The sequence below is a fragment of the Lampetra fluviatilis genome, chromosome 2, assembly GCF_964198595.1.
Source record: "Lampetra fluviatilis chromosome 2, kcLamFluv1.1, whole genome shotgun sequence".
NCBI classification, from domain to species: domain Eukaryota; kingdom Metazoa; phylum Chordata; class Hyperoartia; order Petromyzontiformes; family Petromyzontidae; genus Lampetra; species Lampetra fluviatilis.
Window position 1 is genome coordinate 32972298 of NC_136276.1, and position 70922 is coordinate 33043219.

At 54.3% G+C, this 70922-nt stretch overlaps 1 protein-coding gene across 5 annotated transcripts; it reads left to right on the forward strand.

Annotated features, from left to right (window-relative positions):
* The first annotated feature begins 587 nt into the window (after positions 1–587).
* Positions 588–53236, forward strand: LOC144945906 (transcription factor HIVEP2-like). Of its 5 annotated transcripts, none has more exons than XM_078874568.1 (7): positions 588–644; positions 28063–33787; positions 35732–35937; positions 38546–38721; positions 42706–42801; positions 46027–47081; positions 47496–53236. In XM_078874568.1, the coding sequence occupies exons 2-7, from the start codon at positions 28322–28324 to the stop codon at positions 48165–48167; spliced, it is 7671 nt and encodes a 2556-aa protein (XP_078730694.1). In that variant the 5' UTR covers positions 588–644; positions 28063–28321; the 3' UTR covers positions 48168–53236. The 5 variants fall into 5 exon arrangements, with proteins under 5 accessions (XP_078730694.1, XP_078730677.1, XP_078730686.1 ...); XM_078874551.1 differs by lacking the exon at positions 588–644 and adding an exon at positions 746–1283; XM_078874560.1 differs by lacking the exon at positions 588–644 and adding an exon at positions 1519–1723.
* The last annotated feature ends 17686 nt before the right edge of the window (positions 53237–70922 follow it).

Consider the following 70922-nt stretch of genomic DNA (forward strand, 5'->3'; position numbering starts at 1 on the left):
ACACACCCACACGCTCACATACTCACACACGCTCACACACACTCACACACACGCTCACACACACTCACACACACCCACACGCTCACACACAATCACATGCTCACACACACGCTCACACACACTCACACACACTCACACACCCACACGCCCACACACACACACGCTCACACCCACACACACCCACACACGCACACACCCAGGGGCAGAAATGCGGCGTGAATTGAGCAATCAATGACAGAAACGAGGGGCACGCAGACAGACGATGACAGAGACGCTGTGAGAGTGAAGGCAAGAGGCTAAATAGAGAATTGCTGGAGGAGGAGGAGAGACGCATCCAGAGAGAGAGAGGCGAGAGGGTGCCAAGAGATGGGGTGTGCAAGAAAGCCCTCCACCCCCACCCTCGATCTCGCTTCTATTTTTGGCCGTTCTGCCATGCCGACTGCTCCCCCCGCCCTCTGTAGTAGCTGGCGGTGTTGGGGGAGGGAGGGAGGGAGGGAGGCAGGAGGTGAGCGTGGGAGGGAGGGGGGAGTCGGGGCGGGGAGAGCGAGGGCAGGGCCGGGAGGTGGGGGCGCCATGGGGCGGGGAGCGCTGTGTCCGTGAGCCCGCGACCACCGCCGAACACTGCCGCTGCGCGTGTGGTGTCGGTAAGTAGGGGCCAAGGGTGGGTGGGATGGGAGGGAGGGATGGAGGGGGAGACGAGGGAGGGCCGCACACCGCCGCATTTTCCACCGCCCCCCCCTCCCACCACCCGAGGCTCGTCCCCGTTTCACTCTCCGCCGCGATTTCCCAGCCGCCGTCTTCCTGTTTCTGCTCTCATATCTGGGGGGTGGCGTTTTTGTGTCGTGCGCGCGCCGCCGACGCCGCCGCCGCGTAGAGAGACGAGCCGTGAGCCCAGAGGCCGCGCAGCGTCGTGCCAGCTTCGTGACCCTCCCTCGCTCCTCGCTGCCTCGGATCGACTCCTTGCGTCCACCCCCCTCCCCCCCCCCACGACGCGCACGCGAGACGGCGCCGCGTCCGGCCCGGCTCGGCTACTCCCCCTCCCCTCCTCCCCTTGCCGTGGAGCCGGTGACGAGAACGTGGCACGTACCTTGGGGCCGTGCAGTGTCGACTACGCGCATCCGATTGAACTCGCACCCCTCCCCCCAACCACCACCACCACCACCACGCCCGCCAACCCCTTCCACCACCACCACCTGAACTCTACCGCAGTTCCAGCAGCTCCCCGCTCCTCTCTCCTCCTCCTCCTCCCGTCTCCCATCCCGGCGCCGAGGAGCACTTGGCAAGTAAGTGGCGGTAATTGGGGCGGATTCGCGGGACGGTGCTCGTGAGTGCGACTTGGGGCACTTTGGCGAGCCCTGGAGAGGGCACCACCGGTCGATAGCCATCGGTCGAGCGCGCCAACCCCCCACACCCCCCCCCCTTACCACCCCCCACACACCAACCCCCCACTCCCCCCGCCGCTCGGCTCTGCGCCCTAGAGGTCTCTTTCAAGGACCATCAGCGAGGAGAAGGAGAAGACGGGAGAGGTGTCAATTCAGAGAAGTTGTTTCACAAGAGCCGGACCACCGCTCACTTTGGGCTCGTTGGTAATCGGCGCGCTTCAATGGAGAGGGTGTGAGAGAGGGACCTGGTGGAGGGGAAGTGTCACACGCTGGTCATCACCCTCCTCTCGGCTTTGACGCGAGCGCACGGGCAGCCCACTGCTACACCCGATGTCGCGATGGTAAGGCGCTTTGCTTTGTTTGCTGCTGCTGCTGTATTCGCGCATATGGCACATTTTTTTTTGTTCGGGGGATACATGGCGATGGCGAGGTCTGTTTGCCACGGCGAGAGGGCTTTGGAGAGAGAGCTCGCGTTGTTTTGCCGTTAGCTGATTGAGCGCTGAGTTTAGTGGGTTCACGACACGGTCCATCGTTTCGTTTTGCGTGGCCACAATCGCCCCACTGTGGCCGGTGTTTTTTACTTTTACATCTTTGAAAGAGATGTGCGCGTCGGCCTGTTGTAGATGTTCCGATGCGTTTGATGGTTACACCGGTGTCTTCGATTTACGTGCAATGAATAAGGACCATTGCCAGAAACGTCGCATGTTACATATTCATGTGTTGGGGGTTATTTTTGTTTGGTATAGATAGGTAGGCGGGTTTAGTTGCCATCTGGATTGTAACGTGCGCGCATTCGGAGGTATCTGTGACCACGTTCATCCCGAACCACAGCAATTGTCAGAGTCAGTCACGAATCCACTACCGCACTGCTGCTCGGGTGAGTTTCACAAAACTAGACGGTGGCTCGGAGATGTTAACTACCTCGCCTGGTATACAGCAGGTCGTGGGTTCGATCCCGACCCTCACGATGCCTATATATTGGGAGTTTGCGTGTCTCTCTCCCCGTGGTCGCGTGGATTTTTTTCTTTCTCGGGGTCCTCCGATTTTCCCCCCTTCCACGTTGAGAATCAACATCACGCGTTCAGAGTATTTGGCTGCTATACATTTCCACGCGTGGATAATGATAAGCCACTCCGTTGAGCTGTCATTTGTGGCCAGGTCGCTTTGTGACAAAAAAATATCCACGTAGCTCAGTGGGGCCCTTCACCTGGTTGACAAAAAAAATCAATGTTTAGTTTTAGTTTAGACGCGGCTGCAGTGCACCTGAACGACCGAGCGAGACTTGATTTTTCATCTCCGGCGCCGCAAGCCCCTGCTGTCACTGCTGGGTGTGGCTTGCACCGCAACGGTGCTCCTTTAAAGGTGCGTGGGAGGTGGGGGCGTGGGAGACAGGCAGGGGGGGGGGTAGTTGGTGGTGGTGGCGGAGGGGTGGATGGGGAGGCAGGGCCTTCAGGGTTTGGAGCCGCCGTGATTCATGCCAGCCAGGCCAAGGACACGGGGAGGGGGAAGGGAGGCGGAATGTTTCACGCAGGGCTCCCCCCCCCGCCCCAGCACTCCTCCGTCTCCCAGCCCCAGCAACTTCCTCCCTCCAACCGCGCTCGCCTCCCGCTGTCTTCGTCTTCCGAGATCACGCAACCGAATCTGAAGTTTGATGACGACGTCAGATGTTGTAGTAAGGGGTGGGGGCGGGTGAGGGGTGGGGGTCATTTTTTTTTGGAGAAGGGGGGGGTGGCAAAAGAAAAAAAGGAGGAAATGTTAGCCGAGGCTATAGCAAGAAAAATAATATCTGCTTCATTTTTTTTTACAACTTTGAACAAAAAAAAAGTGAGAAAAGTTTTCCGCTTGCAACGTGGACGCTGCTGACAGCTCGCTGCGGCGTGGCGTCGGCGGCGCTGGTGGTGGTGGTGGTGGGTGGCGAATGTTTGCGGTTCTGTCTGCCCACCCCCGCCTGTACCTTGCCCCCTCGCCGTGTTTACAAGCGCCGGGGTTTTACGAGGGCAGCACCCAGGGCCCGGTTACCACCATAATGGGGGGTTGACCGAAATGTCCGGCCGGCCGCTGGCATCGCTTGAGGTGGTGGGGGGTGCCAATTTTTTTTACCACCGTGCCGTGTCGCCCCGGCTAGATTAACACAGAGGCGGTGTTTCTACAATTGACAGGCTTTTCAGGCAAAACATTTGAATGGCTACATCACTTGGGCTGGCTGGTGGTGGTGGCCACCATCCCACCCAACCTCTCGTGTACCGTGCCGACCTTTACAGGTGCTCCTCGCTAGCAGCACTTGGCCCCAACAGTCTGTGAAGGCTATACGGGCGATCTTTGTCTTGGCACGCCTATAACCCAGCACTGTGGAGGCAGCGATAGTTGGTGGATCACACGGACGTTGACGGGACAAGGTGGAACAGCGAATGTGGACTATACTCCATCTGTTCCATCTGTACGCGATAATGTTGCCCCTTAGTACGCGGTGCGTCACGAGTTGAAATCAGTATTCATATTTTTGTTTACAACCAAATTTCTAACGGTCGTTCTGCAGCATCCATATGAAAGAAGACATGCAAGTGTGATAAAACCTAGAAAGTAATTTGATAAGTAGTGCAATAGCATCCCCATGGCGTGTATTACGACCCGTTGTGCCTAATTAAAATAGTTGTATTCATTTTTACTTTGAATCACCTTTGATTAACGCTCATGGTCAACATTCATGTCGAATATCTGAAACTCTCCTGGGCTTCCCCTTGATCGATTCAGCCTCAAATCAGTACCTTGTACGATGTATAAACATCGCCACAAGGGAGACAAAAGCGGCGTGGTGTTTCTCCGGTCACGCCACCCCGTCATGTGGCATTCCGGCCTCCGTAGGTGCTCGATAACAACACTTGCCCCCAACAACCCGCAAGGCTATACTGGGGATCTTTGTCTTTGGACGTTCATAGAGTCAGAGGCCGGATCACTCGACAGACGGATGCTCCCCGTAAGATGATATTCTGTTTGGTTTTACAGTGAGACGTGCTCACGTTGTTTCGCTTGAAGTGTGGTATTGAGTGTCTGTGTTGGTTTTTTTTACGGCTTTCTTTCTTGTGTGGAGGTCAGTGTTTATTGAAGGCAAGATTTTGTAGAACCAAGGCACTGTGGCGGTCTCGCGCGGTTGTACCGACGATGGGGACTTTTGGAGATTGTGATGACGGCGATCCAGTGACATTGCGATGGTGGTGGCGCGGTGAGATTGTAATGTTGGCCGATCCTGTGGGATCGTGGTAGTGGTCGCTCAAGTCGGATTGTGATGATGGTGATGGCGGCGGCGGTGATCCAGCGGGATTGTGCTGTGATGACCAGGTGAGATTTACGCCGTTTGATTTCGACCGTAATCGACTCGTGACTTACAAACAATGAAGCGTCGGCCCTGTGCAAATGTGGGCATGGGCAAATACTGTGCACGTGCCGAGTTTTTAATTATGATAGAGGCCATCAGATGAAGTTTTTGTTGGGTTGTACCACGTGTTGCTTGGCACGATGTCCGACGTTTTGCTCCGCATGCTGGGAGCTTCTTCTGGAACACGAAATGGAGCAGCTCACTTTCTCCCTCGATTATGTAAGGTTGCCAGCTGCTGCGCGTGTCTGATGTAGGCAGGGCCGGCGTTGTTTATGAGCTTCATCACTTGTGCATATATACTCAGGGCAGCCTAGAGAGGGAGGGGTGCGAGGGAGGGGAGGGAGGGAGCAAACGGGGAAATTTGCCCTCACACAAAAGAGAGGACTCACAATGGGCCTGCTACTCTGTCGCTAAACAATTAAGGGGCCAGCCCCACGTGGCGTTCTGTCGCGTGCCTCCAGAAACACTGCAGGGCGGCCCTGGGTCGGACTCATCATGCAGACGTGGTTAAAACCAGAGAAGGCTCCGGATCAGTTCCTGAAGAAGCTCTCGGTGCGTGAAGCGAAACGTCGGGCATCATGCCGAACAATGCGCGGCTATTATTATTGTTGTTGTTCTGTTTGTTTCTCCAGGAAAGCCTCTCTCTGAGTTTCAAGACTGTTTTTCAGCAGGTTCCTAGCATACTTTCGCAGCAAGGGGGTGGCAATATGGCTGCTGCGTGTAATCGCAATTGAGTAATTTGCAGGTAATTATTGAGCCTTGTCATGTTTGGCCAATACCAGTAACATCGGTTTTTTTATCTACGGGAGGAAAGCAGAGAACCCCGAGGAAACCCAAGCAGACCAGGGTGAGGGGACACGTACAATCTTCGACGACAAAGAGCCCCCGTATAGCCAACCCTTCAAAGTGTGCTCCGCTAACAGCACTTATCCCAACGGTCTGTTAAGGCTATAAGGGGGAGCTTTGTATTTGCGTGCTGCCCGCTGGCAGGTAACCCAATTGTTTATTATTATTATTAAACAGGCAGCCGAGTTGTGGTGGCAGGCGCAGCAGCTTCGGAGGTGATGTTGCCGCTTGAGGCCTTAATTTCTCACCGAACATTTTCCAGCTCGCTGATAGAATGGAGTAACACAGACGCGTAGCGTTGGGGGGGGGGGCGGTGGGGTAGCGTTGGGGGGAGAGGTGTGAGCCATCTCCCCCCCACCCCCCCACTCTTGAATTTTTTTTAGGCAAGCCAAAGAAAGAACCGTTGGCACAATATCGAACACGGGAAGATGTGGGGGGGGGGGGGTTTCTGTATATTATTAAATATTATTCAAAGTTCATCGCAGTCGCAGCGGTTTACCGGCTGCGATTCGCTCGGCTCGGTTTGCAAGCGGCGGCGTCGTCGGTTGATCTGCGACTGTCTGCGATGGCTGGAAGGAGCGTTTAAAAAAACTCTATTGTGGACGTTCAACATTTGTTTAAAACAAATACATGTAGCATCGACTCAGTGCCAGCTCCCCCTTAGTTGGTGTTTATACCCACCCCTCGACCCCTTTTTACACGAGGTCACGCTCGATAGGGTTGGAGTAGGCACATGACTCGTAAGCCATAGCCGTAGTGGCAGGTGTACTATTAGTAACGAATATTCTTTTTTTGTTTAGCAGGTAAGGCCCACCGAGCTACATACCTATGTTTTCAGAAGCGAGCTGTCTCTCGCAAATGATAGCTCATCAAAGTGGATTATCACCGTGTGGGAATTTATAGCAGCCAAATACTCTAAACGCACGTTTTCCGATACTTAAACGCACGTTGATTCTAAATGTAGAGGGTAAAAAAAAACGGAGGACACAGAGAAAAATCCACGCGACCACGGGGAGAACACGCAAACTCCAAATATACAGCAGGCGTCATGGTCGGGATCTAACCCACGACCTCATTGCATACCAGGCGAGTGAGTTAACATATCATAGCCACCGTGGCTATGATATGTTAACTCACTGTGGTGTGCCGAGTGGGGCATTTAAATCCGGTTTGATAGCGCCGATAACCAGGCCCGAGTCCTGGCCGACTTGCGAGCACAGGTGCGACTGTGCGGGCGTGCTGGGCACTGGTCGTGGGGTACATGTGGATGTGTGTGTGGAAATGGGTCGTGGACTTAAAGTGCACCTAGCCCGGCACGAGGGAGAATAGCGGTTATTGTGGGAGTTGTGTGGGCATGGGTCAGGAAGTGAGTGTGGTCATGGGTAGTGTGATCTTGGGCGAGTGAGTGCTTGCGGTCATGGTTTAGTGAGTGATTGTGGTCATAGGTAAGGGAGTGAGTGAGTGAGGTGGGTCATGTGTTAGGGAGTGAGTGTGGGTTTGGTCATGGATGTGTGAGTGAGTGTAGTTCTTGAAGTAGTTAGCGAGTGTGGTCATGGATCAATCGCGACTGAGTGTGGTCATCAGTCTGGGCTAAGACGTGAGTGCGTTTGTGTATTAGTGTGGAGATGTGTCAGTGTGTGTGTCCGTGTGTGAGTCTCGTCGCGAGTCAGGGTTGACACATGGCCATGTGCTCTGGTGGCCCGGGGCATCATGTGGCTGCCCCTGGCTGCTGATGATAAACGCGTGCGTGCGCCGAAATCCAGAAAAGGTCATTGCACAGCGCCGCAATGCCTGGCTTCGGAACAAAATATTCCGCTCGCTGCTTTGCCGCAGGTGTCGCCTCTGCAGTGAGCGAGGCAGCCGCCACACCACGCCAAGTCAAACGCGCATCGTTCCATCGCGAGACGTTCGATTCAGCGGGGGCAGACAGACATACTCCTCCGCACTGGGAGCGGTGCAGGTGGAGATGGCCCACGCTCGTAACCGTGTGAACGCGCGCCTTCTCCCTCCCCTCCCTCCCTCCCCTCCCTTCCTTCCTCCCTCCCTCCCCTCCCTCCCACCCACCCGCTTCTCGGCTGCGTGAGCACGGGTGGGCAGCTGGGGCTGTCCTCAGCGGAAGGTCATCGAGGACTTGGGCTCGACGCTGTGAAACTGGGTCTCGGGTCAAAAGGGCTCTAGGGTGAGAGCAAAAAAATGAAGGCAGTCAAACGAGGTGATGGCAAAGGTGCAGTCCTGCAGTTGCTTACCCCACGACACTGCTGGCGAAATGGCCACGTCCAGAGGGAGCTTCTCTCGGATCGTATTCGGCCTACTCTTACACGCTGGCGGAACGTCTTGGAAGAGTTAGGAGTTGAGTGTCCACACTTCACCCCACCACACGCGGCCTGCCGATCGACTCACTGTGGCTGCCCCCATTCGTCCACTGCTGGGTTGGACAGGAGGCGCTGGACCGGGTGGGGAGGGATTTAAGAAACTTGCGCCAATCTATCCACTACAGAACCAGGAGATGGAATCGAACCTGCGAACGTCCGGGTCGCGAGTTCAGCATTGTTAACCTTTACGCTGCGGCAGCATCAGTAAAACTGGAGTTTGATTGAAATCGGTTGAACTGGAGATGGTTGGCCACGCCATGAGCGACCACGCGGCCTGTGTGGACCGGTGGGGAATTTGGTGCTACGAAAGACAAAGATCCCCCCCCCCTATAGCCTGAACAGAGTGTTGGGGCAAGTGCTGTTAGCGAGCACCTATGAAGGCAGGCACAGCACACGAGGGGGTGGGTGGCCAGCACCAGGCCCCCACCGCCTTTGTCTCCCTCGAGGCGATGTTTACACACCGCACCAGGTACTCATTTGAGGCTGAGTCGTAGCACAGTGTACAAAGACAAAGATTCCCCGTATAGCTTTAACGGACCGTTGGGGCAAGTGCTGTTCGCGAGCACCGATGAAGGCTGGCACGGTGCACGAGCGCCGTGTACGCACACAGAGAGATGCACGCAAACACACGTGGTGGCAGTCCTGGAAGCACACAGAGGAATGATTATTATCGCTGCTGCTGCTGCTGTAAGTTGCTTCATCCCTGGCGGGGTTATGTAACGTGCCCGTCCATCGCTCTCTCCCACTCCTCTCCGTGTGGCTCCGCGCCTTGCACACCCACGCAGCAGCGGGGTGCGCGCTGCTTGCTGCTACTGCTGCTGCCGCACGGCTCCCAGAGCGTGTCATGTGGTGGAAGCGTGGCCGAGGAGGAGGAGGGAGAGCCTTGCGTCTGCCGAGGAATGTCAGCGGAGAGGCTTCGTGTCGTGTCCACTGCCAAGTCGGCTGCAGTTTAAATGCGGATTTTCTGGAACTGCCGCGTGAACGAGCCATCTCTCGCTCCTGTGAATCGCGCACGAAGGATAGCCATGGGCGAGGGGAGGTGGTGGCAGGGGGGGGGTGTGACACTGATGTGGTGTTTACTGAAGCGAGGCAGCATCGTGGGGTATTGCCCGCGGCTCTGTCCTGCTGCCACCACCGAGTGTCCCCCTGTCCCTCTGTCTCTGTCCTTTGCCTTATCCGTGTCTCTCTTGAGCGTCTCCGAGTCCTGCTGTCTCAAAGCGTCTCCGTGTCCCCCGCTGTCCAGTGGCGTGGCTATCGAGGAGCGGTGCATGCATTGGGGCCCATGGGGCAGGAGGATTCCAAGCTGCCGGCAATTAAACATTTTTTTTTTTTAAACGGGGAAATTGAAAAGGTGGCCCCATTTAATTCCTGACACTGGGGCCGATGTCAACCACGGCTTCTCTCCCCGGATGTCTCTGTGCCCTGGCTCCCTCCGCGTCTGTGTGCGCCACCGTCTCTCGGGGTGTCCCCCATCCCCGTCTCCTGCGAGTGGGGCCCCGCGTCCTGCTGTGACCCCGTTTGGTCCCCGTGTCCTTGAGGAGGGGGCACCGTGGTGACAAGCGGCCGCGCGTTGGCGTGCGTTCGTGGGTGCGAGCGTCATAATTACACCACGAGCCCCCCATCCGCCGCACCCCCCCCCCCCCGTATGTACGTGTATGTGTGAGTGCCGCTCTCACGAAATTGCTTGCTCCCCTTTATTTAGCCTTCCCGGGCCGGTGATGCTCATTTCTAGAAATCGTCACCACGGCAACCACTGCATCATAGCCCCTGCTGCTCGGAGAGAGACGACCGGAAGCGGCCTTTATTTAGAAACTCCGCGCCGCCCCGCGCCCCACCACCACCGCTCGCCGCAGTAGATTAGCGTTAATTTGACGCCGTGATCCGATTGTGGTTCTCCGCCACCCAATCCTTCCACCCACTCCCGGCCCTCCTCCACCCCCCCCCTCTCTCCCCCCAGCTTCCCCCCCCCTCCTCACCGCCTGCCCCTGGCGGTCCCTCCCTCCCTCCCCCTCTGTTGACGGCATCGCTCGCCCGGCTACTCCGCTCTTGCCCTCCCACCCCCACTCGCTCGGACCCACCCACCCACCCGCACGCCCTCCTCCGCGGACCCCGCTAGCCCCGCTCGAGCACCCGACCCACCTCGCTATCCTCCTCGCACCCTGAGCCGGTGTGCGGTGCGGCGAGTCAAGGAACAGCGGAAGAGAGAGTGAGAGAGAGACATGCGGCGAGGGACCGGAGGCGTTGAGAAGGAGGGGAGATAGGGGGAAGAGATCTAAGGGGGGAGGAGTGGGGGGGGTTGACTACATACGGTGCCAAAGACGTTCAACATTCATACACACGAGAGAGAGAGAGAGTGGAAGAGATAGACACGCGGAGAGAGGGAGATGAATACAGAGCCAAGGGTAGAGACGCAAAGGCAGAGAGCGAGGGACGATTAGAAAGGAACTTTGGGGAAGAAGAGAGAGAGAGAGAGTGAGGGTGGAAGTGAGAGTCACGAGAACCTAAAGGGGTGAGAGTAAAAGGGAGCGCGGCGGGAGGGAGGGAGGGAGTGCGAGCGAGCGAGCGTGAACGGCGCCGCTCAGTGACGCTCAGAGGAGGCACCAGCAGCAGCGACGGGCATCTCCTGTGGTGGACGCGACTCGGACCTAACACCACCCAGGGCCAGCCGGGCATCTGAGCCGGTGTCAGCGGCGGGCATCGGAGCAGCAGCACAGCGCCCTGGGCGCCCGGGAGCGGAGTGCGCGGCGGACCGAGCCGTGAGTCGGAGCGAGCCCCGGGGTCGTGTCGTGCGTTCTGTTGTCGTGTGGAGGTGGGAGGGTAGTGGTGTCGGTGGTGGTGTGCTCGGGATGGGTGGAGTGGGGTGATGGTGTTGAGGTTCACACACAGAGAGACAACGCTCGGCTTACTGCAGAGGAGTGTTGGGGTGGGTAAGAGAGCGGCGTGCGTCATCCTGCACGCCGAATTCGTAGCAACCCCCCCCCACCCGCTCTTACCATGTGGCGTATTAGTGGTGGGTGGGGGGTTGGAACAAAAAACAAACGCATGGCCCGTGGCGTCGTCGATAGACTGAAAGCACCGTTCCAGTTGTAGCTGGTGGATGTGGAGAGAGAGGGAGAAAGGTCGTGGTTCGGAGTCCTCTCAAAGGTCTCGCATCGTCAACTCAATGTGGTCAGTTGGCCGGGAGGGCTCGGGGGGGGAGGGGGGGGAGCAGCTCGCGATCACAAGGTGGCGAGTTCAAATCCTTGGTGGGGTGGTTGACCCAGCGCATCCTCCCTCCGGAGGTCGATACTATAATAATAAAAAAACAAGGATTCGTGCCACTTTGTGAGAAAGTCAACGGTGGTTGGGCCTAGACTCTCACCTGCCATAGGAATGTGGAATTGCCACCACTGGCTCTGCAGGTCTGTATAACAGGAGATTAGCATCAACGCCTCAATGCTCAGTTGAGCATCAAGTGGTCTGGCAAGTCAGCCAGAGTCTCCACGATATTGCATCACGGGTAGCCGAGTCTTTTGCATTACCTCATATCGGCCACACCGCTAGTAGTCGGGTAATATGAATTGCTTCTGCCCGCTTCGTTGCTGTCGGCTTCATTCATTTATTTATTCGTTCTTACATTTTGTTATTTTGGTGACCCCAAGTCACTGGAGCAAATGAGGATCGCGTTGGTGTCTTCAGCTCTCACCTGGTCAAACAAAACACACCTGAACTCATCTTGACTCAAAGCTTTCGTGACTGCAGGAATTCATATTTTTTGGGTTTTTCGGTAAAGTCAAGCTTTACCGAACGACCCGAAGAATACGAAAACCTGAACTCGCTCACTCATCATCATCGCACGCAATCGTTGACCCACTCGTTCGACCACTCACTCTTGATAAACGAGACTCATCCTGGTCTCTTGAGTTCTCAACCAGTTAAGCAAATGAACCGTGAAAGCTGAATAATAATAATAACAACAACGTTACGTAACGCACTCCCAATGAGTTCATTGGCTTATTTACGAAAAGACAGCATTGCTGGTGTTGCTGATATATTTACAGCAGCCGATGAGACCCAATCGGTGTACGCATCAGTCTCGTTGTCTATCATCATCATCATCAGCCATGATCAATCCACTGCTGGATGAAGGACTCCCCATGCCCGTGACCACCTCTCGCGATCCTCCCAGCCAAAGCTCCCGTTAGGTGCTGGGTGGGGTGGGGGGGGGACGCTGCAGAGGAAGAGTTTCTTCCGCTGAACGTGCCGAGAGCCGTACGAGTCGCGGAGTGTTTGCGAGCCAGTCGGCTTGTACCCACACACCCACCCAGCACGCGTGGGGAAGGCTGCCGATGTGTTCACGCCCTGGTCTGTCAGTGGTGTCTACGAGAATGGCAATGTTTACATCGGTAAAAAGAAGTTCCGTGTTTGCTTGTATTTCCGTTTCGAGAAACAAGCGTGGCCACGTGCTGCGTTTGAGTCTGCGTCCGTGTGATGCCGTGCACGTGTGTGCGTGTGTCAGTGCGTTCGTGGTTGTGGGGAGCGGCAGTTAGCGCTACGCTGAGCTACGAACCTGGCCACCTGGGTTCGATTCCCGCTCACGGCCAACATCGGTGACGATTACCTGAACCAGTAAGGGGCATCTCTTAGGTCGACTCAGCCTCAAATGACTACCTGGTGTGGTGTGTAAAACATCACCACGGGGAGACAAAGGCGGCCGGCCATGGTACTGGCCAACCCAGCCCTTCGCGTGCCTGTTAATGAACCTTACGTAAAACGTGCTCGAGAACAGCACTTGCCCCAACAATCTGTTAAAGGCTATACGGGGGATATTTGTTGGTGCTGTGCTTTTCTGTGTGTATATATGTTTGCGTGCGTCTATGTAAGTGCGTGCGCGCGCGCGCGTGCGTGTGTATGTTTCCATTCGTTGTAGTGGTGAATTACGCCGTGGGGAGATATTGCCCACTCGCTCGCTCAGTCACTTATCTGCCACGAGCACGCGTGCCCGTTGTACGAACACTGCTGGGGCAACGCTTCGGTTGGGGAGTCTGGGGCGTGTGGGGGGGGGGGCAGAGGAGGAAGAGGGGGATGGGCTGTGGGGTCTGCACACGTTCCCAAAGCCATTGGGTCATAAATTACCAAACAATTAGCAATTAACACGTTCAGCCGCGACCGTACCCCCGGGGCAACGCTCCCTGCTTTGTTGGGCTCACGGTTTGTCCTCTTGTCACCATTACAGTAAAGTCCCCGCATGCACACGATGAGTTTATGTACAGTATTTATTTAAAAAAAATTGCGTTAAACAGGGACCCATATATATTTTACATGGAGTGTCCTTGCTAACAACATCCCTGTACATTTGTTTTAAAAAGTCTGACTGCTGATGAGCAGTCAGGAGTGTGAAACCGGTCAAGACTTTTCCGGCTTAAAGCAAATATTGGTTGGTCTGGAAAAACAATAGACCGATAGACCAAAACACGTGTTTTATTTATTCGTGGAGACAGAGCGGATGGAGTTCTGATCGTGTTGGCCTTCACCTCCATGTACGTGACTCGCATTTACACAGCCGCAGCAAGAGCAGCGCCGTATTAAGCTAGTGCGAGGCCTGTAGCATATGTTATGAAGGAGCTCTAAATTAAAAAAACGCAAATATGAAAACACATATTTTATTTTAACTTGCATAGTAAAGTCGTCGTTTATTTTCATTTGCAATACAGCCAGATAATACGACAAATCGCTAACCTTAAACACCCAGTCGTCCATGAAAGTTGAAGGCAGTATAGTACTATAGTAATAGAGCAAGTGCAGATTCAGTGAACCGGAATTGATAGCTTCAAAGCATTTAGCGCGGGGCCCTTGAAAGTGCGGGGTCCATAGCATATTATACTTTTGCTACGAGGATAACCCGGCACTGCGTAAGATGTATCCTGAATGAATTTTGGGCCGGGTGCTGAAATATTTTTCTCGGCCACTGAAACAAGCAGACCTTGCTGAAATTCATCCTTGCCTATCCACTGGTGATTAATGGGACCCACTCCATGCTGCGTGGGTCACGGGGGTTATTTGACCCCACTTCACCACGACGGTCAGCGACGGCTTGGCGAACTCGGGAGGAGAAAAGCAGTACGGTACAACTATTTTACGTATTCTGAACTGTCCACTGCTGCTCCACAAGGTAGCCCCGCAACAACCGACTACACCTGTTAGCGCGGGAATTATTTGGTAAAGCTGCGGCTGATGCCTTCGCGGTGGTGCACAATCACGTGGCCCTAAAAAGGGGAAAAAATATAGTGACGTTTCGGGCAATAGCCCTTTCGCAGCCCATGGAGGGTCCAGAGAGTTAGTAAGTTTCTACCTTTGACTCTACCTGTGAGTCTGTACCTCCCTGGCCTCTCTACGTGCTGTGAAAGAGGGCCCAATGCTTGGACATTAGCCGATTAGAAAAGTTTTATTTTTAGGGCAGTGTTCTTGTGGAGGAGTGATGGTTGGGATGAGGGACGCTTTTTGGGCAACATCTTGGCGTCTCAGCGTTGCGAACTTCAGGCCGGCACGTGGCTAATCGTTCCTGCAAGGAGTTCACTGACGTCCCGTCGTTTGCTTTAGCCGCACGGCCGTGCCGTGGCCTGGCGCGCTGGACGCGTGAAAGGACAGGCAGAGGAACGGCAGCGATGGACGAGCGTCCATGGTCCTCTCTGTTGCAACCCTGGGCTCATTCTCGGCTGATCTGGTGGACTTGTGCTCGGCGTATGTTTGACATCTATCACGGCTTTCCCAGGATCGCCCCTCCACTCGTTGAGGAGGTAGCCGTTGTCCTGGGATATCTGTTAGTTTGCGAAATCATAGCAGTGATGGGTACACCCTTCTCGAGACGATGCGTTTACCTGCGGTGCCAGATATTCGTATTATTCTTCTCCTGTCCGTCCGTGATGTGGTCCCGATTTTTTGGGTATACAGCTCAGAAGCGGCGACGCCAGCGGATTGCGTTCCTTCGCCAGGTTCTTATTTATTGACTTATTTATTTTCACACCCCCCCCCTCCCTCCCCCACCGTTTTATTCTTCCTGTTTCGCGTTTTGCCGCAACATCAGCACATTCTCCTCCTCCGTTTCGGTGGCCGGAGTTCAAGCCGGAGCTGGCGCTCGAGAGAGAAACGTTTCTTTGAGCCCTCTGGGCGTTCGTGGCGAAACCCAAAACAAATCTGCTCCCCCCCCCCCACTCTGCTCCTGGCTCCGCGTGGCCCTCCCTGTGTTGTGCAAGCGGCGTTTCAGCCCAGCCGAGCTAGCACAGAGCGAGTGACGTATGAGGCCAGTGAAAAATATTCTTTGGTGGGAGGGTGGGAGTTGAAATTGAATTTTGTGGGGGTTGGGGGTTAAAAAAAATATTTTTTTCCGAATGAAATGTAAAAAAAGCACTCGGAAAAAAATCGTGCGATTTATCCTTGCGTACAATGGCAGCAATTTGTTTAGAAGCGAGATGGCCAATGTCAAGGTCTGCTCGACGTCACGAGAGGGCTTCAGGAGAAAGTTGGTGCACTTTTGCGGTCCCTCCTCCGTTGAAGGAGTGCAGGCTGCAGTGGTTTACTCTTTGGCGCAAAGTGAGGGTTGTGTCTGACCACAAACATGCAACATGCATGTCCAAACACAAGAGAGAGCAAGGTTATCGGCAGCAGAGAATGTTGTGGACGCATAATGACAGCGGCAGCGGCGCGATTGTTACATGGCTGTACGACGAACAAAAAAAACGGCTTGAAAGTTAAAATGAATAGAAAAATAGACAAACATTGCAAATTGAACAGACACGCTCAGGGTCGTGAGCGGAACATGGAGGTCAAGGAGACTGCACCTTTTGTGTATACGAGGTGATGTCTTGGTGGCAAGCTGTCAACAACCTTTCTTTGTATACAGGAGAGATATTTTGAGTTTGCGTTGTTTTCTCCGTGGTCGCATGTATTTTTCTCCGCCCCCCCCCCCCCACACACACATTTATAATCAACACACATTTAGAGTATTTGGCCGCTATACATTTCCACGTGACGATAATCCACTTCGTCGAGCTATCATTTGTGATAGCCAGATCGCTTCTGAAAAAAAACAAACATCTACACAGCTCAGCGGGCCTTACCTGGTCCAAAAAAAAATCTATACAAATTCGTTCCTGGGCTCGAGTTCCGCAGTGGAGAAGTCGAATTGGAATCATTTTAAGATGGGCAAAGGATCTGGACTGGGCGTGTTGTCGTCAGAGAGGAGGGCTCGAGAAGGAGGATTCCAAGAGGCTGAAAGAGGAAGGTGACGCTTGACGGCTTGAGAAAGGAGGGGGGGGGTGAGTGTGGCGGGGGGGAACTTGAACCAACGACCCTGTCATTAGGCGGAGGCCTCGCGGAGAGATCTCCGCTGTTCGCAAGGGAGAGCCGCGGGTGGCTTAAGGTCGGATTATCCCGACAGGACGCGACTCCGTGCGGAGTTGGGGATTATTGATCGGCTCCAGGGACGCAGCCACTGTGGGGGTCTTGACACACCCCCGCCCCGACACACACACGTCTAGGCACGGTTAAGAGCAAGCCACAATAATGGGGCAAAAAAAATGACTCTTTCGAGTCCGCATTTTTCTCTCCACACGGTTAACAAGGCGGTGTTAATGCTGATCATGCTAAAGACGGAACTTATAAACACACGTCAGCGCACGAACAGCAGGTTCGGTACTGATTCAGCAAGCAGCAGCCAGTAGCTGCACAGATTTAAGATAATTGCAGTGCAGTGGACGAAGTCTTCTTATCCGTGACGACGCGGGGAGCCAATTTAATCTGCCCAGAAACCACAGGGAAACGCATCGCTCGCTCGGCGGCGGACACCCGCAGCTCCTGCCGTGTGCTCCTGCACGGGCTGCGGTGACCAGGTGGGGGCCAGGTGCGGCCAGGTGTAGCGCCACGTGGAGAGGGGGGGCGGGTGGGGGTGGGAGGATATCTGCCCCCCCCCCCCATTCCCCCCACTCCCTGTAGAGCACGTGTCCCAGTTTACGCAGGAGCGTTCGTGCGCGCACGCATCGCCCGCCCGCCCACACCTGCTCCGTCTCCGCCGCGACGATAGATTTGTTTTTGTTTTTCCGAGTCTCTGTCAACACCGCCCCCCCTCCAGGGGGGAGGAGGGGGGGTCTTGCGATAATGGATCCGACTGGCGCATCTCTTTCTCTCTTTCTGTCCGTCTAACCGGGTCCGTCGGTCGCGGTCAAAATTCACTCCGGCCCCGACGGGACGCAAACGTTGAGGTGAAAGGTTTTAATTGAAATTCGCGAGATGTGTGGCGAATGTCTCCGTTCGGCCCATCCCTCGTGTGATTTATGGCTCGTGGCAGTCCGTTATTGGGTGTACGATGTCAGTGATGAATGTATGTCTTCCCACAGCCTTTCGAGTTTTGCTCGTCCTCCAAGTGCAGCTGCTAAACTTTGGTCTTGCTTCATTGTCCGATCTTCCATCGTCTGTGACGGTCACCCCGAAGCGTTCTAAAGAGGTGGTTAAATTTCGATTTAAAGCTTTCGTGACTGCAGGGATTCATCTTCTTGGTTCTTTCTGTAAAGTCACGTAGAATGGAAATAATAAAATAATACAAATAAAACATAATAAAATAATTCTCACGACGTTTCGTGTAGTACTAATCACATACCTGCACTTCCCATAAATATGCTAAATTCATCTTGATATGCAAATTCCTTTGTCAAGGCGCTCTTCCCCCTCCAACCCAGCTTAAATATACGCTGCCAAGCCTGGTGGTGTTCATTCAGACGCTGTCTTTCTGACAGACCTGTTCTTCACCTGAGGACGGCTGCTTGCGTTGTGGCCGAAACGTCGTGAGAATTATTTTATAATGTTTTATTTTTATTATTTTATTATTTCCATTCTACGTGACTTTACCGAAAGAACCAAGAAGACGTTCTAAAGAGTTTGCCCCCATTCCACCGTCACCTGACCTTACATCGACGTCAGACTCCAGTTTTTCCTGCTATCACCGCCTTCATCTCTTCCGTGTTGGTTTCCAAAAACCATGAGGTTATGACGCCATTCGTTGCAAATCTTGATATTCGATCTGCGAGTTCTTTCTCCGCTTCCTGGAATCACGTCTGTGTCATCTGCGAACCCAAGAGTGTGTATATTTCCTCCTCCAGCAACAGACACTGTGCCTTCGAGGTGTATCAGTGCGTCTACCATCATTTCTTCTCCCGAGATGCACGTCTAGCCATCCGCACCCACCGTCCTCAAGCCGCAGATGAAGTTCTGACCCGCCCCGACTGGACATATGTGATAAAAAATTAACCCGTAAAAACAAAGTTTTTCTCTATAAATCCTTTATATGCTTGGCGGCTAGAGTCCTCTCGTCCTCTGGCTTGAGATGGCTGCCACCGATGGGTCAGATGATTGCCTGCCACCATTAAGCAATTGGTAATTAAATATAATTTATTTTTTCCTAAAAAGTGTAAAATTTTGGAAAAAACATTTCATGAAAATACATTGTCACGCACAACGAGTCTGTGTGCAAAATGTCAGCTCGATTGGATCACGGGAAGTGGGTTAAAAAACGACCGAAAGATTTGCACGGTCGTAAGCGCGCAAGCAAGCAAGTGAACTTAATATAAAGGATTTAAAAATAGAGCTTTATAGCTCATCGGATTCCTCCAGTATAAATACATATTCAGATTTTGATTCTGAGATGCTAACAGCTCATGAGGCCAGATCCATATGTGAAGGGCGGCTTCCAGGAATCATCCAAGTGATTTTTTCCTCACTCCATCTAGGGGGGGGCGGGGGAGGAGGGTTGGGGCAAGCTGCACACACAGAGTGGAAATGGGGGGGGAGGGGGGGCAGGTGGGACTACCTCGCCTGGTATACAGGAGGCCTTGGGTTCAATCCCAACCCTGACACCTGCTGCTGTATATTTGGAGTTTGCGTGTCTCTCTCTCCGTGGTGAGATGTTAACTACCTCGCCTGGTATACAGGAGGCCTTTGGTTCAATCCCAACCCTGATGTCTGCTGTATATTTGGAGTTTGCGTGTCTCTCTCTCCGTGGTGAGATGTTAACTACCTCGCTTGGTATACAGGAGGCCTTGGGTTCAATCCCAACCCTAGACACCTGCTGCTGTATATTTGGAGTTTGCGTGTCTCTCTCTCCGTGGTGAGATGTTAACTACCTCGCCTGGTATACAGGAGGCCTTGGGTTCAATTTCGACCCTGACGCCTGCTGTATATTTGGAGTTTGCTTCTCTCTCTCTCCGTGGTGAGATGTTAACTACCTCGCCTGGTATACAGGAGGCCTTGGGTTCAATCCCAACCCTGACGCCTCCTGTATATTTGGAGTTTGCGTGTCTCTCTCTGCGTGGTGAGATGTTAACTACCTCGCCTGGTATACAGGAGGCCTTGGGTTCAATCCCAACCCTGACGCCTCCTGTACATTTGGAGTTTGCGTGTCTCTCTCTCCGTGGTGAGATGTTAACTACCTCGCCTGGTATACAGGAGGCCTTGGGTTCAATCCCAACCCTGACGCCTCCTGTATATTTGGAGTTTGCGTGTCTCTCTCTCCGTGGTGAGATGTTAACTACCTCGCCTGGTATACAGGAGGCCTTGGGTTCAATCCCAACCCTGACGCCTGCTGTATATTTGGAGTTGGTGTGTCTCTCTCTCCCCATGGTCGCGTAGATTTTTCTCCGGGTCCTCCGATTTTTCCCTCCACATTTAGAATCAACGTGCGTTTACCGAATTTGGCTGCTATACATGTCCACGTGATGATAAGCCACTTCGTTGAGCTATAATTTGTGGCCAGATCGCTTCTGAAAAAGAGCTACACAGCTCAGTAGGCCTTACCAGGTACAATAAAATATAGTTTAGTTTAGGTAAACAAGCTTAAATAGATATAATACATATACATCTTGACTTAAAGCTTTCGTGACTGCAGAAATTCATATTCTTTGTGTCTTTCGGTAAAATCACAACACAAGCAATCGTCCTCCTTATGACCATTGCTTGTGTTTTGATCGAAACGTCGTAATTTTTTGTTATTTTCTTTGAACCTATATACGTGACTTTACCAAAAGACCCAACGAATATAATACATACAATCTTGGTTTGAAGCTTTCGTGACTGCAGGAATCCATACTCTTGGGTTCTTTCGATAAAGTCACGTAGGTAGAAAAATTTAATAAAACCAAAAAGAATATATCAATAATATAGTGATGTATTATTATTTTTTGTTTCATTTAATTTTTCTACAATATGTGACTTTACCGAAAGAACCAAATAATATAATACATATATACACACACACACGAAGTGTTTGGTAGAGGATTGGGCGTTGAGGGCCCAAAGAGTAACGGATTTTCATCTCTTTTTTTCTTGGCGCAAGCCAGACTTGTAATTACGGGTTTAACTTAAAAAAAAAATGCACCGTTGCCAGCCGACCTGTTTTCTGCCCTCAAAAATGCACACGTTTGTTGCCGAGACGCAAATTAATTAAGGGCAGGAAAAAGCTGGGTTCTAGGAACAAGGCTGTGTTTACACCGGCCCCGTGAAGTGGGTTGTGTTTCACGAATGCAGCGAGGAAGATTGATTAGGCCGGGGGGGGGGGGGTAGGTAACGAGGCCTTGCAGTTGCCTGGTGTTAATGTGCAATCATAACGGGCGTTTGTAGAGGGGGGTTTTTTTTGGAGAGGGGAGGGTAGTGAAGGTAGCAGCACCCAGCAGGTTAATGTTAATACTTGTTATGATTTACAAAAAAGAAAAATCAGTACAACAACAAGTTTGGGTTTGGCAATGTTTGCTCGTTATATGCGAAAAGTAAATTGAGAATATTTTGGGAAAGTGTCGAGTACATGGCAGTGTGCGTGTGTGTCATCAGTCATCTCAGTCAACCAACGCAGGGGCACCTGGGTCTGTCCCGTGACCTCCTGCCAGCGAGCCCTCGACAAATCACGTGATAGCCTCGTGGTGCACCTGGCCTGGCACGAGCACCGTGGTGACGTCACCGCCACTTAGTGGCGAACGGTGGTGATTGTTGTTTGTGGTGGTGGTTGTGGTTCGCGTGGTGGTGCCCCTGTGTGTGACTCTGCCTCTGGTGGTGTGCGTTCGTGGTGGTGTGCGTGTGTGCATGTGGCAGGGTGTGCGGTAGCGACTGTGTGGTGGTGCTGGCCCCCCACCCCTTTGTGTGCCATGCCGACTTTCATAAGTGCTCGCTAACAGTACTTGCTCCAAAAGTGATGTTAAGGTTATAGGGTGGGTGTTTGTCTTGTGTGGTGGTGGTGTATGTATCCATAATAAAGGGTTTTTTTGGGGTTAGATCGCGTAAATATAAATGTGTGGTTAAACCCGCCACCACCCAACACAGCGAATCACTAGGGGTTGTCACGTAAACAAAACGTGCCAATTAGTTACTAATTCAGCACATCGTGTGTTGCAGAGTGGTGATTATAACCAGCTTCATCAGGCGATAGTCAGAATTATGATTAGATCTCTGACCCCCAGGAAGAGGCCTGTAGGTTTGCTGAGCGTTTCTGTGACATATTAGGGGGGGGGGGGGGTCCCTCAGGCCAGATAACATCACAGGGCAAGGTGGGGATGATCCTGCTGGGGCTGCGGTGCCTCAAATATTGTAAGTAGCTACTTCCTGTGAGTGGCTGGCCGAGGTGCCATCTGTTGAGGAAGTACAAAGAGTGATCCTGAGTCTGAGACCAGAAAATTGCTGAGGGATGGGTGGCATTTGTTTCAGACTGCCCAATATCACATACTCACACGAGGAGAGGCTTGTCGGCACCCCAATGTTGTTTCAGGCCAGGGCAGTTCTACGCAGACGCTATATTCTCTGTCCGTCTGCTACAGCAGAGGTGTAAGCAATTTCAACGAAACCTCCATCTCTGCTTTATTGACCTCGTCAAGGTCTATGATATCATCAATAGGCCAGGCATCTGGGTTGTTCTTTTTTGCTTTTGGGGTCCTGACTCTCTGCTCACAATCATCGTGGACATTTATAATGGTGGGCAGGCCTGGGTAAAGCTACGCGGCCAGGAGTCAGAGCCATTCCCTGTTCACCTATGGGTACGGCAGGGATGTCCTGCGGCTCCTACATTATTTAACTTCCTTTTCATTCTCATAGTTCGAGAAGCTTTCCATGGCTTTCCCAGAGTAATTTTCCTCTGCTAAGGATACAATTGGAGGCTGATTTATGCCCGGGTGTGGTCAAGGGATGGCTGCCGATTGTTCAACCATGTAAGTATGCTGGCAATCTGGTAATTGCTGCTCATTCTGAGTTAGAGGCTCTGCTGTTGAACCTGGAGCATGTCACGAAGAGGCGGGGCCTTACCATGAGCCCCACCAAGATCAGCATCTGTGCATGAGGCTCTTTAAGGACGCTACTGGGCAGTTGGAGGCAGTCGCCCTCCGGCAACAGCGTTGTGCAGCGGAGCGACACAACAACACCGACTTGGGGACACAGTAGGGAGCACAGGTGGTGCATCAGCCAGTCATATCAGTCCGTCGATGCACCTGGGTCTGTCCCGTGCACCACCGGCCAGTGAGCCTTCAACACTTGACGCGGCCTCAAAGGGCACCAAGCGCGGTGTTGGTAACGTCGTCGCCGCCGTGAAGTGGCCAACTGCGGCGGCGGCTGTTGTTGTTGTTGTTGCACGGGCACGCGCCCGGCGTGCGCGTGCCTGTGCTTGCGCGTGCCCGTGCTTGCGCGTGCCCGTGCTTGCGCGTGTGTGTGTGTGTGGGGGGGGGTTTGCGCGCGCGGGGCTCCACGGTGTGCTCTAACCGATGGTGTTAATTAAAATGGCCTCGCGCGATGTGGCACAAGTGTGCCAATCACGGGAGGGAGGTGTGTTCCAACGGTAGCAATCCGCGGGTGTTCAGACCTCCCCCCTCCCCCCGCCGTTAAAACAACACTGAACCGCCCAAACAATTTTCACGATTGCTGAAGAAAGAAACCTCCACGCGGGAGGTTCGATCGCCCACACAGAGCGACGAGGAGCGCTGTGATGAAAAATGGCAACGTCGTCACGGCGGGTCTCTGTTGTCGCTGTCTCTCCAGCAGCAGATTGAGAATGGATTACATTTTTTTTGTACACAACTGCAACAGTGGGTCTGAAATGTGACATTTATATCAGCGCTTCTTCTTCTGTGGAGGTACGATTACAGGGAAACCAATTATCTCTGCAACGATGCATTGCCTTTTAAATGTGCTTTCAAATCGGCTACGGTCAAACCACGTAATCCCAGCGTGGGTCGTGTGAACGTCTTGTCCAGCCAGCGACATCAAAGCTATCGGGTCCGTACGCGGTGCACCTACACCGGGGGTCCACAGGCCGAAAGGGCCCCAAAACAAGAAAGGAGAGGGGTGCGACATTGGTGATTACCGGACGGAAGGTCCCACATTTGATTCCGTGCACCGGCACTCCAGCAGTCAACGAAAATTCCTCTCGACACGGCGGGGGCGGCGAGTGTCATGTGACCGCATTTGCCAGCCGGGAGAGGAATTTCTGCTGAACTCGGGCCGCGTTCTCGTCTGAGCGGAACGACGGAGTCGACGGGAGAGAGACAGAGAGCGAGAGAGAGAGTGGGCGGCGTTGCGGAGTGATCAGCAGCCGCCCGCGTCAGACCCCTTTGTGAATAGGAAGCCACGGCGCGGTTTTGTGTGTGTGTGGTGCGTTCGTTATCAACAAAGCGCATCGCGTGCTCACCAAAACCCCGCCGTATCGCCCGGCGCGTACGCCCGCACGCCGCTTCCTGCGTCGCGCCGCTATTTATAACGGGACCTCGACCCTCGGGGTGAGTCACGCTGCACCAACGGGGGGGGGGGGGCGGCGTCGATCGGCGAACGCGCAAACGCCGAACGCGAGAGGGACCCGCGCGGCGCTTCTCCGATCGGCCGAGCGTTCCCGCGTACCGCCGTTCGAGCGGCACGCCCGCGCACGTGGACACCCCCACGAGGTTGCGTTACCCCAGTCGCCAGATCCTTCCACTGTCATGCAAGCCGGTCGTACAGCCGCTGTGAGTTGGCCCTCACCGTCTGGAAGATTCTCCAGGGGGCTCGCCCTTGGTCCACCTTCCCGCTCCGTAGAACTCACTCTCTCCTACCTGTCTTCTTACACCTACCTGCATTCCCCTTCCCCTACTCGCCAACCTCTCCCTTCTCGTCTCGCTCTACTCCCTTCCGCTCACTCTCCAACCTCTCCCTTCTCATCTCAATCTACTCCCCTCCATGCACTCTCCTCCCTCCCCCCTCGCATCTCACTCCACCCCCCTTCCCGAACTCTGCAATCTCTCCCCTCTCATCTCGAATCTATTCCCCTCCATGCACTGTCCTACTTCTCGTCTCACTCTACTCCCCTCCACGCAGTAGAGTGAGATGAGAGGGCAGAGCCAGTATAGCGCGTGGCTCGTTGCTCCTTCTCTGCTGCTGTTCCCTGTGTCTGTATTTGCCTTCCTCTATCTGTCCCCTTTGCTCACATCCTCCCCCCCCTGTCCCATCGCAAACTCAGGACCTTCCTCTTTCCATGTGTACGCTGCTGTATCTCTCTCCATCCAGATTCCTCAAATCTCTAGAAGCGTGTTTCGCCCGATTTCTTGTGTACCATACCTCGAGACTCTCGGTTGCATTCAGAGGATGCTTCGTAACCCCACGTGGTCTGGTGTAGCACGACAAGCGGGCTGGAAACGATCAATGGGTGAACATCGGTGACTCTACTATTACGATGAAGGTTGCTGTCCTTCCCCCACACCCCGATTAGCACGGTTGACTACATCTGTGTGTGTGTGTATGTGTGCACGCGCATTGTTAAATCTGTTTGCTGTGATGGCGTTTTCCCCATCGGGTAAAGATTTCAATTAGAGGCGCCATTGGAGTCGTTCTTTCAAAAAAGTCGTAATTTAATTAATCCAATCAATTCGGCATCGGTGTTCCTCTGGAATGCCGTCACCGCACTTTCAACCTAGACACACTCGAGCAAGGTGCAAAACACAATTACCGTTAAAAAAAAACTCGATAATTACACCGTATGTGTGGCCTTAAAATAAATACATCGAATAGGCTGCGTTTCGGGCAATGGGCGGAGGCCAGACAGACAGTGGACGATAAGAGTTGGAGACTGTCCCTGTTTACGCAATGGTTCCTGATGAGAATTACATTTGTAAATTGAGCGCGTATGAATAGTTAGCCATTGAATACCAGACACAGACACTTCATTAATCACAAAAAGAGTATTATTTTAAAAAAATGAAAAACGCCGGAGGAAACGTTAATATGTATTTTTTTCACGACCTGAAGACGAACTGACAACTTGATTTCATTTACACCTCCGTCATCGGAATGGGAGAGGGTTAATTGGGGTCAATCAGCGCCTCGTGTTGATTAGGATTTTAATTTGAGCTGGTAATTTGACACGTCTCTTCTTTTCCTCGTGCATGCCGGGGGGCCCCCTTGGGCTGCTTGGGGCCCTACGCTCTTTGCCTGGGTCGCTTGCTTTATGGCCTGCGCCACAGCGCGGCGACGCCTGACGCGCCACCGATGGCCGAGGCGACGAGGGCACAGCTTTTGCGCGAAATATTTTACACTGACGACGAATAATGTTTTTTTGACGAGAAGCTCACATCGCGAGAAGCAGCTGCTGAAGCGTTGCCTTAAACTTAAAGGTAGAGGTGGAGCCCCTGCAGCGGGCGCCTCGGTGGCTAGGAGATGTTAACTACCTCGCCTGGTATGCAGGAAGTCGTGGGTTCGAAACCGACCCTGATGCCTGCTGCTGTATATTTGGAGTTTGTATGTTCTCTCCATGGTTTTCACCTCCGCATTTAGAAACGTGCGTTGACAGTATTTGGCTGCTATAAATGTCCACATGATAAGCCACTTGGTTGAGCTATCCTTTGTGACCTGGTCGCTTCTGAAAAAGGGCTGTATGGCTCACTGAGCCTTACCTGGTAAAAAAAAAAACATACCAGGTGTTGTATGCTAGGGCTGCATGGCCGCGTGGGTTTTCCTCCGGGTCCTCCGGTTTTTCCCACCCCAATTAGAAACGTGCGTTTAGAGTGTTTAGAAACGTGCGACAAATTTCCACACGATGGTAAGCCACTTGGTTGAGCTATCATTTGTGGCCAGGTCGCTTCTGAAAAAGAGCTCTATATAGCCTAGTGGTGCCTTTCCTGCTAAAATAAAACATCGTTTAGTTTAACTGCCTGCTTCTTATAGCACGGCTGGCGGAAGTTGGCCTCCCAATGGTAGAAGTAGGCAAGGGGCGGGGCGGGGGGGTTGGTGGGAGTGTCGCCTGCTCTTCCTAATTCATTCAAAGCGCGTTCAATTTAGACCACGGGGTTGACCTTTAGGCCACCGCTGCGCATTGTGTCGGGAAAACTGATTTGCGAGAAGCGCGTTTTGCTTCATCAGTTATGCGCGGAGGTGTTGATCGGGAAAGCGCCGCTTGTTACCAACGCGCGAGAAAGCAATCTTCGTTAGGTATGTGCGGAGGTGTTGCTCGCATAATTGGCATGGTGCTGTAATGCTGTCACGTGGGGAATGCCAACGCCAGGAAAATGGAAAAGGTTAAAAGCGCAGCCCCTGCAATTACTCGCTCCATTAAGAGGCAGTCTGAACAAAAGCCCCCTCCTCCAGTGCATTTCCGCCTGCTCTTCCACGCTTGCCGAACCATCTTATAAGAGGTGACATTCCCCACACTTTACTCCACCGTATGCAACCTGCGCATCCACTAACCGCGGTGTACCCGTTGATACTGTCGGGTGGTGGAGGTCACCCGCAGAGACCTCTGGATCACAAGTCCAGTGGCGCTAATGACCACTACACCGCGGTGGCTCCCCCAGGGTGCCACTGCTCTTCCGGTAAGATTCAGCATCATTCTCAGATTGCCTCCCCCGATCACACGGCTCACGAGAGACTGAAATCAGCAGGCAGCCGTGCGGGTCCGGTGCCGATGTCCCCGTGCCGCGTGTGCGCGCGCGCAACGTCTTGTACTCTCAGTGTGCGCTCGCTCTGCGTGCGTCCATTCCCCCTCCAAGCGTTCGAGACTCTCAGCCACGTGGAATGAATAAATTAGTAGAAAAAAAAACCCTCCCATTTTCACGTTCCCTAAATAACTTTCCATAGGACGTATCTCCATTGTATAAGCCGCTCTCGCCGCGAACACGCAACCGCCGGTTGGTGTGAAAGTTTACACCTGCGGGTGGCTTCCCAAGTGGTTTCCTACTTGGGGGAATCGGACCCAGGCCCCAAGCTGCTCAGAGGTGCGCATGCACGATGTGGCGCTGGGACTCGTACGCTGCGGGTGGCTTGGGCTCACGAGGATTCACTTGTCCAAACCTATCCAGAAGCTCGCGTTCTAATAGCTCGGTTGAAGAGGTACAAAAAATGCCACCGTTTTGTTTTTTTAATCGTGCAGTCGTTTGTGGCCGTGCTGTGGAAATTGATTCGCGAACTGCACCGACAAAACAAAAAGCTGTTTAAAACAGGTGTCGGAAAACCCGGATCCGATCCCGCGTTTATTAACGTTGCCCGCCCAGTGTCCCGGCCACCGTCGCATTACTCTCTGCATCGCTACGCAAACGGCTGTCGGTTTATCTCATTAAATGTTGCGGTGCGCTTGCCGTAGCTGGCGGTTGGTGGTGGATAACAGGGCTTTGGCCGCCCCCAAAACCTCCTCGAAAATTTTTTCACAGGCCACAGAGCCAAACCTCCCAGAGCCCGACTCGGCGAGAATGCGTAAGGCCGCTACTAGATGGCAATCCGTGAATCCGTGATCTGGGGGAGGGGGGTTCGTCAACCACTCGTCAGTCTATCACTTGCTCTGCCAGCGGCCCTGTCGTTTTAGAACGAGCATTCAGTACACTGCGCACGATTCAGTCCATGTGTTGCGATCAGCTGCCCGAGCTGCCCGGCTACCATCAGTACCACAAGTGCAAAAATCTCATTCAATCGATAAATAAATGCGTAGTTAAGCCGCCTACGCGAACGGCACAAGATGCCACATCTCACCACGTCTGCGCCGTGCGTCAACCAATGTAGCAAAAAAAGTGGAATGTTGTGACAATGAGCAGCAAGTTTCGAGACTTTGTGAAGTAAATTCTACGTCTCTCATCTTTTTCAGGAGCACGAGGCCGCCACGGCACCGGATGAATAAAAGTCGTCGAGGCACGTGACGAGCGGTGGAATGCGCTACGATGGACACTTTGGAAACCGCGTGCAGCCACGGGCGGGGGGGCGCCGCTTCTGCCGTCTGAACCGTTGACAAACCGCGAGGGCGCCGACGGAGAAGCCGACCGTTGCCGCTGGTGAGGAGCAGCCACAACCACTGGGGCAATGGCGCCGAGCACGTGAGCGCCCTCCATGGCCGCGGCTCCGATGCTATGACGAGCACCGGGCCAGTGGCACCACCACCTCCACCTCCTCTTCCTCCTCCCGCATCGATGATCGGCAAGGACAGCGCTGTCGAGCAGGCCGGTCGCTCTCCCGGCAAAGCTGTCGACGCGGCAAACAGACCCCGCGCCTCGGCAGCCACATCCCTGGAGGCCGCGCGGCGGGCCGTGGAGCTGGGCCCCGCCAAGCCGGTGGTGGCCGATCGTCATGGTGACCGTGACAACGATCGGAGCGGACCGACAGATCGGGCTGCTGTCGCCGGAGTTGCGCACGTTGAGTGGCGCCGGGCGGCCGCTTGTAGCGGCAGAGAGGAAACCGGGGAGAGGCCCGCGCTGCTCGCAGAACCGCACTCAAAGGACAACCACGTGCAGCAGCAGCAGGAGCAGCAGCGGCAGCAGCAGCAGCAGCAGAAGCAGTGTGAGGAGTGGGAGCACTGCTTGGGAGCCCTGACCGTCCCCAGCCGTGGAAGAAGAAGGTCGCGGGGAGGAAGGTCACACAGAGAGCGCCTGCTCACGAGGCTGTCTCCAGCGCCGCCGGACCCAGACCTCGCTACTCCCGGCCCTGCGGCCCGCCGAGTGGCGTGGAGCCCTGGCAGGTCGCCTCCCAGCAGCGCGGCTCGCGGCAAGCGGTGGCCCGGCGCGGCGCACGAAGCGCCGCCGCCTCCACACGGCACGAGCGGTACCCGCGGAGGTGTTGGCAGGAGGAGGCGGCACTACTGCCGGGACGGGGAGGACAAGTTGAAGAAGCCGGGCAAGTACGCGTGCTCCTACTGCGGCAGGGCGTGCGCCAAGCCGAGCGTGCTGAAGAAGCACGTCCGCATGCACACGGGCGAGCGGCCATACCCGTGCCTGGCCTGCGGCTTCTCCTTCAAGACCAAGAGCAACCTCTACAAGCACTGCAAGTCGCACGCCCACGCCGTGCGGGCCGCGCCGCTCTGGGCCGCTGGCGAGTCGGGCAAGGGACTTGGGCCCGGCGCGGACTCGGAGGATCCACCGGGCGGCCCGTCGGATGGGGAGAGAACGGACACGGACGTCGAGTGCTGTGCGGACGAGCATGCTCCCCGCGACATCGACGCCTCAGCAGGGGGAGCTTTCAAAGCACGACAGGAAATATGGACGTCGCCGAGGGCTGCGCCGGCCCTCTTCGGTGAAGAGGGGGAGGTGAAGGAGGAAGTGCCGAGCCGCTGTTTAGCAAACAAGGGCGTTTCGGATGCACGCAGCGAGGAATTCCTTCCAAGGGAGATGATGGGGAAGGGAAACGACGTCGGCGAAGGAGAAGTCCCAGCGGGCCTGGCCGCCTCTACCCTGCCACAGGTGGTGGTGGTCCGGGCGGGCCAGGGTGGCCGCGCCATCACCGAAAGTGGCCAGCGGAGCGCGGGCGTGCAGCAGCAGGCTCCCACGACGGCGGCGGCGAGCGACAACGATCTCCGCTCGGCGAAGCACCGGCTGTGGCGCAAGCGGGAACTGGAGTCGAACTCGTCGGGGCACCTCCTCACGCCGAGTCCGTTCAGCAGCAAGGGGAGCACCGACTCGGGCTACTTCTCCCGCTCGGGCAGCACTGAACTGTCGCTGGCCAGCCCGCTCGCGCCGATCGCCGTCACCGGCACCAGCGGCGGCGGCGGCTACAACGCGCCGTCATTCGCCTTTCAAGGGTCGGCGGGCAGGGGTCGCGCGGCCGAGCGTTACGCGCGCACGGGCTGGTGTGGTGAGACTGTGGAGGACGACGAGGAGGACGTGGAGGGGGAGCCGGCGGATGCGAGGACGTGGAGTGACCCTGCGCTCTCTCGCCGAGGTGGCGGCGCTGGTGCCGGCGGCGGCGCCGGCGCTCAGGGACCGCACCCCTGCCACGACTCCGGCCGCCGCAGGAGCTCGAGCGCCGACCCTCCCGTGAGCGTCGTCTTCGGCGGCGCCAAATGCCAGAGCGGGGAGTTTTTGGACGTGCCCGTGTTCGAGACGGGCGGTTTCTTCCGCAGCAATTCCATGCCGACGTGCAATCCGTCGCGAAGCGGTCATTCGTCGGCCGGGCACCCGGCCGGCGCCAGCCTGTCGTTCGACGAGTGCTTCCCGAGGAAGGGCGGCTCCATCGCCGGATCCTCTCCGGTGCTCGCGTACGGCACAAACCCTCGACCGCTGGTGAGGCAGCAGGCCGTGGAGCTCCCGGCCTGCAGGGACATTCAAGGGAGGCAGTTTCACGAACAGACGAAGGTCACGTCCGTAATATGGCAAAGCAGCGGCAACTTGCTCTCTGAAACGGTGGTCCCGCTGGAAAATAAGACGGCCGTGGCCCCGAGTTGCCAGGGCAGCGGCGTTAATGTGAGCGTCAACCGCACGGAGAGAGACGTGGTCACGGCGAGGCTGTCTCACTGTCCGGGGGCCTTGGACCGCACCTCGCTGCAGGGAAAACGGAGAAAACCCAAAAGCATCAGGGACGAGGATGAGCCGGACTTTGTGACAGGCGAGACTTCAGTGTCCGGCGGAGGCGAGCCGGTGCAGGAGCCGCCGATGGACGTCACGGGAGTTGGCGTGGGTCCCACTGCAATGCTGCGCTGGCACGAACGCACCCCCTTTGCGGAGCGCGAGTCGCCGGCGGGGGCCATTGCCGTCACGCTGCCGGAGTCACCCGCCGATGCGGCCGCCAGGTTCGCGCCACGACGCGGCCAGAGTCTGGAAAGCGTCGTGGGCCGGCATGCCGGCAACAACGAAATCTCCGTCATCCAGCACACCAAGTTGCTCGGCCGCCCCCGCTCTTTTGAAAAGGCCGACGCGGGGCGCTCTGGCTGTGTCGTGCTCCGCCAGTCCCTGTCGGCGGACCGAGCCCGAGACAGCGTCGCGGTTCGGCAGAACTTCCCTGCGACGGCTGACAGCGAGAAGGACGATAGCGGTGCAAAGGTGCGTGGGGGCGCGCAGCCCGACCCGCAAGCACCGCGCAACGGGAGACTCATCCGGCAGAGTAAAATTCCGGAAATCTTGGTGACGGTGGAACCGGACGGCGACCAACAGCAGAACGACTACCTCGGGGAGGAGCCCGGCAAGAAGCGGGAGGAAGAGTTCCAGTGGCCGCGGAGGAGCGAGACCCTGGAGAAGCTTCCGGCCGAGAAGCTGCCCCCCAAGAAGAAGCGACTGCGCCTCTCCGAGCTGGGCAACGCCTCCGTGGAGTCGAGCAACGACTCCTCCGTGTCGGGCCCGCTCTCCCGCAGCCCGAGCGCGGACGGCACCCTCTCGCGCTGCTCCAGCCTCTCGTCGGCCTCGCTCGACCACGCGGAGGGGGGGGACGATGAAAAGCCCAAGAAGGAGCCGGCGGAGAAGTCCGGGGAGGAGGGCGCCGCCCTGTTTCTGACCGTGCCGGGCGCGCCGCCGCGTTCCCCGCTCCAGCCGCCCGGCAGGGGGATGCGCCGCGCCGCGTCGGAACACGGACCGTGCGGCGCGAGCCCCGGGCCGCAGGCGGGCCGAAGCAGGTCGTTCGACGACGGGATCCTGTCGGCGCCCTGCGTCCCCGTCGCCGCCAGTCTTGGACGAGCGGCAGCGGCGGGAGGGCGCCGGAAGGCGTACCTGGAGCACCTGGCGAGCTTGAACGGACACCCCGAGGCGGCTCGCGCGGCGGCATCTGCCATGGCGGTGGACGGTTATTTGCACCTGCACAGTGCCAAAGAGTACTCGAAGCTGCTGGAGAGTTGTGGTGCCTCACCGGCTGACGTTCAGCAGCAGCCCCAGCATCAGGTCTTCCGCCGAGAAATCCCACAGCGCATCGGAGCGTATGCCTTGTCTTCGGAGCGTCCAGGGTCACAGCCATATCTGCTGGAGCACGCTTTGACCGTACAGAGACTGGACTCTGAGCTGCACAGGCCAAACCTCCAGTGGGCTCCACACCATGCCTCCGTTCCGCCACCATTCCCGCCGCTCCCTCTCAGCCACCGTCCCCACACTCAGAACAATCTCCTGCTGTGTCACCAGCAAAAGCAGCACTTTCCCAGGCACGTGTTTCAAAATCCTTTCGAACGCTTTCACTCGGAGAGCTCATCTCGCCCTCTGGCCCGGCAAGCCGAAGCTGTGCAGCTGGCAGTGCCGAGTCCCGTGGCAGACGCTCGCTCGATGGGAGCTGTGTCCAAACAGTGGCGATCGACCCCCGTTGACGTTGGCTTGAAAAACCATCGCCCGTCCGACCACCAGCACATGCCGTCCGCCAACACAACCGCCCCGCACGTGGCACATGCAGCATTGCCGAGGGCTGACGTGGGGGCGGCTCTCGCCCTGCAGACGTGCGGCCGCGTGATACAGCCATCGCCGTTGGCGTCAGCGGTGCCCGTTCGCCGGCCCTCCGTCTTGGAACCCCACCCTGGCCGTGCCATCTTCACGTCGCCGTCTCAGCTGGCCCACCCCCGCCTGTGCCAGCCTGCCGTGGTAGTCTGTCACGTGACCGGTGAGGAGGGAGGCGCCACTCTGATGGGTTCCTCTGACGAAGCGCGCGGCGAGGCTTCCCATCTCGGGGTTTCTGCTTCGGTCTTGCAGAGGGACCAATGCGCCGCACGCCTGGGAGACGTCATGCAGGCAGCGCCGTCGGGCTGCCGCCTGCCACCTGGTGCCAGCAGCAGATTGGGTCCCGACGAAGGGGAGGATCGGCCCCGCGGCGCCGCCGACCCATCGCCGCGGCGAGGGACTAACGGCGAAGCGAGGAAGCGAGCGGAGCCCCCTCGGCTGAGGAAGCCGGTGCTCGTCCGGCAGTTCTGCACGACGGAGCCCGTGGAACGCGACGGCTCCCCCGCACGCTGCGACGCCGCCGTGAGCGGGTTGTTGCCAGCGGCCCCGGGAGCCCGTCTTGGAGGTGTTCAAGGCGCCTCTGCGGACGATGTTCGGACCTCCGAGCTGCCCTCCCAGGAACCCGACGGTCACGGCCTCACGGAGACGACGGCCGCACCCTCTGCGCCGCAGGGGCTCGCCACCACCAAGTCGGCGGTGCAGGTGCGGGTGCTGCTGCCAGCCGGGGCGGCCGCCCACGGGGGCACCGGCTCTATCACGGTCCCCGTGCTGCAGGCGGTGGCCACCCCGAGTCTGCTGGTCCACGTGGGCCCCCGGCCGGGCCTCGCCGTCCTCGTGGCCGACCTGGCCGAGGTTCAGCAGCTGATCCTGCCGGGCCTGCGCACGCTCACGCCGGCGTCCTGGTGCATCCTCAACGCCCGGGCGCGACCGAGCACCGTCGCCGCCGCCGACACCACCACCACTGCCGCCGCCGCGGATGGCAAGGCCTCGGTGTACGGGCCGTGGGAGCCGGCTAAGAGCGGCGGGAGCCCCTGCGGCGGCATTCTCCCCGGCGTATCCACGCACGCGGCGCTGGCACTCCTGCGGTCCAGGCAGCGGACGGGGCCGTCCACCTACAGCACGGCGGCCGCCTGCCCCGACAGCGCCTGCGCCCTCGTCCACTCGGGCTGGTGGAGGAGGCCTCACGCGGCGCAGGTGAGGAATGTGAGCGGCGTGGCGGCGGCGGCGGTGGCGGCGATGTGCACGCGTTTGCGCCATCGGGGAAAGCATTTACTTGTTTGGCCTCTCGCGCTGTAAGTGGAAACTGGCCGCGCTGTTGGCAAAATTATATTTTCTTTTGTGGAATGGGGATTCTTGCCAAAATCAAGCCCCTGAATCGTGTACAATTGTTTTCTTTATGGAATAATACTTTTAAGAGCTCACTTTAAGAATGATCAGAGCAACGCCGCGCCGCCAGGGAGCCGAGCAAGCGCCCCTTGTGCCGTGCCGCGTGATCTGCCGGCGTGGCCGTGGGGCGCGGACCTGCCAGGGCCTCTACAGATCGGTGTGGTGATGGCTCCCTCCCTCCCTCCATCCATCTTCTTCCTCACTTCTCCCCCCATTTTCCCTCACTCAATACCTTCCTTTCTCAATCCATCTCTCCCTCCTTCGTCACTCAATTCTCCACCCTCGCTTAATCTCATTCTTTCCCAGGCTACTTCCATCCCTCCCTGCTCTTCACTTGCTCGGCGCTTCCTTCACACCCTTCGCAAACTCCTTCTCTCTCTGTGTCGCGCTCTATCACGCACTTTCCTCCATCTGTGAGTTTCGACATCTTCTGGGAAAACTGGTGCTTTCCTGAACTTGTATCATACCGTTCTTCAGGCCATGTCTCTCTCTCTCTCTCTGACCTCTCTCCTCACCTCTCGCTCTCCTCCCCCTACTCTCTCCTCTGAGCTCTCTCCCTCTTCTCCGCACTCTTCCTCTCTCTCTCCTCTCCACCTTGTCTCTCCTCAGCACGCTCCCACTCCCCTCCCCTCTCTCTCTCTCTCCTCACCACTCAACTCCTTTGCCTGTGCCTTGGACTGATGTTCTGTGAATTCGGAACGCGCTCCGGCCGATGCGTGTGTGTGTGTGCGTGATGTTTTTAAGTGCTTCATTATTCATGTTTGTGCCTTTTTATATGCATGGAGGAGCGGGGGCAGGGGAGCAGTGGGCAGGGGGGCGGGGGCACTTTGCCACGTTACATTTTCACATTTTCAGTTCGTTGCTGATGAATTCAGTACGGGTGGAGGGGGGGGAGGAACGGAAGAGACAGATGCTGTTTATGAGTGCCGATGATACGACTCTCAGATGCCTCGTCAGTAAGGATGAACAAAACTGGCAGCGTTCTGGAAAGTCTGAAAGTACCGTATTATCTGGATCATGAGACCCATTTTCCTGTCCCCCCCCCCTTGCCCTCCCCCCCTTACCCTCTCCCGATCCCCCATAATTCAAAGCAACAGTTGTGTGTGTGTTTTATAGTAAGGTCGATGTGTGTGTGTGTGTCACCAGATTTGTGTAACCCTATTGACACTGGGCACATACGTTTTGGGGGTACGTCTACCTTTCCATAGCATCTTATTATCCAGAGAATACGGTAATTATCTGGGCAGTTCCAGTAGTAAGGTACATGCGCGCTTGTTCGCATCTGACAGGCCATCCTGGATAATACTGGGGGTGTGTTGACCTTAAATCACGAGCTGTCTGCTTCACAGAGGACGTTAAATATTCCCTGATGTCGTTCGCAAGAGTAGACCGGTATGCGCCGGCATCATAATCCAAATTTGAAAAGTTACCTTCAGATTATTCAATTGGAGGCCCACACACACACGGTACCATTGCCCCCGACTTGGTTATAACAATGGCATGAATAATACACGTACTAAGTGATGATTATAAATCAGGCAGCCTTACCGTTAACATTTCAAAATAATCCTCTTCACACATGTGGGTTGTTCATCAAAGGTAATTATCTTTAACTTTTGGAAATGTGGCCTATTTACGGGATAGAAATCAGAGCAAAAATAACCGCACTACGGTAGAAATCGCAAGCAGCGCAAAAAACGCGATCGATATTAAATCGGTGCCCCCGCATTGAGTTGTCTTTGCCGTGTCTGACTTTCGCAGCCGATACCGGCGGTGAAAGTTTGCGCCCCACTGGGGAAGTCAGCCCCGACCGTCGCGGGCAGCCACGAGAAGGAGCTGGAGCGAGAGCGAGCGAGGGAGAATGCGCGGGAGAGTGTGCGGGAGAGGTCAGCCAAGGGTCACCACGACTCTCCATCGCGCGCCGCCAAGCCCGCACTGCCCTGCCGCATCAAGATCTTCGATGGCGGGTGAGAGTTTGCTGCGCGAAGTAGCGGGCGCTATACGGATGCAGTGCAGAAAGCCCAAAGGCCCAATACGCCAAGTGGCCGGCAAACAAACAGCACTTTTGAAAGGGGTAACAGATTAGTGTTAACATGTCTCTGGAGATTAAAGAATCTGTGTGGTAGAACGAGACCTCGACATGGACCGAGGAATGAATGAGTGAAGTTCGGAGAAATGGAAGCCGTGGTAGTAGCAATAGAAGAATGATATGGAGATGACTTACCCACCGATGTGCGAGTGACTGACCGTTTCATCTCGTCCGCACTGTGTTCAAGTTACCACGCTCACAAACGGCACTTGCCCCAATAGCATGCAAAGGTTATACGGGCGACCCTTGTCTTTGTATACGTGTCATTACGTGTTTGTTATCATGCTCATGTCAGTCGACACTCTGGTGGTCACCGTTGCAAATGCGGCGCTATGGTGGCGAGATGTTAACAGACTTGCCTGATATACAGGAGGTCGTGGGTTCAATCCCGACCCTGACGGCTGTTGTATATTTGGAGTTTGTATGTTCTGCCCGTGGTCGTGTGAATTTTTCTCCGGGTCATCCGGATTTTCCCTCGACATTTAGAATCAACGTGCGTCCACATAATAAGTAAATTTCCACGTGATGAGCCCCTTCGTTCAGCTATCATTTTTGGCAGCCAGGTTGCTTCTAAAAAAAGAGCTACATAGCTCAGTGGGTTAAAAAAAATGAATACAAAAAAAGAGTGCATCATTTAAAAATAAATAACAGGCAAACAAAACAACAGCTGCTGTTGAAGTTTGCTCACCGTTTGCCAATGTTACGGCTTTGGGCCTGGCGCTTCAGCAAATGGTGAATTTGGGCGACGGCAATTCGTACGCAACAACAAAAAGAGGTTGGCGGTTGTCCAGGTGCGAGCGGCCGACGGTTATCGATTGGGGCGCAAGTCACGGTGGAGATGCTGGATGAGCCGCTTTGTAAATCCTGGCATTGTCTCCGGCGTTTTACGAAGAGTAATCCCTTCGGTGGCGTGGCTGTCGTTGGGTCACGCGCCGTATCCTTTCCACGGTAAAATTTTCCCGGATGGAATGTAACCAGACTTCGGAGCGTATTTCTCTGTTTGAGGTGGTAGAATACCAACTTTTTATTTTACACAAGAGAGAATCTTGAATGTTCGCTCATGAACATATTTTAAAGATCCTGGCATTTCAGTCACCCCGTGTCTGGGACTGACTTGAGTTGCTGATGGTGTGGTAGTGGTGCACGCCTGTAATCCAACACTGCGGAGGCAGCGAGGGTTGGTGGATCGCACAAACGTTGCGGTGAGACACGACAGGAAGCGCCGTGTGTGGAGGGACGGTGTTGGGGGAATGTGGTGGTGGGACGGCGTTGCATGCGGCGTGTGGTGTGGTGGATCGCGGCGAAAGATGGCGGGGCTCCATAGCATTTACGATCGTTGCGAAGGAATGAAAACATCGCAACGAGTGGCAGGTGAAACGGCCGCATGTTTTGTTTCCATAATCACGAGCGGTTGGTTGGGGGGGGGGGGTGGGGGGTGTTTGGGCCTAGTGAGAAAGTCTAACGAGTCCTCGTGGGATGGAGCCTTCCTCCGTGTCGACTGCGACGCTGGCTCTGGCTTTCGCAAGTCAATTAGCAGTTTCGCTTCGACGCTAATTCGGGCATGAGCCGAGTGGAGACACGACGAAATGGAGGCACGTCGGGCTGAGCTGATCGCGTGAGGCCGTCCGTTCGTTTAATCGAGTTTCCTATATTTTATATTTTTACTCCTGTCATTTTACTACTTTTTTTTTCCTGCTGGCACCGTCGTGCGCTAGGACGAGTTTTCGTTTGCAAATAAGCGGTGGCGTCACCCCGCGTCAATGAACGGCCCGTGGAAGATGATGTCACGAACTACTCCCGAAGCCTCTTCATTAGGCCCCCTTATGCACACTTGGGGCGCACCTGTCATATACGCCCTGTCGCGCGTCAATCAAAACAAAGCCGTTAATTATTATTTTCCGGAGTTAATACTTTTTTTTGGTACATATGTGTATATGCGTACGTGCATAATGCATACTTGATGGATTTTTTTGTTCATTTATTGGCGATTGTGATCAGACCGTCAACTTGCAAAGCTTGAATCACGACCGGTAACACCCTGGGGGGCCGTGTGGCATCGCGAGGACCTGGGGTTTGAGAATCGCCGCTTTAACGCAATCGCATCGCTCAGAAGCTCCGACTCCACGGGCATAGTGGTTGTTGCGGTGGTGGCGGCGGTGGTGGTGGTGGTTGTGGGGTGGCGGCGGTCACGGTGGTGGTGGCGGTGGTGGCGGCTGTGGTGGTGGTGGTTGTGGGGTGGCGGCGGTCACGGTGGTGGTGGCGGTGGTGGCGGCGGCAGTGGCGGCGGCGGTGGTGGTGGTGGTTGTGGGCTGGCGGCGGTCACGGTGGCAGTGGCGGTGGTGGCGGCGGTGGTGGTGGTGGTTGTGGGGTGGCGGCGGCCACGATGGTGGTGGCGGTGGTGGCGGCGGCAGTGGCGGTGGTGGCGGCCGGGCCTTCAGAGACAATGACTGTGGTTGCGGTTGCCGTTGTCGTGGCGACGCCGGCAGGTACAAGTCGAACGAGGAGTACGTGTACGTGCGGGGCCGCGGGCGAGGCAAGTACGTGTGCGAGGAGTGCGGCATCCGCTGCAAGAAGCCCAGCATGCTGCGCAAGCACATCCGCTCGCACTCCGACCTCCGACCTTACCGTTGCCACATCTGCAGCTTCGCCTTCAAGACAAAAGGTATCGGGGTGGGGGACAGGTTGGACCCTGAGGGCATCGTGCGATCTCTAACGACGGTCGCCTTGCTTTGCCGATGAGACTCGGAGGTGGTGGCACCGCTGTTGAGTGCGCGGCTCGGACTCGGACTTTATTATTTCAGCTGCTAAGGCCCCGTTGAGTTAAGCAGCTTTGTCGCAAGGACGGCCACAGCTCGAGGCCGTTGGCAGTTGGCGGCGGTTACAGGACACTGCGTGGAGGGAATGTGCAAGCTAACCAGAGCAAAAACAACAAATGCACGAAATCCGGGCCGAAACTTACCGCAGACCCAAAGTCTCACGGGGGAGCGAGCACCTGTGTAGCGCGATGATGAAAAGAGGCAGCGGCTAGAGAATGGCTTAGTTAGCACACAGTGTGCAGTGGGTCGGAAATGTACCGTACATATCAGCACTGCGGTGCCAATTAACGCAGCCTCAAGGTGCTTAGACGCTCTTCGGAATCTGGCGTAGATAAATTGCGGCATCCCAGCGCGGAACCTTGCAAATGCGTGCCTGGCCAGCTACCGGGGGTGCTCAGGCGGTGCAATTGCGCCAGGGCTGATGGGCTGGAGGTGGGGGGGGAGGACTCAGGTGTCCCGGGAAATGCATCTGGGAGGAAATTGAACATGGGGGCCTCAATTTCATTCCTTGCACCAGGGCCCATGCCAAGCACGCTACGCCGCTGCTCAGAGAAGTATAATCCAGTCCAGGTTTTTGGTCTGCTGTTTGCCCGCTGGAATGCTGCTGCTGCTGTAAATGGCCATTCGCGGACAGCCCCCTTGTGTCAATCCCCTGCTGCATGAGTGCGTCACCACTACTTGCGGCTCGTGGGACCGTACTGCACCGCGGCTCGGCAGTGCGGCTAGGCGAAGGTAGCGCAGCGTGACGATCGCTGCGCGTGAACCACTGCACGTAGGCAAAGGCAAAGATCCCCCGTAAAGTCTTTAACAGACTGTTGGAGCAAGTGCTGTCAGCGAGTAGCAGCTATGAAGGTCGGAACTGCACGCGACAGGTGGTGGGTGAGCCAGAAAAACGCCCGGCCACCTTTGTCTCCCCCATAGCGATGTTTGCACATCGCACCAGGATTTAAAGCTGAGTCGACCTAGGGGAGGCCCAGGACCGATTCAAATAATTTCCACTGGTGTTGGTAGCGAGCGGGAATCGAACTTGGTTCGCCAGGTTCGTAGCGCGGCGCCCTAACCGTTGCGCCACCATTCCCCACGTAAACACACATGCGCACGCACTCATGCAGAGTACGCGCGCACGGAATGCACGCTTCTGCATTGGAATAAATCGCTTCCCCCGTCTTGCCTGCCAGGGCTGGGTGCCCCTGTGGTCAGATGACGGTGACGTCCCCCTTATCCAGCCGCCGTCATCCCCACCCCGGTCTCCCCACACCCTCCCACCGCACACAGCTCGCCCCTTCACGTTTAACCAATCAACGGGTGCAAGCGGTGGTTTCCGTGCATAATTTTAGGATGCCGTGGTGGCCAGCGTGGGGGTGACCCCCGCCACCGTGCTGCGGGTTAGAGGTCGCGTGGTGGCCGTGAGGGTCGAGGCACAGGGCACTGCTTGAACCAACGTGGCTGGCAGCCGTGGAGACCACGCAGCGACGCAGACCGACGTAACTACCCAGACCATCACGGCCACACAAAACTAATTAATTTTTTAATTTTACCAGGTAAGGCCCACTAAGTTATTTAGGTACTTTTCAGAAGCGATTTCTCGCTATCACAAATGATAGGTCAACGAAGTGACTTACTGTCGTGTGGAAATTTATAGCAGCCAAATGCTGTAAACGCACGTTGATCCTAAATGCGGTGGGAAAAAACGGAGGATCCGGAGAAAAATCATCCACGCGATCACGGGGAGAACTCCAAATATATAGGCGTCAGGGTCGGGATGGAACTCGCGACAACATGTCTACCAGGTTGAGGTAGTTTACATCTTGCCACGGCCAATGAGACCGCCACAGTCACCAGGCCCACGCAGCATTGGTGAGCGCCATGGACACATTTTTCGAGCTGCTCCCATCAGCTTTCCAGCACAACCTTGTCTTGATGCTCGTTAGCAAGGCTACAAATTATATTACAGGCTCTTAGAATAGGCTGATCCCCGTAAAACCTCCCGAGATGATGCTAAGCTTTTATTTTTCCAAGGTTCACTCTGCTCAGAATTCCCTTCAGCTCCAGGGCTCAGTCAAAGTTTATCCCAGTTGTGCTGCGAGCCCGTTGTGCCGCTGCTTCAAGACATCCTCCGCGAGCTGTTGCTTCGGACGGACGAACGGACAGAGAGAGAGGGAGTGAGGAAGGAAGCGAGGGGAGGAGGCAGCGAGGGAGCAATGGACAGGTAGATGGGAAAATGGATGAACAGATCGGATAATGGAGGGATGAGATGTTACGAGGACAGATAGAATGGCGGTGGGTAGGCGGATGGACAGAATAATGGATGAACATGTGACCAGAACGAAGGATGGATGGAAAAAATGGATGGTATGATGATGGGTGAATGGATAAATGTGTGGGATGATGGTTGGCCAGATGGACAAAGGGATGGAGGGATTGACAGACACATCGACGGAGCACACAGATGGATAGATGAACTAGTGGATGGAATGACGGATGGACAGATGGACAGAGAGATAGACAGAATGGTAAACTGATGTACTGTTGGATTATAGATGGATTGATAGGGACACATACTGATTGATCGATGGAGAGCGGAACAGTCGGTGAGAGGAATGCTCAGACAGATAGATCGACCTCAAGATTGTGGATGGAAAGATAAACAGAGAGACAAATGGACGGACAGATAAAGGAACGACGGACGGACTGACGGAGTGGTGGACGAACGATTTTGCCGACCCGTGTCGATGAGCAGGGTCATCCTGACCGCGGGACGCGGTGACGAAGGAACCCTGTGGGGGACAGCGAGCGCCGTGGCAGGAAGGGTCCCGGGTGGCAATATGGCCACTCACCGGCACGGCTTCGCCCAGATGGGAATGCCTCTGCAGCGCCAGTGGAATTTTAACGAGCTCATATTTGTGTAATTCTGTTGGAACTCGCTTACCGTCTAATGATTACAGCTAATGAAGCGTTGGCTGCTTCTGTTTTATTTTTAACTTCACTAGGTGGCTTTGATTAGAGTTCTGGGCAGTGAGAGGTTGGCTTTTTTTTTACTTTACACAACTGCAGTTAATCAACGGGGCCCCTTGTTTGGTACCTCGCGTCCGGCCTGGGTGCTGTGTTGGCAGATCGGCGGCGAAACGGCTCAGTAAAGAGAGGAGAGGAACAATAATCGTGAGAGTAATTTAAACTTTGTCGGGCGCCACCGAGAAGCGAGGAAACGACTCGAGAGGAGGAGCCGCAGAAAAGCGAGAAGGCAGCCAGGCGATGAGCCGCTCCTGACAACAATTCCCCAAGCTTCAGCGGTTCTCTATATATTGGGATGTTTTCAGCCAATTATACATTTGGGGGGGAAGCCGTAGCACTCGGAGAAAATCCACGCGAGCGAGGGGGGGGGGGCAACACTCTGCCCCATGCAGGAGGGGCAGATAGAGAATAGTTCATACTGCTGTACTCTGAGCTAAGCGAGTAAGTCACCCTGAGGGCTGACTTTTTAAGAAGTCACCAGGAGTGACTGTCGTGCCCTCTCTGGCAAGCCCCTTTGTTCCCACGCCTCGGCGCGTGAACCCTGGGGCCCTGGCTGTGATCCTCCCGCCGCCACGGCACGATGTCCGACGTTTCGTTCTGCGTGCCGGGAGCGTCTTCGGGAATTGCTAAATTGCAAGATTTGGGTTCCTTGAAGAAGCTGCCAGCGAGCGTCCCGGAGCGGAACGTCGGACTTCGCGCCGTAGGCTGCACGCGGTCGGCACAGCCCCCGAATACGCGTCGGGAGAGCTACGCGGACAGCGCCCCCCCCGCGCGCGCAAGGCCGACGGGGTGGTGACGCCGCTTCCGTTTCCCCCCAGGGAACCTCACCAAGCACGTCAAGTCCAAAGCTCACAGCAAGAAGTGCCTAGAGATGGGAATCAGCGCGATGATGGGAGACGACCCCGGGGAGCAAGGTGAGGCGGAGAGGGGGTGGGGGGGTGGAGTTACAGTCCTTAACACCCTCATGTCATCCCCTTCACATCCTCTCACAACCCCTCCTGACTGTCTCTAGCGCCTCTTGTGTCCCAGAGTCCCCAAGAGTGCGTGGAGCAAAGGAAATATCGATGGCAGCTTGGATGCATACATTTAATCATACGCAGCAGCAGCAGCGATTATCTATCCACTGCTGCATGAAAGCTTCTCCCCACGCCGTCAGAATCCCCACCGCAGTCTCTCCACGTGACAATCCTGCCTGTAGCTCCTCCAACGAGCCGATGGCACGACTCCGTCTCCACGGTGAGCGTCGTCTTGGGGCGTTGTTCGCTGTTGTTCGGCTCGACCGAAAATAAAAAGCAGAAACGTCTTTAATTTAAGCAGGAAGGCCTCGATTGAGCCGCGAGGGCGGCGAGGAATTGGCCACAAAGAAAATAGCCAGTTTCAATTTGCAGTCGGCCAAGCGACGCCATCAACTCATGGATCGTCCATCAACAATATCTAATATCTGTCAATCTGATGTTTGTCAGCTGACCTTCGTCCCGGCTCCCAGTCTCCCTTCCCCCCCCACCCCCAGCCGGCAAAAACGGCGGCGCAGTTTTGCCGACAACGGCTGCCAAGATTGAGACCCCCGCATCCTCCCCAGGGTGGCCCTCGTTTCTGCTGATGGTTCCGGGTAGCTTCCACAGGCTTCTTCTCTCCGTTACGTAAGGCCCGGCGGCCACCGGGGGGGGGGGGGGGGCGAGGGCATGGCTTCTTGGCTTAGTCCTCGCCGCCACGTGTGACTTGGTTGGATAGCAACATGGGGTGCGGTGGAGGGGGGGCCCTGGTCCAACTCGGCAGATACAAACTATTACTAAAAATATTTTTTATTTTACCAGGTAAGGCCCACTGAGCTCTGTAGCTCTTTTTTCAGAAGTGACCTGGCCGCAATTGATAGCTCAACGAAGTGGCTTATCACGTGGAAATGTATATCAGCCATATACTCTAAATGCGTGATGTCGATTCTAAATGTGGAGGGAAAAACTGGATGTCCTGGAGAAAAATCCACGCGACCACGGGGATAACATGCAAAATCCAAATATACAAGCGTCAGGGTCGGGATCGAACCCACTGCCTCCCGTATAAGCAAGATAAGCAAGCAAAACTAAAGGTTCTGGCTCCCAAGAAGTCCAAGAGGGCCCTGGGTTCATTGAATACATCAAGGTTCAGCTCTAAACTCATAGCCTCAAAAAAAATATCGCTAAATTATCAACCTGTCTAGCTTCTATCGCGACTTGCTTTTCTCTTTTTCTCGTCCTTTTTCGTCTCCGTTTGCCCGTACCTCACTCCATCTGTGCCTCTCGCTCTCTGCATGCAGAGTGGGTGGGTGGGGGGTCGGGGGTGTGCTGCCCCTACTGTGCGAAACAGAAGCCACGTTGAAGGGATTCGAGAAATAGTTTTGCGATATCCGCTGGGCCGTTGTCGAACGAAACTGTCCGCGACGCTCTCTCCCTCTCTCCGTCTCTCCCTCTCTCCCTCTCTCCGTCTCTCCCTCTCTCCCTTTCTCCCTCTCTCCGTCTCTCTGTGAGAGTTCCGAGTGGATTCCTCGTCTCGTGACGCGGCGCTCACAGCACAATCGGGGTCACATTTGGGTGGGGGCGGAAACTACAGATCTAGAGAGATTCTTGATTGTTATCGTGACCCATATTCTTAGGTTTTTTCGGTAAAGTCCACATAGGTTGCCTCCGAAACGTCGTGATTTTTTATTTTCTATTTTACTTTTAATTTTAATTTTTTACCTACGTGACTTTGCCGAAAAAACCTAAGAATAATGTTATCGTGACCCTCAACCGAGGCAATTCGTTGAATCACGTGGGGGGCGGTGAGTGGGTGTGGGGTTAAGAGGGCGGTGGTGGGGAGGGGAAATGTTCAGGTAGGAGTTATGGCAGTGTTTTTCATTGCAAGGCCCGCGAGACCACAACGGTCTCTTGGTGGCCTTTAGTGCGACCCCTGACGGGCCCCATTATTGCGCTGCTGTCAAACCCCCGATGGGTTTCAAATGTGCGGAGGCGCTCACACACCGATGATGTCTCATCGGCAAAAGCAGCCTCCCCTCTGAAAGTGAGTGAAGACCATTGGGTTAGGATGGTGGGTAGCGAATCGTTTTATCTTTCCCAACAATCCTTGCCCACTGACCCGATAGACACTGGGTCCTCGGTTCATCTGTAAAACGTGGGTTTTTTTTATTTGCCTGGCGTTCGGAGATCCATCCACGTGGCCGCGAATCCATCCACGAGGAGCAAGCAGTGGCGAGATGTTAACTACCTCGCCCGGTGTACAAGATTCCTGGGTTCGATCTCGACCCTGACGCCTGTATATGTGGAGTTTGCACGCTCTCTCTCTCCCCGTGGTCGCGTGGATTTTTCTCCGGGTCCTCCGGTTTTTTTCCCCCCTTCACATTTAGAAACCAAAGTGCACTTTAAGTTTTTGGCTGCTGTAAATTTCCACCTGATTGGCCACGTGGTTGAGCTTATCATTTGTGGCCAGGTCGCTTCTGAACAAAAAAAAGAGCCATATAGCCCAGTGGGGCCTCACCCGGTGAAATGAAACGTTCCTGGCCGTATCAGTTTCTTTGTAGCAGTTTTACGTTGCCCGCTAAGTGAGACGAAGGGGGCTCGCTCGGTTTTTTTTGCGGCCGTGTGGCGCCACCTGCTGTTGACGTTCCGCCGCTGCGGCTGCCTCGCGATGACCCCCCCCTCTCCCCGACCTTTCCTCGTGTGACGCGCGATACGTTCGCTGCATTCGCATCAATGAAGCCGTCCGTTGCTTTCGAACGATGGCGAGGCAGCCAACGACAAAGGAACAACAAGAAAAAAAAACAGAGAACTCGTCCAAAAGGACAACCAACCACGGAGACGGAACGACGAGATGAGTTCATCATGTCAGACGCCTCGTTGTTCTGGCACCTTCAGAGGCACTGGAGGGAGTAATTAATGAACGATGATGATGACGATGATGACGGCGATTATTATGACGATGACGACGATAATGACGACGACGATGATGACGACGATGATGACGGTGACGATGATGACGACGACGACGATGATAAGGATGATGATGACGATGATGACGACGAAGATGATGACGACGATGATGATGACAATGATGACGACGATGAGGGCTCTTGTCTGCGTCTGTCTCCCGTCTCGTGAAATGCGCAGATCCGGAGTGGCAGCCGTCTCCAGGAGCCAGGGCGGATCACCAGTTTTCCGATGCCGACGACTCGGATCGAGATCGCGACGATGACGACGACGACGACGATGAAGACGACGAGGACGATAACGATGAAGGATTGGCGGCTCTTGCGGCCCTCACATCCGACGGGAACCTCCGGAGCGCTTCTCCTCTGGGCAGGTGGCAGCCGTGCGGGACTGGAGAACGCGGGGCCCGTTCCGCCGGAGGGTGGCCGAGCGCCGCCGACGCCGCCTTCGACGACGAAGTCGCCCGCCTGACGTTGAGGCTGCGAGCTCCGCCCCACGGCGCCGCCTCCATCTCTGCCGCGCGTCCCTTGCCACGGACGTGCCTCTCTCCTCCACCGCGGCACGATGCGGCGCCCGCTCTCGCGGTGACGCCCGGCGGAAGCTCGCCATCTCAGTCCTCGAGGGCACTCCCGGGTCGCTCTCTCGCCGGCGGAGGCACGAGGTCGCCGCCGTACGATGCGCGGCCAGGCAAGGGAGCGCCGCTGGCGCCGTCTCCGAATCGCCTTGGCGTTCTGCTCGAGCGCGCGATGCGGGACCGGCCTCGCCTCGCCGGGGGCTGCTCCCTCTCGCCGAGCCGGCCGCGGGCGGTGCCGCGCGACGGCTCGCCTTCCCCCGGTCGGCACGGCGCGTTCCGGACGCACTCGCTGTCGCCGTACCGGCGCGATGTGGCGAGGGACGGGCCCCCGTCCCCCGGCGGCGCAGGCCGCACCCACTCGCTCTCGCCGCGCAGGGGCGGCGCGGCCCGGCTAACCGACGACCCCGCGGTTGTGGCGGCAGCTCCTTCTCCTGCCACGGGACGATCCCCACCGGCGCTTGCCGCGTGCGGCGCTGGCGGCGGGCGGACGGACCCGCTGGTCTCCGCGGCTCCGCGGCCGCAGCAGTCTCCACTCGCAGACGCCGCCCGCTGTGGCCTGACGGCTTCTGCACGGCATTCTGGGAGTTTGGCCGGAGACCCCCCAGGGAGTAAAGGAAGAGGCTCCTCGTGCGAGGAGCAGGCCGCCCAGTGCTACGCTGACGTGAGTTTTGCTTCTCGGTTGTTGATTTTGGTTTATTTTTTTATGTTTTTTTTTATTCCTCTGATTTCGGAATCAGGATCTTTATTTAGCCTGGAGGAATCTGATGAGCTATGAAGCTCTTTTTCACAGATGTCCAGTATGGGCGGGTCAGAGACCCCTCGTCATAATGCAATCCCCAATGAAGAGTCATCGGGGACTGGGCTGATACCATCAATTCGCTGTACGAGTTTAATCGCGATGCGACTGATACGCAGAATCAAATTCTGCACCTCGGCATTGCCGACTCAGTGCTCAGAGAATAACGCAACCACATTCACTCCAGTCGGTAACGCTTTTAATCGTACGTCTAACCAACGTGTACGCATTAAACACTCGCTGCATTCTTCCAACAAACATCCACCGTCTCGTTCGCAGGTCGGGCCGACGTCCGGCAACGGCGTCCGCGCGCAGCCCCCGGACGATCGCCCCTTCGGCGCCACCCCCGGCGGTCCCGCCCAGCCCCTCCCGAGCGAGCCGCGCCAACTCTCCACCCGCCACCTGCAGCTGCCAAAAGCGCTGCCGCACGCGGTGGCCGTGGTCGGCAGCGTCCACATGATCGACATGAGCAGCGTGGCCCGGGCCGCCGGCTCCGCCTCCTCCTTCTCCTCCTTCTCCTCCTCCTCCCTCGACGAAGAGGCCGCGGTGGCGCTCGCCCCCGAGCGCTTGGCCGAGCCGTCGTTCGCCGGCGCCGCCCACCGCCGCCGCCGCGGGACGCCCCCCCCGGTCGCCGTGCTTGCCACGACGCCCGTCTGCCCAGATCCGTTCGCGTTCGACTCGGGGCACGCCGCCGTCCGCTTCCGGGCCGAGCCTCCGGAGTTTCGCGCGGCGGCGGCGGCAGCGAGGAGCGGAGGGACGACGACGATGACGACGGGGAGGGGGGGAGGCGACCCCTGCGAGCTGGCGGCGCTGCCTCTGTCCGTCGCGTGCGCCGTGGTGGAGGCGGCGCCCCCGAGGCCGCGTCGGCCGGAGGAAGGCGGAATGCACGGCTCCGGGCGGAGGCCCCTGCCGGTCAGCGCCGGGGTTTCGGAGACGGCGGCGACGACGTGACCGGGGGAACGGGGGGGGGGGCGGTGAAACTTCTCACCGGATATTAGAATGGAGCAGGCGCGTGACTCGCAACCGCAGCCGGAGCAGTAGCAGCGAGAGGCGTGATCGATGTGATGTGCCGGGGGGCGCGGAATTATTTTTGAGGTTGCCGTCACCGAAACGAATCCCTGGACGTAACATTCCACCTCGTTGGCATAGCAAGTGATGGTGAATGCTGCCCACAGAGAACTGGTAAATGGGGGCATGTGTTATCTTGGCTCGGTTGGTGAAACGCGAAGACTTTGAAACCGTAATGGACAATGCAACATGCACCAGGAGGAGTCTTATAAAGTTAGTGACGTCATTCAAGTAATTCTGTGCCATCGCGGTCACGTCTCATGTGGAAGTGCAATCTCTTCATATTAGGGAGTGGCCCACTGTGGAAGTGGATACCACAGAACTATGTCTGAGATACCTACAAATGGACCCTCGTTTCACAGAGTAGGGGGCAGCACTATCCGATCTGCACTACATATGAGTCATGTTCGTCGCATGGCAGTCGACGCCACCTTCGACGACGGTTATTGGTGACCGGGCTAACACCATCCAGTCACTCCACTTGAATCCTGGTTTAATCACAGATGGCTGCCTGGATTTGAACCCAGGATCTCAGCTGCGCCAGCTCACTGCTCTAAAACTCCGAGCCACTCGGCCATCTCAAACGTTGTTTTCTTTTAAATAATAATAAAGTTGACTGATACACAACCGATCAGCACGGTTGACTATGTACGGTGCGAAAGAAGTTCAACACGCATACGTGCCGGCCTTCATAAGTGCTCTTTAACAACACGCGAGCCCCACAAATTCAGCTGGTGTGCGCCACTCAACGTGCCGCGCGGTGTCGTTCTCCATCCTGCCGTGCTTGTGGTGCCCGCGAAGAATCCCAAATGTCTTGCCCTGCATGCATTGGTCGCTGCATCTGTCCTCTTCTCGTGCCGCCCCACCAATAATGCGCGTTCCGAGCGCTGGCGTCCGTCGCGTGCGAGAGATATGTTTTGGGACGTGTGGCTCGAGGGGACAAGGAGACGGAACACCGCCGGTGGACCGCGCTTGAGGGCCCAACAAACACCACCAGGGCCGCCCCGATGAGGGAAGCAAAAGGAGGATTTTGCCACAGGCCTCAAACAAAAGAAAAGCTCAAGCAACGGGCCTATTTGTTTTTTTGCGAATGAATAAGGGGCAGCCCCAACATGGCATTCTAACCCTGGGGCCCTCCAAGCCCAAGCTTCCAGGAACCTCCGATTAGCACGGTTAGCTACGTACGGTGCGAAAAGAAGTTCAACACAAGTACAACCTCTGAGCGCCACCTGTCACTGCCATAAACCTTCCAGGAGGATTCTTTCAAATGAGGAATAATGACGATTATTTTTTATTGGTCTCGTTTCGCATTTCATTCCTTTTGCTTGTGATGGCCTTGCGCGTCGACCGCTTGGTGTGGGGGGCAGGTGTGGTTCGAGCCCCCCACCCCGCCTCCCGCTAGCGGGGAAAGGGAACTTTACCCCGTGACGCCAGCTGGGGGAAAAGTGAGTTAACGAGCAGCGCAAAGCTTCTCTGGACAGCGTGGTGCGTTTACAGCACTTGCGTGGCCGTCAAGTTTGTGCAACGCGATCGTGTAAGATTTACTGGCTGCCACTAAAAGGAGGTGGAAATGGGTAATTGCCGCCTGTAAATGTCACCGTCAGTGGTGGGTGTGTGTGTGTGAGAGAGAACGGGTGGTGGAGCGGTCGTGTAGCGGTCAGCGTGCTGCTCTATGAAGCCGGCCACCCGCGTTCGATTCCCGCTCACGGACAACAGCAGTGACGATTATCTGAACCGGTCTTGGGCCTCCACTTCTAGGTTGACTCGGCCTCAAATGAGTACCTCGTGTCGTGTGTCAAAACATCACCGCTGGGGAGACAAAGGCGGTTGGGAGTGGTGCTGGCCACCCACCCCCTCGTGTACCATGACGGCCTTCACAGGTGCTCGCTAACAGCACTTGTCCCGACAGTCTGTTAAGGCCACACGGGGTAATCTTTGTCTTTGGACACGGGTGAGTGTGAAGTTTCGGAGCCACGAGCGTGCGATCTGCGTGAGTTTGTGTCTTTGTGTGTGTTCCTTACGAGGGGTTAAGGGAGAGAACATTGGACAGTTAAAGCCGTTAAATTGCCGCGAGACTGGAGGGTGTGAGCGCGCTCGATGGCGTGACGGGCGTGCGATGATGGGACGCCGCTGCTTACGCAAACGCGTTCAGACTCGAGGGTGTCCTCTTGTTTTGTTGGCGTTATTGTGACTAGCAAGAATTATTTTTTCGCAGTTTTTTTTTTTCAAAGTGTCACGCTTAGCTACGTGACGTTCCAGTGACTTTGAACATCCGAGGCCGGTTGCATAAACACCCTGAAGTGATATGTGTTTTCCCCTCTTGGAGAGGAAACACATTATTTGGTGATGTTGCTGCGGCAGTGGTGCACAAGCACAAATAACAAAAAAAAACTAAACACATTTTTCAATGACACTGCGAACTTAAATGGAAAAATTATATAGTAGGCGACGTTTCAGACAATGGCCCTCCTTCATTTCATTTACACGCGATGAATAAGCGCCGGTGCCCAAAACGTCCGCGTGTTCTTTTTCAATGTGTTCATGGCATTGTTCTTGACGAATGTGAGTTTTTATTATCTGAAGTGCAGCGTGTCTGTGCGCCACGTACGTGTGCCCCCTTACCCCCCCAACCCACCTCCCCCCCCCCACCCCCCGCTTCTTTCCCGGTGAGTGTAATGATCCACCGGCGCACTTTCGTGGCAAATTATTGCCGGCAAATCGACACCGGCAAGCGGTGAAGGAGGAACTTTGCGTCGATCGCAATCGCACGGGCGGTTGCGCAATCCCACATTGCCTGTGACCTGTGCGCCAGCCAGGTCCGATGAGCACGCTTGGCCACGTACGGTGCGAAAGAATCTCAGCGTACGGTACCGCGCACAGGTCGCACGCAGCAAGCCCTGCGATGATCGCTGCTTGCCAGGTGCGGGGAGAAAAGCGACGGAGCTCTTGGCACTTACCCGAGCGGCAGACGTCCGCTGAGGATGTATCGTGCACGTGCGTGCAAGCGTGCACACGCGCGCGCGTGTGATATGCGGGGAGCGGTGACGTGGCGGTCAGCGCATCGGCGCTCGGAAAGAACCCGGCCACTCGGGTTCGATTCCCGTTCACGGTCGATGCCGGTGGCGAATATTTAAATCGCTCCTGGGCCCCTCCTCGAGGTCAACTCGGCCTTAAAATTAGTACGTGGTGTGGAGACAAAGGCGGCCTGGGGTGGCGGTAGCCACCCAATCCCCTCGTGTATGCCGTTCCGGCCTGCTCGCTAATAGCACTTGCCTCAACAGTCTACTCCAGGCTATACGGGAGGGATCTTTGTCTTTTGTTTGTCTTTTGTGATATGCACTAGAGGCTTGGCACACGACGCCGTGGTGAAGTCGCCACCCTCGAGTGGAGACTGATACCGGGGTTGCACGCTGCTTGTGACGTGATGCTATTTGTACCGTAGAGCAACGTGAGCTGTTGCTTTGTGACACACGGCATGGAGAAGCGATGGTGTCCCTACGCTTGAATGTAAAGCCCTGCTGGAGCCAGCCTACGGTTGCCACCTCATGGGTACAATGACGACCGGGGGGGTGGTAGGGGGGACATCACACGGGAAAGAAGAAACATCCGGCGTTAATCTTTATTGAGTGGGTGTCTTAATCGCGCAACCGACACAAAAAAAAACCGACAACGACTTTTAATCTCCCGGAAGGAGTTTTAACACGTAGGCGTTCCGCGAGCAATATTATTTCTGGCAAATCGCCTGATGAAGCTGGTTGCAATCACCAGCCAAACGTCGTAGTCGAATTGTGAATGTTGTGGGTTCACTCTGCCAACGCACAACCGGCGCGCTGAAGTCGTAACTCGCTGGCGCGTCCTGTTCACTCGGCAAACCTCACCAATTGACTGCGTCGGGTGGTGGGCGCTGGCTTTAACAACGACACATTTACATGCACCCGATCTCCCGCGAGGATTTTTGTTCGCAGCGTCCCCAGCACATTTGCGAACACTCGACAAGAGGGACGATGCTGGCCAAGCCAGGGCAGGTGGCAACCCTAGGTGGAGTGCGGGATGGAGAGTTGGTGGGTCACCCCCTACCCCTCACCCCCTGATGCTGTGCGTCCTGTGGGGACTCCAGGCGGTGGGTCACGTGTGTGTGTGTGTTTGCGGGCAAGAGGCAACAGGGAGGCGCTGGGCGCTGCCAGCTCGTCGACATTTTGTCCCGCAGTTATGGTAGAAAATAAAAAAAGAGTAACAGTTATTACAAAGAAAGCTAGGCAGACACCTTCATTTTATATACTTAAATAGATCTCTATATATATGTGCCTGTATAATAAGCAAATGCACAAGGGATGTATTGCACTGAACACACGGATTTGTCAAATCTACGACGATGTCCTCTCTTGTGTTCACCAAATCCATCCGCGAGTGGGATTTTGGGGAGTTGTTATTGGCTGAAAATGCACGTGACTTCACCCCACTAGTGACGTCAAAATTAAATGACCCCGGCTTGACCCTGGCGTGTCCTCTCCAACGTGACCCCCCTCCCCCCCCGTGACCCCGATATAACCTTGTGTGACCCCCGCTGCTTCGAATCGACAGAAACGCGAGAAATACAAATCACACGGTGCAACGTTTTTTGGTATTGGGTGTCAAATATTTTCCTGACATGTAAAACGATAAAATAAGAATATACAATACATATGAGTGTTTTAATGATATATGTACAACTGTATATGCACATGTGTACATACTGCGCGTGTGTATATATTTATATATGTGTGCAATATATCGAGTGAATTGAATATATACTCATGCAAATATACACAATGAATGGCACACAGTGGCATTTACCGGCAACCCATGATGGGTGACTTAAACTTTTATTTTTATTTTATCTCGCGTCGTTGTGTATTTTTAGACTTGTACATGCCAAAGTGTTGTGCAATTCCTCAACATAAAATACGATTTTACGTGCTGGGTGTTTTTTTTTACATACATGTGAAAATATTGATCGTTGCCATAATGGAATATGTGAAGTTTTGGTGATTATAATTTAAGTGATACCTATAAATCCCCCAGCTTACGCAAGTACTTTACTGCAATTTAAAATTGACTGCGAGCCCCCTTTACGCTTGTAAGGTCTTACCGCGTGCGCGCGTGTGTGTACGTGCACTGTTTAGTATACGTGGGAGCGGTGGTGCAGCGGTTAGCGTGCTGCGCTCCAAGTCCAGCGACCCGAGTTCGATTCCCGCTCACGGCCAACACCAGTGACGATTATCTGAACCGGTCCTGGGCCTCTCCTATGTCGATTCAGAGTACGTTGTGGGGTGTGTATAACATATCACCAATAGGGAGACAAAGGCGGCCGGGCGTGGTGCTGGCCACCCACCCCCTCGTGTGTCGTGCCGGCCTTCATAGGTGCTCGCTCAAAGCACTTGCCCCAGCAGTCTGTTAAGGCTATATGGGGGATCTTTGTATATTGTAACAGATGAAGATGTAGAACCAGCCGTCCTCCACACGTGTCACATGTGAATGTATGCCCACCCCATAATAACGACTTCTTTGGTACAAATAAATTTTACCCGTAAGTAACGGACGGTGGCAAGCCTCTGTGCAGGTGGTCGCGCGCAATGCACCGCACATTCCTCTCCCATCACTGTCATCGTCGTCAGCCTTTGGTCTATCCACTGCTGGATGATGGCCTCCCTCCCACCGTCGCCATCGCTCACGGTCCAGTGATGCCACCACCACCACCACCATTCGTCTCACTCCTTCCTTCCTGCACACGAGCCGACCGTCATGCCAGCCACTCTGGCCGGAGTAACCCTCCCCCCATGTGACTGAGATCCCCCCCCCAACCCCCACTCCCCCCTGGCTGCTCAATATGGTCAGCGTGAAAGAGCAAGTGGGAGAGACTGATAATGGATGAGTGAGCGAGAGAGAGCGAGCGAGAGGGTGAGTTGGAGGACAGCGATTGAGTGAGACGTGCAATTCGTCTGGTGTGATCGGCAGGGTCAGTGAGCGAGAGGGTGAGTGGCCGAGAGCGTGAAATGTCGAGTGGGCGGGAGGGTGAGGTGAGTTATTAGAATGGTGAGCGGACGAGATGCCGAAGTGGCTGAGTGAGAGAGAGAGAGCGAGAGAGAGAGAGGGTGAGATGTCACGAGGGCAGGAGCCACCGGATGTGCGTCGACCAGTGTGCAGTGACTGTGGGTGTCTGGGCATGGATGCCACGGGGTGAGTTACCGCTCCACCAGCATTTTCCTGGGGCGTCGTGACTGATCGACATCGCCCCCAAGTGGTTTGTTCTCGCTAATCGCCTGATGAAGCTGGTTGTCATCACCCGCGAAACGTGCTCATACATAATGTGGGCTTACTCACCAACGGACCGATGTGCTGAACTAGTGACTAACTGTCACGTTTTATTTACGTCGCAAACCTTACTAATTGGCTGTGTCGGGGTGGTGGCGGATTTCACGACACATTTATATCCACGCGATCTAACCCACCCACCCCCCTAATAAAAACGTTATAAAAGATAAAATTGGTCGCGAAAGCCTATTGCTGCGTGTTAAGCTGGTTTGTTTTGTTGCTGACCACTTTGCAACGAACGGGTCACCCAGCCTCACCGATGTGTGTGTCTGTGTGTGTATGGGGAGCCCTCCAACAACAACCGAGGGCGGAGGAGTGACGCTCACAACAACGAGCGGAGCGCCGGGTGGCTAAAGCACAGCAAGTTGGTACAGTAGGGGGCACAGGTGGTGCATCAGCCAGTCATCTTGATCATCTCGGTCAGTCGACCCGTGGCACCTGGGTCTGCCCCGTCAGCTCCTGCCAGCGGGCGTTCGACACTTCACGTGGCCTCAAGGTGCACATGGCCTGGCACAAGCGTCGTGGTGACGTCACCGCCACTTAGTGGCGAATGGCGGTTGTTGTTGTTGATGGGGAGCGGTAGCACGCTGCGCTACGAACCTGGCGACCCGGGTTCGATTCCCGCTCACGGCGAACACCAGTGTGACGATTATCTGAACCTGGGCCTCCCCTAGGTCGACTCAGCCTCAAAATGATTACCTGGTGCGATGTATAAGCATCGCCGCTAGGGAGACAAAGGCGGCCGGGCGTGGTGTTGGCCGCCCACCCCCTCGTGTGCCGTTGCCGGTCTTTATAGGTGCTTGCTATCAGCACTTGCCCCTACAGTCTGTTAAGGTATTTGTGGCCGGTGAGCGTACGCCGTCGGAGGCTCCCGGCTGATGCGTGCCACCGCTCACCACCTTTCCCGTACGTCTCCCCCCTCCACCACCACCTTCGCACCCCCCCTCCCCGCCACCCCCACCGTGGTCTGGCCACCAGACGGACGCACGCCACTCCGGACGCGAGTTTTCACTCTCCGCTTTCCTGTTTTGGGAGACACGCGCCTTATCCAAGGGGCGGCGAAGTCGAGATGGGTGACCGGGGTGTTTGAGACTGTTATTTTCCCCAGGGAAGGAAATGAGCTCATGGTTTTTTTTGTTTGTTGTTGTTGTACGCCTGAGCCAGATATCGCAAACGTCTTGTCGCTCACCCACACCCACCCCACTCACCGGCATGCCCTACCCACCCACCCGCCACCCCTCCGTGTCTCTGTCTCTGCTTTGGCAAGCATTCCAACAACAGCCGGCGGGAGATTCAATGAAGCAAAAAAATATGTGGCCGATAACGCAGCCGCGCGTTCCGTCTGAATCGCTTTTTTTCTCTTTTCACAAATCGAATGGGCCCAGACTGAGATAAATACACCGGGAAATGTCACCGGTGAACGCGGCTGCGTTTCAGTCGCTACCGCCGTGCGGGAAGCACCTTGCCACTTGCACGTACAAAAGAAACGTTCCCTCTTGGGAATGCGACATTTCCTCGGTTATCTTTAGGGGCCATCCATGTTAGTACGTACGCATGGAGGGGGGAGGGAGAGGGGTTAACCCAAACGCGAACGCTTGCGTATGGGGAGGGGGGGGTCTACTGACAATGTACTTTCGCATAGGAAACGGGGGGGGGTGAAGCCTCGATAATAATGTGTCTACATTGGCCTTCAATGAGTCAGATAGTCCGGCGGTGGACTATCTGTTTGCTTAAACACGTTAATATTCCTAATCCTTGATCGTTTCTGCGTGGATTACATATCGGCCGTTCTATACGATTCGGGGGGGGGGGGGTGGGTGTAAAAAGCACGCATGCATACAGGGAGGGGGGGGTCATGTTTTGACAGATTTTTGCGTACCTACTAAATGGATGGTCCCTAATGCCTTAAATTCTAGCTAATTGAACGGTAGAATGACTCGCTGACAAGCCCTGAACAACAATGTCTGGCAACAATGAATGGTGTTTAAGTATTTATACAATTTATACCGGGCTGTCTAGATATGTCGAGAGAGAGATGCTTTTAATAACATCCCTAACCCATGGGTCGGTTGCGATTTGGGTAAACATCGTGTTGTGGTGAGAGCGCGTTGCATAAGAACGTCTCCCGAGGAGATGGAGGAAATCAAATCGCCCCACGTGCAGGTCTTGGGTGGAGCGGTGCATTGTGGGACCGGGGGAGAGGTGGCAACGACATGAGGAGGACATCATCCAACAGCAGTGGATTGGTCGTGGCTGATAATGTCTCGCGATTGGGGTCATGACCCTCGTGTGTACAGCACTCATGTGCCGTTATATATTATTGCATTTTTGCATGATCACAGATGTGGCGAGATGTTAACTACCCCGCCAGGTATGCAGGAGCTCGTGGGTTCGATCCCGACCCTGACGCCTGCTGTATATTGGGAGTTTGCGTGCCTCTCTCTCTCATCATCATCACGGTGGCTAGGAGATGTTAACAACCTCGCCTGGTATACAGGAGGTCGTGGGTTCGATCCCGACCCTGACGCCTTTTGTATATTTGGAGTTTGCATGTCTCTCTCTCTGTGGTCGCATGGATTTTTCTCCGGGTCCTCCATATTAATAATCAACAATCGTTTACAGTATTTGCCTGCTATACATTTCCACGTGACAAGACACTTCATTGAGCTGTCATGTGTGGCCCGGTCGCTTCTAAAAATGAGTTATAATAGCTCAGTGGGCCTTACCTGATAAAAAAAATATCGTTTATGTATAAATGTGTATACAATTTCCTACGAGGTAAAATTCCTGAAATATCATAATTGATGTCTGATCAGATGCCATGCATTTTTCATGTTTGCCAAAAAACAGCTGGCATCCATATTACAAGTCCATTAATCACTGCACACTTTTATTAACAAATACAATCATTAACTGTAACAATTCATCGCAGGTTGCACGTTCTTTGGACGTGACTGCGCCTCCAGCCAGCCATCCTTAGACACTCCACGTGGCCTCAAAAGTACGCCTAGCCTAGCCTGGCACAAGCGCTATGTTGTCGTCAACGTCACAAGAGTTGCGAATGGCGGCCGCTGTTGGTGGTGGGAGTGAATCGGCCGAGCGTAATGCTGCGTCGGCATTTTAATACGTGCTCGCAAACAGGACCTGCAAACAGCACTTGCCCCAAAAGCGTGTCAAATGCTACAGGGGAGGTGGATCTTTGCTCTTTCGCAATGGAATGCACCGTGGTTGCTAAGGGGGCATTGTCGAGTTTGCTAGCCCAATATGCCAAATATTGTGGACGCGTTTAAGCAACGGTCTGGATCTTAACCAGGGCCAGTGCCCCGCGTGTGTTAAAGGTGGGGTCCTGCAACACTAAAATGTTGTTACCTTTGGCCCAGCCCACGTTCACGCTCCTCCTGCACGCTAGCGTGCGTTGAACTTCTTTCGCACCATACGTGGCCAACCGTGCCACATCGGAGGTCGAGTGCGTCGCCTGTGAGAGTGGACCGCACGCCAGGGCTAATTCTGGATTCGAGAGGAACGGCGTTATTTGGGACGCTGGGACCACACAGGGGCAGTAGAGTCTAAGGCAAGGAAGGAGCGAGGCGACCTTTCCCCCAGAGAGTAGGCGATGCGTTGCGGGCGACTGCACGATGCGCCACGGGGGCGATGGGAGGGGGGGCCTGATAAGAATGAAATGATAAAGCAATGTTTCCCGATGAGCAATTGTGTGAAGTGCTGTCTCAAACTCTTATCGACTCCTTAGCCTCTCTCTGTGCTACGAAGAAGGGTCATTGACCCAAACGTCGCCTGTATACGTTCTTCCTTTTTAAGGCCGCAGTGTTCGCGAAGAACGTGTTGAGTTTGTTGTTGTTGTTGTTGTCTGTGCTTTTTGCATCAGAGCCAACGAAGCGGCAGTAGCAGCAGCGGCGGAAAAGTCCGTCTCATTTTCCATCCTCAAATGTCTCAAATCGGACCTTAGAATCCCTTTGGCAGGTGAAAGACCCCTGATCGACTGTTGGAGCGCGTGTGGTTATCCAGTAAGCAACTTATGGAGGCCGGCATGGAACACGAGGCGGTGGTGGGAGTGAGTCAGTGACAACCACGCCCGACCGCCTTTGTCTCCCCTCGAGCTGACGTTTACACACCGCACCGGGCGCGGAGCCCTACAAAGTTGAGGCTGAGTCGACCTAGGGTAGCCCTGGGACCGGTTCAAATATCTGCAGTGCGCGGGCAACAAGACAAGAAGCCACGTGTCACACAAAGCTGCTCACACTTGCAAAGAGACCCGTATTTTGAAATCCTTCAACGCTAACTCGGACCGCTTTGCAATGTTTGGGGGGCCGGCGGGTAGGAGTGTGGAATATTGTTGCAAACTGTGAAATCCGATATTCTGTAAACAACAACAACAACAAACCCCCCTACCGGTTTAAATATCTGCGAATTCTACCGCTTGTATTTATTTCTCTCTCTCGTTAACACCGGTGAGAATTGTCACAGCTACTCCATCATCCAGCAGTGGATCGTCAAGGCTGCACGTGGCAATGTCCAGTGTTGTATAGGATTAGGGAGCGGTGGCGCTTCGCTGCGCTACGAACCCGGCGACCCGAGTTCGATTCCCGCTCACGCCCAACAACACCAGAGTGACGATAATGATTTCAACCGATCCCGCCCCCCCCCCCTAGGTCGACTCGGCCTCAAATGAGTACCTGGGTGCGGTGTGCAGTTAACATCGCCGCTGGGGAGACAAAGGCGGCCGGGCGTGGTGTCGTCCACCCAACGCCCTCGTGTTCCACAGTGCCGGCCTTCGCAAGCAGGTTGCTCGATCAAGGCACTTGCCCCGACGTTCTGTTACAGGCTACACGGGGGATCTTTGTCTTTGTGGTCGTGTTACAAGGTGGGGGGGGGGGGTGCCGATTCACCCCTTTCCCACCGTATGCCAATTCGGCTCTGGAATCGTTGACGTCGTCTCACGGCGCCTGTGGCTGTAAGCGCCCTCGGTTGTATCCTGGTTAAGTTTGTACAAATAACTAATAAAAATAAATAATAAAAATAAATAATAAAAATAATAGAAATAAAATTATAATAAGTTGGCCCACTTCAGCAATTGTGTCTTGCTGTGGTTGTCCCACCTGATGACGGACGCTTGTGTTGAGCCCGAAACGTCGTGATTTATTATTTTATTTATATTACTATTTCTATAACTTTTATTATTTTTTATTATTATTTATTTTTACCTACGTGACTTTCCCGAAAAAAACCTAAGAGTATGAATCCTTGCAGTCACGAAAGCTTCAAATCTAGAATTAAGTTTGTACAGTTCCGTCTCGTTTAACACACGTGGCAGTATCATCATCATCATCAGCAGCGGCCGTTGTTGTAGTACGGAATATCCAGTGCTGGATGAAGACCTCGCCACGCCATGGCAATTCGGTGTCAATGTTGTCGTTAGCCGAATTAACGTCAATTCGATGAATGGATCGTGAAGCATTCGTCTCCCCCCCCCCCCCTCTCCAATTGCTCTTAAAATTCTCTCTCAAGAACGCGAGGTGTGGTGTTGCTCATCGCTCGTTTACGACCGCGGTGGACATTCCACATTCCTCCGACGGGGGTGAGTATAGGGGGAACAATGTGCAGTTCTTGTGCGCCCCCATATAACGTTTACGACGAGATGGTTTAGTTAATCATGTACCCAAAGGGGCTATAATGTCCACAACATGTTCTGCGATAACAGCCGGCGATCGTGGCACGCCACGCACCAGTTTCCTCGTCGATGCGAATCGCAGGAAGAAGCTCGTGGCGATGAAGTTTCTTCTTCTTTGTGTGTTTGTGGGGGGGGGGGTGAGTTGACGGTGTTGGGCCCCGTCAGACGAATGCGCTGTGGGTCCACGCGCGATGTTCACTCCGCAAGGAGCCGACAGAGATTTCCCTCCATCCAGCAGTGGATGGATCATGGCTGACGGTGACTGTGAACGACGACCGTCAGCGCGCATGATGACGATGTGGGCCTTCTCACATTTTAAAATGTTCAATTATCGCTGTTCTCCGTCGATATGCCCAACCTTCTGTTTACCTTTATGGAGTAATATAGCGGCCCCTCGTGGCTGGAAGGTGTCACGTGAACGCACGATATGTGCAACGTTTGACATTACGGCCCTTGATCGATCAACTGCTGGATAAAGGCATCCTCTTGGTGCGCCTGTAATTGGGGGTGGTTGAACCATACTTCGCCACGCTGGTGCTCTTTAAGTGCGGGTCACCTTAAAAGGCCGCGCACAGCAGGAGCGGATCGGTCCTCATTCGCTACTGATGTTAGCCGTGGCCCAGAATCGAACTCCGGTCCGTGTCGACCATAGCGGTATCGGAGCCGCCTCGCCACAACGTGAATCTGAATAGAAATGCGATCGATTCTCATGCGTAGCCAATCAGAAACGCAAGGCTTCTTACGGGACATGAACAGAGGAGATGGAGCGGTAGAATCGGTTTCTTGTGCGGGTGCTGGATGTATTGTTGCATTGCAGGATCGTGAGAAGTGCTAACGGCGTGGAGGAGGAGGGTGGAGGGGGTTAAGACCTTCATCCAGCAGTGGATTGATCACGGCTGATTGATGAGGATGATGCACAGGGCGATTCTATGGATACAGATCGATGCATGTATGTCGAACTTTTTTCGCACCGTACGTAGCCAACCGTGCTTATCAGAAAAAAATCGATGCTCCGCTTTCCTGCGTGTCACGTGCCTAAAGTAATGACAGGTGAAGACACAAACCTCACTCCTAAAATATAACTAATAGCAAAGCAATTCAATACATTTGACATCCGATCAGTGCCATCTCCACGCGTGTGTTTTGTTTCCTTGTCAGCCTAATTGACCTTCACAGGGTCGTATTAACCAGCGCACTTTTGTTTAAGCGCGCACGAACTCCAGACCTGTTTTTGACTACCCTGGATCTCATCGGCAGACAGAATCGGGGGAAATAGTGCCGCTGGTTTTAACAGATGTCATTGTTTTAATCCTCTTGAAAGCAGAGATCTTTGTAAACGCAAAAAGGCCCTCGGGGTGGCGGAGACATCAGGCAGCGGGTGCCCTCACAGAGACCCCGCCGGCTTTGGGCAGAGATCTCGAGCCCTCTCCTTGTCATTATGGGCTTCGGTGTGCTCCTCTCATCCTAATCCCACCCTAAGCCCGCTAATGCGACATGCACAGAATGTCATTTACCTGGCCAGGAAACAAAAAGCCTCGCTGAGTCGCAAGAATCTGTTCTTTTTCAGGAAGGTTTCTGGTCGCGTTGCCACCTGTCCCCGTTTTCCGAGGAGCACTATTTTTTTACAAGAGGTAGCTGCTTGCTGGTCCTGGCAAATTTGTTGTCATCCCAGGACATAAAAAGTCCCGGTTTTGGTCAGTTGTGCAATGTGACACTACTCGAGACAATGCATATGCACATGCAGCTCTCTCCCTTCTTCTTGTATTGTGAGATATTCGTCTGTCATTGATATTTTCCAGTCGTTTTTTTGCACTCCCAGAAGTGCCCACCATAGTTCATGAATTTCAATGTTTGGTCCTTTTCAACACTAAAAGAGATCAGCGCGGATGGATTCATGAATACCTCCCCCCCCCCACCCAGTAAACATGCAATGTTGAGCCAACGTTGGCATGTGGTTATGGAGTCGGTGGACCAACATTGGCTCAACGATTCATATTTACCGATGAACTGCTCATCCATCTCCTGGCCACCCTGCAAGCCAGCTTTTTAAGGGGAGTATCCCCTTGCGGGTTTTGGCACGGCGACCGTGTTCAGGATCACGCGTGGTGATGTGTCCGGTGGAGGCGGACGATGGTGGAGACTTGAATCAATGAAACGTAGCAGATTGTACAAGTACTCTGTATCTCCTTTGAAGAGTGGTCCAGATAAGCTTTTGCGTCTTTTGAGTAATTTACCCTCCATCGTTGAGACTACCACAGTCATAAAATGTACTCTCCACGGGTGAAATGGCACGTTACCTTGAAGTCGTGAGTGATTGCGATACTTTCAGGAGCATCTTGAATACTAACTTATGGAATATGCCTTCAAACAGAGCCTTACCTTCGAATTGGTATGTTACGTAAAATTAATGTGCAAACACGTGGCGTCACTGACTCGAGATTGAGTTCCTTGAATTTGAATCTTTCAAAAATATTTTATTATTTCAGTGGTGCACACGAACAAAGCAACACGACACGCCCGTCAACAAACAATGGCCTTAACCAGTAAAGTATATAACAGGCGATGTTCCGGGGCAAACGGATCTTTCGAATGTGCTGTAAAGAAGGGCCACTGCCTGACATATATATATTATTTTAAGCCCGCAGTGTTATTGACGAATGTGAGTTTTTTTATTCTATCAAGCACTTCTTTAATTACAAAAGAAGAAAAAATACGCTGTTTTTGGTTTAGCGGTGCACACAATAAGACATCTTCCCGCGGGCCCTGCTTGAGGATCACGTGACCGCTCCTCGAACGCGTCAGTTGGGTCTCTGTCACGCGAGACCCAAACTGCGAGTGTCATTTACACGTTCAATTTAAAACGTCGTTCGCAATTTTGCATCTTTTTTTCTTTTTCGTGCAAAAAAAAAAAACACCCCCTAATGTTGTTCACCTTGCTGTGGAGTTCTGGCATATAACCAATAAAAAAAATCACCCCGTAGTTTTTTTTATTTATTTCCCCGCCCCCGTTCTACCGCGATCTCGTCTGGCGACGAACGCCGTCCCAGAGCCAGGATTTTGCTCCGTGATCGGCGGTTTCGCAGAATTCTGACGGTTCGTGACGGGCGCCTCTGTGCTTCACGCACGCGGCGACGGCGGGGTGGCGGGGGATGAGTTTGCGGAGGTGATGTCGTTGGAGATTTTTGTGGCGATGTCGCAGGAGATTTTTGTGGTGATGTCGCAGGAGATTTTTGTGGCGATGTCGCGGGAGATTTTTGTGGCGATGTCGCAGGAGATTTTTGTGGCGATGTCGTTGGAGATTTTTGTGGCGATGTCGTTGGAGATTTTTGTGGCGATGTCGCAGGAGATTTTTGTGGTGATGTCGCAGGAGATTTTTGTGGCGATGTCGCGGGAGATTTTTGTGGCGATGTCGCAGGAGATTTTTGTGGCGATGTCGTTGGAGATTTTTGTGGCGATGTCGTTGGAGATTTTTGTGGCGATGTCGCAGGAGATTTTTGTGGTGATGTCGCAGGAGATTTTTGTGGCGATGTCGCGGGAGATTTTTGTGGCGATGTCGCAGGAGATTTTTGTGGCGATGTCGTTGGAGATTTTTGTGGCGATGTCGTTGGAGATTTTTGTGGCGATGTCGCAGGAGATTTTTGTGGTGATGTCGCAGGAGATTTTTGTGGCGATGTCGCGGGAGATTTTTGTGGCGATGTCGCAGGAGATTTTTGTGGCGATGTCGTTGGAGATTTTTGTGGCGATGTCGTTGGAGATTTTTGTGGCGATGTCGTTGGAGATTTTTGTGGTGATGTCGTTGGAGATTTTTGTGGCGATGTCGTGGGAGATTTTTGTGGCGATGTCGTTGGAGATTTTTGTGGCGATGTCGCGGGAGATTTTTGTGGCGATGTCGCAGGAGATTTTTGTGGCGATGTCGTTGGAGATTTTTGTGGCGATGTCGTTGGAGATTTTTGTGGTGATGTCGTTGGAGATTTTTGTGGCGATGTCGCAGGAGATTTTTGTGGCGATGTTGTTGGAGATTTTTGTGGCGATGTCGTTGGAGATTTTTGTGGCGATGTCGTTGGAGATTTTTGTGGTGATGTCGTTGGAGATTTTTGTGGCGATGTCGTGGGAGATTTTTGTGGCGATGTCGTTGGAGATTTTTGTGGCGATGTCGCGGGAGATTTTTGTGGCGATGTCGCAGGAGATTTTTGTGGCGATGTCGTTGGAGATTTTTGTGGCGATGTCGTTGGAGATTTTTGTGGTGATGTCGTTGGAGATTTTTGTGGCGATGTCGTTGGAGATTTTTGTGGCGATGTCTTCGGAGATTTTTGTGGCGATGTCGTTGGAGATTTTTGTGGTGATGTCGTTGGAGATTTTTGTGGCGATGTCGTTGGAGATTTTTGTGGCGATGTCTTCGGAGATTTTTGTGTCGATGTCGCGGGAGATTTTTGTGTCGATGTCGTTGGAGATTTTTGTGGCGATGTCTTCGGAGATTTTTGTGGCGATGTCTTCGGAGATTTTTGTGGCGATGTCGTTGGAGATTTTTGTGGCGATGTCTTCGGAGATTTTTGTGGCGATGTCGCAGGAGATTTTTGTGGTGATGTCGTTGGAGATTTTTGTGGCGATGTCGTTGGAGATTTTTGTGGCGATGTCGTTGGAGATTTTTGTGGCGATGTCGTTGGAGATTTTTGTGGCGATGTCTTCGGAGATTTTTGTGTTGATGTCGCGGGAGATTTTTGTGTCGATGTCGTTGGAGATTTTTGTGGCGATGTCTTCGGAGATTTTTGTGGCGATGTCGCAGGAGATTTTTGTGGCGATGTCTTCAGAGATTTTTGTGGCGATGTCGCGCGTGGAGCTTTCTCCACAGTAGGCGTGAAGCCTCTCGGAACAGTTTGTGTCCCTGGCACGGAATCCACTTTCGACCTGACCCCGACGGTGTCACCGTGGCATCACGGCAAAGGCCTCGGCAGCGGGGAACGAAGATGCCCCCCCCCCCCAACTCCCACCGCCCCCACTCCTCCGGGGCCCGCAGTCCTGGCGGTGTTGTCCTAGCATGCTCTCTTGTTAAGCTGTTTGACCGTTCACCCCAAACAAACGCATGACGCAGTCTTCAAGTGCACGTGCGTGTGTACCTGTCACACGCGTGGGAGCGCGTACACCTCCGTCACGTGAGTGTTTGCGAAAGTGTCTCTTGTCCGGGGAAGGTGGCAGCTAAGGCCTCCAAAGGCTGCATAGCTGCCTAAGGTGAGATCTGTGGCTCCTACATTTGGCCTCTGCGCTCTGCTGGGCCTCACAAATCTACTCGGGTTCTGCTTTCTACGATGATCAGCTGCCAGCTGCCACTGCAGTGCACAGTGCCTATAATTTGTATCACGAGTACAGGAGATCGGTTAACGTAGTCCAAAGACTAAATTAACACGCAGCTATCGTCTTGTGCAAAGGAATGTGCACACTTAGGCAAGTGTGTCCGCGGCTGACCGAAACAAGTCTGACTCTTCGTTAATGAGGAAACAAACAAAAAGTGCATTAAAGTGGCAGCCAGCTTTTGACGCCTTTGCGTCATCAGAGTGACACCACTGGCACCAATGTATGCCCTTTAAGACGGCCTTGGCACTCGAGTGACGTGACTTTCGCGCTAACAATGAGTCCCATTCTATTGTGATGTTAACGGTAAAGTCTTGAACATCACTTGGCAGCCGCTGCTTATCTACACAATAGCGCGATCGTGTTTTTTTTGCGAGGGGGAGGGGGTTGGTGGCTTCTCATTTGAACGTATCAATAAAAGCCAGTGCAAGTTTAAAGGGAAAACCACTTAGGGTGTTCACGCTACCACCAGCTTGTATGTATGTATGCTGAACTTCATTCTCACCGTATGTAGCTGCCTGCAAATTGGTGACAGTGGGGGCTTTTGCAATTCAACGTTGGGGGGGGGGGGTCACCAGGTGTTTTGGGAGGACGTGTGGCACTAGGAATTCAGGGCCACGGGTGAGAAGTGAGCGGCGGTGCTGTGAATCAATATTACATTAGAGTCAACATTCTGGTCACGGGGCCAAATCGTAATGAGTTTATTTTAACGACTCGGCTCGCATTACAACACAAAGCGCCTCGCCGCGGCCGCAGCACCGGGCGGGCTGATTTACAGAATCAACAAAAGCGTGTAAAAATAAGCACGAAATGAGGCTGCCTGTTGCGGAGGAATGCGGGGCATTTGGTGACGGTTGCCCAAGCCGCCTCTATGTGTGTGTGTGGGGGGGGCGATACACGTGTGCCCTCTCACCCGCGACATCACATCACCTGCGCGGACCTATGCGTGGCCCAATTTGGCAGACCGAGGGAGGAAGAGGTGAAATTCTTTCGGGCCCCCCGTTCTTCAAACAAGGAAGCCAGCGCCACCCCCCCTCACCACCACCACCCCCCAATCTGCGCGGTTGCGAAGAGCGATAACAAAACCTCCCTCTCGGCCTCGCTTGCCGCACCCGGCCGTGGTGTGTCCGTCTTCGCGGCGATGGAATTTGCTTTATTGAACTTGTTTTTGTTTTGGTTGCGCACCGGTCCACAAATGGTCGAATGGTAAATTGACTCGCATATTTGCTTTTCCCCGCTCCCCCCCCCCTAACAGACGGCCACTTGCACCGCTGCATGGGAGGTTTTTTATTTTATTTTAAAATAATGGGTAAACTATGCAGGAGGTATGTTTTCAAGGTAACGGCGATACTTTCTGGAAACGCGCTTAATTTTTCGTCAAATGAAAACACGCCGTGATATTCCACGCTCCTAGCGAGCGTAGCGTGTCCGAGTCTGCCGAGGGCGATGTGTGGGGGGGGGGGTCCCGAACCGCCCCCTCCGATGTTGTGCTTGACCCGATCGCGTCCGTTATGCAATGTCCTGGTGACCTGCTCTCTCCGCGTACTTTTCCAGGCAGGGAATGGCGTGTTCTGGGTATTGATGTCTGGCTGTGCAGGCTGGGGGGGGGGCAGGGGTCCTGCCTGGCCGTTGTGCGGGGGAGGGGGCGGAGGGAGGGGGGGCCCTTTCGTTCACGACAGGAAATCCCCTGGAAGAAAACAGGATCCTTCTCGGCTCCGTTCACGATAGCCCAAGAATTTCAGGAAGTTTTCTAACATTAAAACTGAGTGGGGCTGCCGTCCTCTGGTATGTCATAATACGGTTTGTCTGGTAACACAATGCGACATTCCTGATGTGTACCTCACGATAGAACAGTCGGAGATGACACGGCGCGTACGTGCTCTAGGCTTATTGTGTTTTATCGCAACTCACATTTGAATTACGACTGCGTCATAAATGTGACAAATGCAAATGACAAATGTTTTTTTCAACATTAACTCGCAAAAACTGCTTTCCCCCCCAAAAAAAATACAATGACACGCAAAAGCCAGGTTGGTCAAGGTACCCCAATTTTTTCTGGCACATGGGAGCACGGGGGCCCTCACGGCACAAGTTATTTGGTGATGCTGCTGCTGCTGCTTAGGTAGTGGTGCAGAAGCACAATTAGCAAAAAATTACTGGAAGTATTTGTCAATAACACTTTGTGGTGTTAAAATAAATAATATATACGTAATATCTGACGTTTCACGCAATGGCAACTTCTTAAAAGCAGTTAAGGTGGTTCGTCCACTGGCTAATTTCCATGCAGAGCCAGAACTGAACCCTGACGACATCTGAATCTGGGCTCGGGACCGAACCGGGCCAGTGGCTGTGTGAGCAAATATTCGCCACGTTGCATCATCCATGCCCCTCTTTGTCGCCACTCTATAAACTCGAGCCACAACTTGACTCATTCACGGCGTCCGATGTGCAGTGAAAGAGCCGGCTTGGTGCCTCATGAGCAGCAACCCGGACTGGATCGGCACGGCTCCGTAGCGGCTCGATTGGTTATCGTGGACAAGAACAGGTTGTCCAGAAACCGTGGCAGACCTTGCCGCTAAAACGTTGGCCGATGGGCATACGACCTGAGACATTGTGTTTTTTTGGTGGCGAAACAAACCCTTTAAGGGTTATTTATTGACAAAATAAGTTATTTGTGGATGCTGCGTCTGGCAGTGGTTGCACAAGCCCAACAAAATAAATGCAACACATTCGTCGTCATCACTGTGGCTTTAAAAAAGAAAAAGTATAATAAGCGACGTTTCGGGTCTCTAAGCCCCTTCGCAGCAAGGGCTCTTGCTAAGTGGCGTGGTGCACAACGATGTTCGCCTGGACGCCTCCGTCTCGGCTCCCGCATCGGCCGTTCCACGTCCATCGTCCCCTGGGCGCCGGGTGTCTCGCCGAGTGGACACGGCAAAGGTGGCACGGCTTGGCCAGGGCGATCGCTGGGCCGAACCCGCCATGCCCTTCGACAAAAGCAATTACCCAATATGGCCTTGGAATGCGTGGAGCGATGCGTCGGCAAAAAAACCTGCGAGCGTCATCCGATCAAACGGAGCGTACCGAGGGGCTCAGGTGTACGCCCGGGCAAGATGCCATGCCGCAAATGTTTGGAATAGCGCGCATTCGGTATGCATCACTCATCCAGGTCAATCATTGCACTCAGGAATTCGCAACTCTTCTGCTTCTGTGCAGCAAGGCGTTGCCTCCTCCGCACCCCCCCCCCCCGACTGTCCATGTAAGCGGCGCTCTTTGCGCCATCTGCTTTGCGAAGGAGTCACCGTCCCCCTTCTCGATCCGGCCCCGTCGTGAGGCTTGCACCGCAGCAGTCGGGCCCGGTCAGCGCCGGGTGCAGGTCAATAAGCCCGTCGCTGGCCGCTGTGAGGCCGAACCCATAGGCAGGGAAGGTCTGGCTGCGACGTGGTGACAGATGCGACTTGCGCGGTGCTTGCTCTGGCACGGAATGTGTCTTAGCAGATGAATGCAAGGCTTAGCATGGGAACGAATTCTTACCTTTTTTTTCGCAATTTTCTTTCCGCCGCAATTTTTCCATCGGAGTTGAAAACTCTGATTTTTTTTTTGGGCGGAGTTCCAAACCGCGCCCGAGTGTGCTGTTGTCATGCGACCTTGTTGCTGGCTCAGACATAATGCCGCTTGATAATATCCGTCTGGAAACTCGCCAGGCCGATGGACTGAAGCGTATCTTTTTATTTACATGGAGAGAGACACCATGGAGCTCTCCCTATATTTGCTTATTCATGATGCTCACTGTCAACTCATCATGAGTTTGTGTATAGAATTGCTCTTTGTTTTGAGCAAGGTCGTTGTGTTTTATACGGAGTGCTCTTGCCGATAACGTTTGGTGATGCGGCGAGTATGTCTTGAACGAGCCGTGACTGCTGATGAGATGCAGAATGGATAATTTCGGTCCGGAAAACCAGTTGGCTGATGGAATTAAACATATATAATGTTTCTTTCATGTATCTTTTGGAGAGCGAGAGTTTTGTTCTAATTATATTTGTTTTCAAGTGTTCATTCTGGCAATGTGCAATAATCACCATCATTTGCTAGTTACACTACACTACCACACATCCTATGCAGTACATCCTGAGGCGCCACGATAAAGCGTCTTTGAGATAATTACTCAGGAAGTGATTGCAGACCATTTACAATGTTTCAAAACAATACAGCATCGACCATATACATGACAAAACGAGAATACACTATAATTTTCGATTTAAAGCTTTCGTGACTGCAGGGATTCATCTTCTTGGTTCTTTCGGTAAAGTCACGTAGAATGGAAATAATAAAATAATAAAAATAAAAGCATATTATTTTATTATGTTTTATTTTTATTATTTTATTATTTCCATTCCACATGACTTTATCAAACGAACCAAAAACGAGAATACACTAAATTGAAAAGTCAGAAATGTGCTCGAGACTCTTTGTCTTGAAACGTGCGCCATCCCGCTCTGCTCCAGCAAGCTGCTGTTGAGCAGTGGGTGACCTCCGATCAGCATGGTGGCGAGATGACCGAGAATGTTCTCGACGAGCAGCTCACGGCTGCCGTCGCGAAAAGCAACCGCGTGCCTCCAACCTTGAAGGTAGAGGTGGAGCCCCTGCAAGATGCGCCACGGTGGCTGGGAGATGTCAACTACCTCGCCTGGTATACATGAGGTCGTAGGTTCGATCCTGACCCTGACGCCTGCCGTATATTTGGAGTTCGCATGTCTCTCTCTCTCTCTCGCTCTCCTCGTGGTCACGTGGATTTTTCCCGGGTCCTCCCGATTTTCCCTTCCCAATTTAGAAACATTCGTTCAGAGCATTTGGCTGCTATACATTTCCACGTGATAAGCCACTTCTTTGAGCTATCATTTGTGGCCAGGTCGCTTCTGAAAAAAAAAAGAGTTAAATAGCTCAGTGGACCTCACCTGCTAAAATAAATGATAGTAGAAAAGTTCAGCATGCATAAACAAACCCCACCTGACTTTTCCTGGAGAACTCTTAATCAACTGACAAAATTCCCCGTGTCGCCTTCGGTATGCTTTGCAGTCGTGAACAATCGTTGCCATTGTCGTCGTTGTCACCCTCATCGCAAACGTCGAACATCGTCAACATTAGCTATCACAAGTCATTCGTCACCGTCCTCAATAACGCTTCGCAATCGTCACCGTGGCCAGTTGTTTTCCAGTGGCAGGCGAGGGAGCCGTCTAGGCAGTTTGGAGTGGGGCCAA

Coding starts and splice junctions, on each gene's coding strand:
- LOC144945906 (XM_078874568.1), top strand. CDS start 28,322: ATGACGAGCACCGGGCCAGTGGCACCACCACCTCCACCTCCTCTTCCT. Junction 33,788..35,731: donor ACGCGGCGCAGGTGAGGAAT/GTGAGCGGCGTG, acceptor TGACTTTCGCAG/CCGATACCGGCGGTGAAAGT. Junction 47,082..47,495: donor CCGCCCAGTGCTACGCTGAC/GTGAGTTTTGCT, acceptor TCTCGTTCGCAG/GTCGGGCCGACGTCCGGCAA.